Consider the following 72,089-nt stretch of genomic DNA (forward strand, 5'->3'; position numbering starts at 1 on the left):
AAAAACATGAAATTAGCTCGGGAAAACCAAGACTCGGCCTCCGCCCGTCCAACCTATCAAAGAAGTCGACATGGCCACGACCAGATGTACAAAATAAGGCGCATTTAATGCGACATGAATGGCTTCAAAAGAGGCACAGGTGTAAACCGTCAATATTCCTACAATCATCCAAAAGGTCAACGAAGGAATAAAGGGGCAACTGGCAAGTGCTAAATTATAGGCTCGTCCATGCAACGGATGAGTATTACATCTACAGGTTCGTCTAGACAAATGACGAGCATACAATCCATAGGGCCGTCCATGAGAGGATGACCACACAACATCAATGGCGCAATCATTAATTGTTTCGTAACCGACGAGATCCAAGAGAGCCATGAAGAGGCTGCCAGCAGTTACGCTCATAATGAGGCTCCTAACAGCTATGCTAAGGCTATAAATAAGCCATCAAGCACCAAGAGAAAGGTATACAAATTCAAACATTCAAAATTACATTCTGAGTCTCTAAGAGATATTAAGAACTCTACTGACTTAATCATTAGAGAACTATTAGCTAACGCCACTCCGATGTCTTTCTCTCTCATCTTTGAAGGGAATGTTACCTCATCATAAGCTCCAAAGAGGTTATCAATTGACAACTATTTTTGACTTCATCAGATATCATAATTCTAATGCTTAAGAGTCATGAATGTCCGATTCTTTCCGAAACCAGAAATAAAGGGAATCCATATCCTAATCTTACCTTCTTTTACATACCAAAAAATTAAAAATAAGAGTTCCCACATCTTATACATTGTGAATCGAAGCTACATTCACATAGCCTTATCTTTTCATTACATTTCAAATTGTCAATAAAGCATACTTTGCTTTGTCCAAATTTAATTAGTTGGAATAGACAGTGATATAAAGTCTTTTATTCATCAAAAAAACAATAATTCGATTGTAGCAGGATATGAATTGTATCCAACAAGTGGTCATAGTCATACATCATAAACTCGTTGCCATAATCACTGCTCAGACAGTCTCTGGTAACTCTTCGCTGTTATCCTTCGTGAGGTAGATGGCCATCAATGTTTCCATTTATACAATCAAAATTAAAAGCATTTCGAGTAGTCAACAGTGATTAATTTAGATGTAATTGAACGGCATTTCGAGTGAGACAGTATAATTGAAACGGGATATGGCAACTTTTTTTTGTGGGTTTTTAAACCAATTAAGCCCAAATCCAGTGACATTAATGGATGATAAATAATAATAAAATAAATAAATAAAAAGGCATTAGGTTTCCCAGCTAGATCACAAATTGGTTGGGTCAGATAGTTTCCTGTACAGGTTAGAAACTTATGTGATCAAAAACAATTTAAGAATGGTAAGAGATTTCTAGTATCATTGTTTAAGTGTTATGAAAATACGTGTTGGTTAAAATGTATTATAAAAATAATTTAAATAACAAAAACTATTGTTCAAACAAATATACCAAACACTCCCTTACTATTCCTACAATCCTTACTTGATCTTTTATAGCTTCAAGCTTCTAGTCAACTTAGTATTTTTGGTACCTTTTTTTAACTAAAAAAAAAAAAACCTTTAACATACTTCCAAATATTTTTATATTTATTTATAGACACGAGACACTATAGAAGATATTATTACCATTAATTATTACTTAATCCTTATTTATCATTTTTCTTTTGTTAGGATCTTTAGTGAGTTGAAAAACTCCATGACAAGTTTTGGATATATTATTTGAAGTACAATTTTTACATTGTATCCCTATACTGTTGCGAGTTTAAATTTTTAAGGGATTGGTGAGGTCAAGTGCAGAAAATTGAAATTGGAATCTACCGAATGCCAGTCCTACAAAACTCAATGTGTCAGGCGAAAAGAGAGACGAAATCAAAAGTTTGAAATTTTTTAGTTGGATAGCTACTTCGCCACTCACTCGCAGGACCAGCCCTGCCCTTTCCACTAGACATAGGCAATGATCTAAGACCTTCCAGTGGAAAAAGGTCCTCCACCTATAAAATTTTTAATTCAGCTCCAAATATTAGCTGATAAACAAAATAAAAAAAAAATTCATGACTCTTTGTTGGTTTGACTAACAATTGGTTTCCCGTCACTACTTGCATATGAATTCTAGAGTATACAACTCATAATCTTCCACACAAGAAATTGAAAAATCACTCTTTCTCTCGCTCTGAACAGCCAACAAAATATTTAAGATCCAAGGGGCAAAAAAAAAAAAAATCTCAAACCTCAGTTTTCTTGTGCTCATTACTAGAAACTTTGTCTTCCTCTATTTAAAAAATAAAAAAGTAATTTTGTTAAGCTTCTGTCGGTAGCTTCATCTATGTATCCTGTCTTTTTTCTTTATACCAATAGAAAAGGTCAGAAACAGATTACAAAAGAACTGGGTGAACCCAGCTGTGGCGGCCAGGGGTTTTTTGATACCAATAGATGGGTGAACCCATCTATCCTTATACGCAGCACATTAATGTCTGCTGCGCATTTCGTACCTTCTTTTTTTTTAATAAAAATAAAATATAATTTTGATTTTTTGGGGGGAAATTTGTTGCTCTATATATATTTGGCTTTTAAATCAAGCCACATGCGCGAATACGTGATTGGAGATTGTTTAGAGTATAATTCTTTTATTGGCTGTGGGAGCCAGGGTGAACTCAAGGAATACTAAGCCTAGACCTAGGAGTGGCAATTTTTATCCATATCCATGAACCCACCCATTACCCACCTTATTTGGATAAGTCTTAACCCAACCCATTTGAATATTTGGGTTAAATGGGTAAAGACTCGTTTGGTTATTTAATTAGATGGGTCTAAATGGATAATCCCACTAATACCCACTAAACCCATCTAAAATTTAAAATAAACAACTTAAAATCTAAATTTCTAGAAAATGACTAAAATACCCCTAAAACTTAAAAAATGACCAAAATACTACCAAAACCCAAAAATGACCAAAATACCCCTAAAACTCAAAAAATGACCAAAAAATACCCTCGAAACCTAAAAAATGACCAAAATACCCCCCAAAAACCTAAAAATTACCAAAATACCCCCAAAACCAAAAAATGACCAAAATATCCCTGAAACTCCAAAAAATGACCAAAATACCCCCAAAACCCAACAAATGACCAAAATACCCCCAAAACCCAACAAATGACCAAAATACCCCCCGAAACCTAAAAATGACCAAAATACCCCCAAAATCCAAAAAATGACCAAAATACCCCTAAAACCTAAAAATTACTAAAATACCATCAAAACCCAAAAACTAACCAAAATACCCCCAAAATCTAAAAATGACCAAAATACTTCCAAAACCCAAAAAATAACCAAAATACCCCTAAAACCTAAAAATGACCAAAATACCTCCAAAACCCAAAAAATGACAAAAATACCCTCGAAACCCAAAAAGTGACCAAAATTCCCCCAAAACCCAAAAAATGACCAAAATACCCCCAAAACCCACAAAATGACCAAAATACCTCCAAAATCTCTAAAATGAGCAAAATACCCCCCCAAAACCTCTCAAATGTCCAAAATATCCCCAAAACCCAAAAACTGACCAAAATACCCTCAAAACCCAAAAAATGACCAAAATACCCCCAAAACCCAAAAAATGAGAAAAATACCTCCAAAACCTCTAAAATGAGCAAAATACCCCCTCCCCAACCTCTAAAATGTTCAAAATATCCCTAAAACCCAAAAATTACCAAAATACCCTAAAAACCCAAAAAATGACCAAAATGCTTCCTAAACCTAAAAAATGACCAAAATACCCCCTAAACCTTAAAAATGACCGAAATACCTTTGAAACCTTAAAATTACCAAAAATACCCTCGAAACCTAAAAAATGACCAAAATATCTCTGAAACCTGTAAAATGATTAAAATACCCCAAGACCTAAAAAATGACTAAAATAACCCCAAAACCTATTACAATTACCAAAATACCCCAAAAACCTAAAAAAATTATCAAAATACCCCCAAAACCTAACAATTACCAAAATACACCCTAAACCTAAAAAATTACCAAAATACTCCCTAAACCTAAAAAATTACCAAAATACTCCATAAACCTAAAAAATGACCGAAATACCTCTAAAACCAAAAAAATAACTGAAATACCCCAGAAACCTAAAAAAATTACCAAAATACCCTAAAACCTAAAATGATCGAAATACCCCCAAAAAAACCTAAAAAAATGACCAAAATAATCCCAAAACCTAAAAAAATGATTGACAAAAACCCCTGAAACCCAAATTATGACCAAAATGCCCCTAAACATGTAAGATGACCAAAATACACCTGAAACATCTAAAATTACCGAAATAGAGGTTTCAGGGTATTTTGGATGTTTCAAGGATATTTTGACAAATTAAAGGTTCTAAGAGTCTTTCATTCATTTTATAGGTTTCGAGGGAATTTCGGTAATTTTTTAGGTTTCAAGGTTATTTTGATTATCTTTTAGATTCTAAGGGTATTTTAGCCAATTTTTAGGTTACGAGGGCATTTCTGTTATCTTTTAGTTTTAGGGTTATTTTGGTAAATTTCTATGGTTCAGAAGTATTTTGGTAATTTTTAGGTTTTGGGGTATTTCGGTAATTTTTTAGGTTTTCAGTGGTATTTTGGTCATTTTTAGGTTTTGAGGGTATTTTGGTCATTTTTCGGGTTTCAAGGGTATTTGGTATTTTATGAGGTTTTGGGGGTATTTTGGTCAGTTTTAGGTTTTGGGGGTATTTTGGTAATTTTTTAGGTTTCAAGGGTATTTTGGTAATTTTTAGGTTTTGGGGGTATTTTGGTCAGTTTTTGGTTTTCGGGGGTATTTTGGTAATTTTTTAGGTTTCGGGATATTTTGGTCATTTTTTGGGTTTCATGGGTATTTTGGCCATTTTTTGGGTTTTGAGGGTATTTTGGTCATTTTTAGGTTTCGGGGGTATTTTGGTAATTTTTTGGGTTTCAGGGGTATTTTAGTAATTTTTAGGTTTTGAGGGTATTTTGGTCATTTTTTGGGTTTTGGGGGTACTTTGGTCATTTTTTGGGTTTTGAGGGTATTTTGGTCATTTTTAGGTTTTGATGGTATTTTGGTCATTTTTTTTGGGTTTTGAGGGTATTTTGGTCATTTTTTGGGTTTTGGAGGTATTTTGGTCATTTTTTAGGTTTTGAGGTGTATTTTGATAATTTTTATGTTTCAAGGGTATTTTGGTCATTTTTTGAGTTTTGGGGGGTATTTTGGTCATTTTTTGGGTTTCAGTTGGTATTTTGGTCATTTTAGTGGTTTTTAAGCATATTTGGTGATTTTAGAGATATCGGGGGTATTTTGGTCATTTTAGAGATTTCATGGGTATTTTGGGATAATTTTAGAGATTTTTGGGATAATGTTGGATGTCCAAGGGTATATTGGTAATTTTGGAAGTTTAGTGGTATTTGCATCATTTTAGGTATTTATGGGTATTTTGGAGGTCAAGAGGGTATTCAAGTAGTTTTAGAGGTATTTGGATCATATTGGGTTAAATGGGTGGGTTACTAATTAAATGGGTTGGGTTGGTAATGGATAATTAATTTATATATAAACGGGTCATAAATGGATAAATGGATAATTATACACCCAACCCATCTATGACCCAACCCATTTATGACCCAACCCGCCCATTTGCCACCCCTACCTAGACCCAAAGAGGCCCATATCAATGCTAGTAAAAGGGGTCGGGGCCCAAACCAAGTAATCTGAGGAAGGTAAAAATTTGACGTTTGAGCTGAGGAGAAGGGAAAGCCTGGAAGCTTAGGCAGATGACTGAAGATAGTCAGGCCATGCTTAGGATACTATTTGGCAGAAGGAACAGTGATTTTCCCAAATGAAAGTAGGAGGAAGTTTCCTAACAAAGCCACTGTCTCATCTGCATTAAATGCATCACACCAACCAGTCATGCTACATTTATGACTATATTACCTTTCTGAATAGTGTCTCAACAACCTGTTACCCATTAAACTCAACCTCAAAAGAAGGGAAAGGGGAAGGGGAAGATGTGACAAATATCTCACCCAGAGAATCATCCACCCTATAAATGGACGACTAAGATAGGAACAACGAATAAACACCGAAAAGATCCCACATGTTAAGGGGACCTGAAAAATAAAATAATAAACCTAAGAAATAGAGATTATTATAAACACTTGAGCATTAGTATTGCTATCATATCAATTTAATAGTATTCCTCAGCCTGCCCGAGGAGAGTTACTAAACAATAAAACATTGTTGATATCTTTTATCTTAATCTTTAAGTCTTTCCTTTTTTTTGTCTCTTTCCATTACCTAACTGTTAGCTTTAAAGTTCATCTCTACAAATTAATTGTTCATCTATCTTTTATTTAATTTGTTTTAATTATTCTAATCGATTAATATAAATATTAAGAAAAATATATTATTTCAATTAATATTTGAATAAAAAAATGCCTCATTTTATTTGTCACCTTAGGCCTAAAAATTTATGGGGTTAGCCCAACTCAGTTGCTTCTTTCTCGATTGTATGAAACTGACAGAACTTGACAGAATTTTGCTATGAACTTCTTTGTTGTTCTAGCCTTTAGGCTTGTTATATATTTCTCACTTCCCATGAAATTCAGACTTAATTCCCACACTGAAGAGCAAGAGAGATCCCTACCTTCTCCCTCTCCAATTGTCAATTACTATGAAAGGAGATAAAGTCCACCATATACAAAGTAACCATCAGAGTTCTTGAGTGTTTGTTGGTGCTGAGAATAATTAGAAAACAATCTCAAATCTCCAAGAGGCCTTTGAGTGATCAAGAAGACTTGATCATATGATTAGCAGCTCAACTTGTGGATTCGGTGATAATCAAAGAGAAAGGATTTGAGGAATTGGTTGCAAGCAGGAGTTGGAGACTCAAGTACATGGTCATTACTTATCTTGGAGGGTCTTGCAAAATGATATGTACTGCAACTATTTTAAATTAGTGGACCATTTGTTGCTATAAGCCCCAAAGAGGTTTTGAAGTCCGATTCTCGGATTTTTTTCTATATAAACACATCGGTGTTCATGTAGGTGCTTGGTCGTTGATTGAGATTGTGCTTTTGTTTATTTATCCATATGTCAATTGATTGATTAAATTAACAATTGAGCTTAATTCTTGTCTTCCTATATGTAATGTTGACGTTAAATTAAAATAAGGTACTATCCATTAGATAGGCAGTGTGAGATGCCTAACACCTCCCCTACCCGTAACTGAAATTCCAAGTCCAAGAATCTTTGGTTCGAGATTTTGGTTTATCTTATTTTAGGTAAAATGAATTAGGCAAATAGGAGACTAATCACACCTAGAACAAAAGCCAATGGTTGGTGGCAACTCACACACACACACCTCACCCTAGAAACACATATGCACATAAACACGTCGCCAAAGAACCCAATGTGGAAATGCTTATGGGAACAAGCAACTTGAAAAAAAAGAGTCCCAAGTTGATCAATTATGTTAATGATGCAAAAGTCCAATTTAATTTATGATGGGCACAACCATATCACAAAAAATCTACATGTTATGGAACATAAATTTGATATAGCAATATGATTATGATGGGGAAAATCTTAACAAAAAAAACCCCAAGTGGTTTAAACCTTACCACCAACTTGAAGAATCTATTATAGTAGAATGGAATTTTACAATACAAAATATCCCAAATCCTAGTATTGCTACCTATAGTAGAACTTACTTGTGTGAACATACGCAATTCCAACACAGTTGGACTCTTCTACCTTGTGGATCTTTTTTTACATGAGATCATCCTTGTTAAACTAGTTTGATCTTTTTGTTAGGTTACGATTTATAGGATTTACAATTAGTGAGAGGGGCGTTCCATGCCACTACTACAAAAGATGATTCTCGCTAGAGAGGTACATGGTGCAGTTTAGTGCAGTTTTGGGCCATATTTATCACTGCATCGCTAGGCACGGTTTGCCCAAAACCCTCATCACACCTCACCTTAAATTGATTAGTCACTATGCAGTTTTATGTTGCTTAGTCAATGTCAGGTTGGGCGTTTTATTCTTATTTTGGGTTGGTTTGAGCCAAACCGGATATCTTTTTTTTTTTTCTCTTTGTTTTAAGCTGATTAAGAGTAGCCCAACAAGTTTTTAGTTGTGAAAATGTCTACAGTTGTGAAAATTTTAGTAATTTTTAATATAAATTTTAGTTATATATTTAATATAAATTAAATATATATAATATAATAAATATATAGTATGAGGAGCAGTTCGGTTCGGTTTTTAAAAAACAAAATCGCATTTGCCCTAATTCTCGCCTAAGTAGAGTCAACCTTTTGTTTCTAAAACTACATAGTATGACATATGTGGGGATAAAAGAACTGAGTAGAACTATTGGGCCGTGGGTCATGCCTGAGGATGCCAAGGAACCCGAGGATAATCAGACAATAGGATAAGCATGTGGGTTAATGGGCCAAGGACGAGGACAAATAGCGACGAAAAGGTGGTGCCTCCCGAGGATCCGAACCTCCTCAGTATGCGTTGTGGAGGGGTGGAGTCTAGCCGCCTAGAGAATACTATGCAAGAGGTAACCATGTTTTTAAGGATAAGGTTTAGAGAAAGGAGTCAATAGTAAACTAAGAAATATCTGAAAAGAAGGCTGCTACCACCACATTAAATATTCTACACCTAATCCCCTGGCCGCATTTATGTGGAAATGGCGCCAGAACAGGGATATTTAGTCTTACAGCTACATCCAAAGCTTCTAGGAGGGTTCTGATTGGACAAGCATACAAGAGATCATCTACATGATTAACAAGTGAAAGGCTAGGATAAAGGTAGAGGGGAAGACTATATAAGGGGAGGGCCTCCATGAAAGAGGGGGCATCTGGTTTGCAGAAAAGAAAGAAAGAACTCTTTGTACTTAGAAAAAGTTGGAATAAAGATAAGAACTTATCTTCCTCGGATTTGACCGAGGAGTGTTTTTCTTTTCAAATTATACTTCTTAATCATTCTAACACTAAACCAATCTACTGTGGCCCACACTTGATTCATTAAGTCTTCATCTATAAACTCCACTCTCTAACAAATTTATTGTTGTGGGCTTGTTGGGCTATCACTCACTTCTTTTGGGCTGAGAGTCAATTTTAGTCCTTACAACATAAATTTCTCAATTAAATCAACCATTTTTTTTATATAAAAAACTTGTAACTTTTTTAAGAAGAAGATAAATTCATTATATCATGAGAAATAACGGACTCAATCAACAATGAATTTTTCTCTATTTAAGTTACATAATTATCAACCATTTTAAATATATGATAGACTCCTCTAAGAAATATTGGTATGCGTGTAGCTGAGGTGCTCTACCAACTAATTTAGAACCTCCTGTTCTTGTTATACATATATTTAATTATGTTGATACTTTGTTGGAATTAATGATCCCTAATCAACAATAGAATATATATATATATATATATATATATATATATATAATTTTTTTTTTTTTTTTTTTTTTTAAGAAAGGATTTGTATTATCCCTAACGAATCAACCGAATTAAAGAGATGAACTCGCACGAGGCTCTTAGCTATCAGTCAAAGGCATCAAAAATTGGTTTTAGCTAAACTTCAACTAGTGGATTTTTACCACAGCACAAACAAGAAGGCTATGGTGAATATTGTCCTGTTTTTGTGGAAGAGTAGCTGAAAACATAGTACCCTTAGCATCCCGATAATATTTATTATCAGCTTTCTCTCATATGTTTTTATCTAAGGTGCTCAGCCCCACTAAACTTCCGATTATATATAGGTAGACTTGAATACATGCACTTCATTGTACATAGCAGCCGTGCCAACCTTGGCTCTCCCAAACCTGTGTCTCTGTAGAAACCTCGGCCTTTGTAAAACAAAACTAAGGATCAAAACTAGAACTTGGCCTTTGTGTAAAAGAAACCAAAGGACAAACTCATCACTGCCAAGCATGACTGTCACACCTTCTGTTTCCTCAGCCAAGGGCCGTGTCCTTATAGTCGGAGCAACAGGTTTCATCGGTCAGTTTGTCACGGAATCCAGCCTAGACGCCGGCCGATCCACCTATGTTCTTGTACGGCCTAGTGCCTGCGGCCCTTCTAAGGCCAAAATCATCAAGGCTTTTCAGGACAAAGGCGCCATCATCTTACATGTAAGCTCTCTGTTTCTTATGTAATATACATAAAACCGTGCAGCAGCTAAGAGTTTTGTAACGGTTGAATTAATTCCCCCCCAAGTACAAAAACCTTGCCCCATTTGTTGTCACCTGTAAGAACAAAACCCGAAGTATAGTGCCCAGAATTTTGTTAACCCTTAACAGAGTCGTCAATGTTGACCACATGAAACACATATACATATATATATATATATATTAGTTGGTTTTTATTTATTATTTATTATTATTATTATTGTTAGTATTGTATTGGTTGAACGTACTAATTGGTATTTTTGTCATGTTCTCAGGGACAGGTTAATGATAAGGAATTCATGGAGAAAATACTGAGAGAGCATGAGATTGATATAGTAATATCAGCTGTGGGAGGTGAAAACATACTAGACCAGCTCACCTTAATCGAAGCCATTAAAACTATTGGTACCATAAAGGTAAAGCTACCAAAACCTGCAGAAAAAGAATTTAAAACAGTACTGTTTGTATTTGATGATATAATTATAATGCTACATAGAAGAAATATATATATTTGTGTTCCTAATTGGGAATATATTCTAAATATGTGGCAGAGATTCCTACCATCCGAGTTTGGGCATGACGTGGACAGGGCTGACCCGGTTCCACCGGGTCTCAGCATGTATGAAGCAAAGCGCAGGGTTCGGCGTTTGGTTGAGGAGTCCGCTGTACCTTATACTTACATTTGTTGTAATTCCATTGCTTCTTGGCCATACCACGACAACACACACCCTTCCGAGGTTCTCCCGCCCTTGGATCAGTTCCAAATCTACGGTGATGGTAGTGTCCAAGGTACGAGAGAGAAATTCATCTAACCTTGTCTGTCACGTATGTTTTTTTCTTTCACTGGCGACGTAATTCTCCAAAACTCTTAAAAACACCAAACTATTTTTGCGGGTGCCACACAACTGGTAGTTCAAAGAGAATCGCTCTATTGTTAAAAATTTATTGGTCAAGCAGCTTTTAGAGAGCTTCATGTATGTTTGGATTCAACTTAACCTGCGTTTGCTGCGGTTTTTTTTTTTTTTTTTTTTTTTTTTTCACGCGTTTTGAGTATTGCGGTTACTGTTCAATGAACAGTAACCGCAAAAGTGGACTTTCTGCCGTAAACAGTGCACATATGCACTGTTCACAGAGCCACAAATTTCATTTTTTATCAATTTTTTCATTAAAAATGGGTCTCATAGCACTATTCAGTTTTCAGTTTCAGCAAAATAAGTTCTATCCAAACATACCAGTGTAAGTTTGGATCCACGTTTACTTTTGCGTTTTGCGTTTTGCTTTTTTTTTTTTTTTTTTTTTTCTTTTCTACACGCGTTTCAGACTTTCAGGAGACAAGCGCAACAGTAGAGTACTGTTTAGTACTGTTTGGCCCTGATTTTTTGACTTTTCTGTCAATCAGTGAGTCCGTGCACTGTTTATGGACCCACAAATTTCATTTTTTATCAATTTTTTCATTAAAAATGGGTCCCACAGTACTATTCACACATTTAAAAATTATTTTGCTACAGTGTTTTCAGTTTTCAATTTTCAGTTTCAGCAAAATAAGTTCTATCCAAACACACCCTCAATAACGTTTTTTTTTAAGAAAAAGAGAGCTTGAATAACGTGCGTGTGGTCTCTAACCCATATACATTAGATAATTAAAATTAAATTTTAATTTAATAATAAATAAATAAAAACCCAGAAGTCTTCTCATGAATGTTGACAAAGAGATTAATCCAAAATTTCATTGATTGTAGGAGATTTGAAAATCATTAACCCCTAGAAATTAAGAGGTAGGGACAAGGGGTATTTATAATACGCTTTTCATATATAGAAAATTAAAACGCACAAGCATATGAATTTCACGCCAAAGTCCTCATAGTTGAATTGGCACCTCCTCATGTACAAAGTGTTTGGGAGTCTAGTGAGGAAAGGATTCGAGTTGTGAGATTAGCAATATATTGTAATTATCTCTCCATAAAAATAAATAAATAAAAAGCATGTGAATTTCACACTTTTACTAACTTATGAGAGCAATGCTTATGAAACAAATGCAATAGATTTTTTTTTTTTTAATTTCACGTATATATCTTTTTTTTCTTTTTTTGTACACTTGGATGGCTATTCAACTATTTCAAACAATAATATTTTTATTCTTTAAATTAAAAGTTTAACTTTTTTACATTATCTTCATCCTTTTTAAAAAGCAGCTTTTGGAGAGCTTGAATAATGTGTGTGGTCTCTAACCCATACATTAGATACTTAAAATTAAATTAAATTAAGAGATTTTAACCAAAAAATTAAATCCAAACAAACAACCTAAAAAGTCTTCCTATGAGTGTTGACTAAGAGATTTTAACCCAAAAGCTTCATCGATTATAGGAGATTTGAAAAGAACTAATCCCTTGAAATTAAGATGTGAAACTATCTTATAGTATTTTTTTTTTTTTTTATAGAAAATTAAAACAGACGTCTCATAAGCACGTGAATTTCACACTTTCACTAGCTTATGAGAGATATACTCATGAAATGGTTGTAAGTGATGCATTTTTTCACATAATTTTTTCTTTCTGAATCCGCTTGGGTTGCTATTTCAAGCGATAATATTTTTATTCTTTAAATTAAAAGTTTAACTTTGTTATATTATCTTCATCCTTTTTAAAATTTTAATAAAAATATTTTATCATTTTAAAAGAGTCAGTGGAAAAGTGAACAATGAAAGTAGCATAAATTCCAAAGATTCCCCAAATAAAAAATGCATGCCACAGAGCCATTTGCCCATCTTTCACTAACACGATCGAAGGAATTAAAACTTAAATAATGGACCGCTTAAAAATTGAACGGTGTACAATGGCTATTGCCTATTGGATTGACAAGTTTAATTCAATGTAGTCGTTGTTAATCTCAGAAAGTTGATGTACCATCGAGTTCTTTGCACTATTCAGTTTTCAATATTTATCTATACAACCCCGTCGGTTCGGTAAGTGGTCTATGACTCTATGCCACACCTACACTTATGAGATGATATATTATGTATCCGCTGTATGTAATGGGTCTCCTATCACATGTGAACCTTATGAGTGCGTATGACCCACTTCTTAACCCCTTCATATTATTTTGTTTGATTTTTAGTTTTTTATTTTTTTCTAATTAGTTTATCAATTCTTTATGTATTTTTTAGTCTTAATTTTTTATAGATAAAATTATATTTTTATTATCTTTCAGTAAATAAGATTTTTTATTCTCGTTTATGCAAAAACTGATCTAAACGCACATTTTTAAAGTGAACACCACATCTAAACGTGCAAGATTAAGTTAAACGCGCATCAATGTTTAATGGGTGAGAATTTGTGGGTTGAAGAATCTTTTTTATCATTTGGACAAATGGCAGAAAAGTTAAATATTTAAAAGTTTTGTCTTTCTTTAACACAAGCTGAGACGAAGAATCTTTTTTTTTTTTCTTTTTTATCTTCATATTTGAAAGTTTGAAAGTTTTCTTGTTCTTGAACACAAGTTGAGATACCAAATGAGTAATGTTATAGGTACTCATATTTCTATAATATTTGTCCTAACAATTTATTTGGCAAGTTTTTATTAGTTCTTAACGAGATTCATCATTGACATCACTTTTTTATCTACCATTAACAACTTGTTATATAAACAATTATATATAATTTTTTGTGAATTTTTTATATTTATAAAAAATAAATTGTATAGGTAATTTCGAGTTAGAGTAAAATTTAAATCTGAAGGGGGTCCGGGACCATCTGTTGAAAAAGACTTTTGGAGTTGCAATTGAGTTGAAAGAAAGAAGGAAAGAAATAGCATAAGGCCATAGATCTTATAGTTGCGTTTCTTTTCTCTTACACACTTATATTGTTCTGTCACCAATCAATATAATTTTAGGATTTTCATCTCTATTTTTCCAAATTTTGAATACATTTCAATCTTAATGATTTTATAATCTCTCTCACTTTTAGTTTTTGTTATATATAAATAGTTTATCCAATTTTATTGTATAGCAACAAACTTTGCAATTTTTGTGTTAATAAAAATTCAATTATGTTGATGGGACATGACTCTGATCCAGTACTCTAGTACACTGAATATGATAAGATGATATGAGCTATCACATGTCCAATACTTATTATGTCTCAATGCACAATAACATTAGACCCAACCATTTTTTTTCTTTGACCCAATCCTTGCCTTGTGTTGATGGAGGAAACCGGAAACTTTGAGACATCTTTGCCAGACTTCCCTCTTTCATTATATTTAAGTCTATTTGCACGACAATACTGTTCTTGTATTTGTTTCATTTTATTTCTTAAGTGTTTTAATTGTTGAGATATTTTTATTGGTTTTGTGGAAACAAACGAAAATGAAAATACTGCATTATGTTTTCTTCAAATTCATAATTCAACATTTGGTTCATTTGAACCTGTCTAAAATTTTCAGCGGGTGAACTCTATGGTGTAGTAGATTTATTCTTTGAGCTATTTTGATTAAACACAAATTTTAAGAAAATGATATTAAATAATATATATTTACTTTATCATATATTAAATTGATGTGATAATATATATATTAGAAGAGTGATAAAAAAGATATAGTAGAAAATGATTGAAATTTATATTTTGATTTTTATATGTAAACAAATGAACTTTTGGAATTGACAACATGAGTTAATCAATATCAACATATGAAAATCAAAATTATGTTATTTCAGTCTTCCAAATTTACTTCCTTTAACTGACGGGAATTAAATAAAATATGATGAATAAATTTGTGTCCCACTTCCACCATGTTTAGAAATCATGAATTTTTCATTTTTCTAAATAAAATAAATAAGAATCCTAATTAATAAAAAATTTGAATAAAATGAAAGGGATATAAAGGAACGAAAAATTCCTTTTCTAATTTAAAAATTTTATAAAGAAAGAGAAGAAATTAAATTAACATATATTATTTTACCATTATATCAATTATGTTTATAACTTAAGTTTTATTTTTAAAAAAAAACTATAACTAAGTAGAAGAAGAAATAATTTGTAGAATGCATATGAGAAATGAATGGTAATGGAGTAGATAAGTAAATAGTAGGAGAAAAATGAGATTCAAACCATAAATATGAAATATTATAAAATAAAATAAAAAGTGATAAAGTTTAGTTACAAAATCGGTAGTAGTTTTAGGTTACAACCTTACTCAATATCTTTTTATTGGATTTGAAATTTGACAAATCCATGATTTGATTACGCCTTCTTATATCCTCCATACATACAAAATTTCTAAAATTTTTAAGATGAATAGCTATATCATCAATAAATTGTTTAAATTACAAGTTTTTGTAATTCAAAATTATGCATAAAATGTAATCTTATAAATCATATAGTAAATAATATCCGATTGATACAAAATTTGACATGTGTATTAAGAGCATAAAGAACATACAGTTCAATGGTTAGATTTTAAAAATATGTAATAATATTTATTTTATTGAATAAAATTGTAACTTTATACTACAATTAATTTTATAGTTAAACTTTATCCAAAAAAAAAATAAATATATATATATATATATATATATCATCAACGTTACGTTGTTACTTGAACCCCTTTTCTTTTCTTTTTTGAGAGAGTTTCAATCTATGGCATCTGCTCCTAATAATAGCTCTTTATTATCAGACCAAGACACCAATCAATTTTTGGTATAGGCGAAGATTGAACCCCAAATTTCTTATACAACCATAAAAAACTTTACTAGTTGAACTAACTAGATCCCACATTACTTGAACCCTTGACAAAACAAAAAAGAAAGAATTTCCTTGCCTATCTATAACAGTGACCTGGCTTAGTATAGCTGGCATTCGCTCTATCATCAACAAGTCCATTAATGAGGAACCAATTTTGGGTCCCATTTTCAACTTGTCAATATACTCCTCTTTTCACCAACAGGTTTGTAATCCGATTAGCACCTACTTTTCAATCCCCTTGGGGCCCAAAAAACTAAGCAAAATGTTCTCACCTTTTTGTTTTCTCTGTTGATTTTTTTTTCCTATTTAATTTCCTTATTAATTTTTCTTGTATCAGATATCATGATAGCAAGAGTTTTGTAGTTCATCCAATTAGCACTTTTTTGCGTTTTTACAAAGATACATAAAATTTAAAAAAAAAAAAAAAAAAATCAAGACACATTTTTTAAAAAATCATAATAAATCGCTTGAATTCACTTTCTTCACCTACATCATAGGGATTCAGAATTACAAATGAACCATGTTTATGGTCAACCAACTACCTATACACATTAATTTTGAAATATATTTTTTCTCTATAATAATCTTCTGACTGAAATGGAGATGACATGGTGAATATTTTGGCAGGTGTTATGTCATAAGCTGATAAATATTGTAACAAAATTAAATGATAGCAACTTTTGTGGGAGATTTCATATCAGTATAAAAGTCGTTGGCTTATACAACTATATATCTCTCTCTCTCTCTCTCTCCTTCCTTTATAAAGTATAATAGGGTATGTCACTGACTTACAAATTTTTTGACTATTCTTGTAAGAACTTGTGCCGATTCTTAACCTATTACCTAATCATTCTTTATTCTTTAATCAAATAGGAGTAATAGACAACATAGAGAGGATGGCAAGTTGGCCCTCTTGAAAAACTCTTCTACAATGAGTTTTGTAATTCAATTGACATCTTCTGGTATTTTCAATAAAAACATCTAGGGTTTAAGTTCTATTCTCCTATCGTAACTATCTAATTATAAAAAAGAAATGGTGCAAATTTTATTTCTTTATTTGGTAGTGTTATCATTCATTAATTCATGTTGGATGTTGTATTATGCAGCTTACTTTGTTGCTGGCACTGATATTGGAAAATTTACAATGAAAACTGTGGATGACATTCAAACTGTCAACAAAAGTGTGCATTTTCGACCAACTTCCAATCTGTGTAACATCAATGAGCTTGCATCTTTATGGGAGAAAAAGATTGGAAGAACCCTCCCTCGAGTGATCATCACTGAAAATGACCTACTAGCTGCCGCTGCAGGTCCAATGCATCTAATAATTTCATTTTTTATACATGGTCTCAATTATTTGTTTATAACCAATGCAACCTTGCTATTTATAACGTTTTCATTAGGTTCAATTATTTTATAGTTCCATTTTTTTAAATAATTTTTTTTTTTCCTAATCACACAGGGTTATCAATCATTTCAATATTTTATAACCAACACCAACTTTGTCTAATACTTTCATTATTTTATTTATGCAGAGAATTGCATACCTCAAAGTATTGTTGCATCATTTACTCATGATATATTCATAAAGGGTTGTCAAATTAATTTCACAATCGATGGCCCTCAAGATATTGAAGTGAGCACTCTTTACCCAGATGAAACTTTCCAAACCTTGGATGATTGCTTCAATGACTTTCTTGCCAAATTAGGTGACAAACCTGTGAACACTAATAAAATTACTACCACAAATCCCGTAGTTGAATCTATGGCAATCACCGCATGATACGCTTTATCATATCAAAAGGGCACAGTATTATTCCCTTTTTTTTTTTTTTTTTTGGTGAAGAAACTGTTCAATAAATTGGGAGTCCATTTGTTGTTCTATGATTTATCTAGATTTCCTAGTGATTTCTGGAAGGAACATTTGTAATCTTACTTGTTTTGGCGGGAAAAAAAGGTCTTGATATGGGGTGGGGGAGTGGATTAAATTTTAGAGACATGTAACTATGTAAGTCTCATCTATATGATTGTTTATAAGTGTATCTGCCTCAAGTGATGTAAGTGATTATTTCTTTAACATATGCCTCCAAATTTCAATTTAATTATCCTACTCTACGTAAGATGACCTTATAAAAAGAATTATCATGCTCTGTACACATCTTCCCCCTACCCCTTTTCCCCCCATAGAAAGTAGATGAAAGTATTTTTATATAGTTCGAGAATACAAATTAACACGAGTTATTATTCTTAATTAGAAAGTAGATGAAAGTATTTTTATCAAACTAAATGGGCTATTATTCTTATGGTCCTTATGAACCCAAAATGATCTGTAATTTTTTTTTTTAACAAATTAGGAAAAAAAAAAAAAAAAAAAGACTTTAACATACTTCTAATCTCATTTTTCATATTTCTTTCAATACAAAAAAAATAATAATAACGAAAAAACTCAAAGATTAAAATGTCAAATAACAAATATTATTAAGTTTATAGTTTGCGAATTAATTCTAATAGCCTAATAGAAATCAAATGAGCATAGGAATAACTTGACATCTCAATCCAATCCAACTGGCAATTAGCCATTGACCAACCCAAGCATACCCTGGCTAAGAAGCAATGTGGCCCTTAGAGAGTAATAGTCCTAGTGAGACCTACATAGGAGCATTCAAACCTCAAACCACACTGCCAAAAACACAAACACCATTCAAGGAGCCATTAGAATTAAAATTTCAAAACCATAATGAAAATCAAGGAGAAAATCATTCCCACGAATCGACGAGGAAAAGTTATGAGCAACATACTCCTGAATTCACACTAATTTCGTGGAATATTTTTTATACATCCTTTGACTTAGGCATTCGAGAGTTTTCTGTCAGCAAGATTTTTGACGTTCTTCTTCTTTTCATAGGTGTTTGTGTATTCAAGTCACCCTTGCAATCACTTGCAGCATCAACATGTACACAAATTATACAATGAAACATGAACTAAAGTCAAATCATCTATAAAAATAACTATGAATTTGAATTTTGATTTATTGCTATAAGCTTATTTGCTGAAAAATGGAAAAAGATTGTTGTATTTTAAAAATTGAGGCTTTAAAAAGTTGCACATAAGTAAATATATAAGATAAAAAGCTATAAAGACTATATAAATATATATATATATAAATAAAGGCATAACCCTAAACCCACAATAAATATATAGACCTTTAAGAATAAATTTAACAAGTTAGGAGAAAGAAAAAATGTATATAATTAAAAAGAAAATATATAATGACCTCACAAAAATTTACCAAATGTGAGTATAGTAGATACGACACTAAGGTTACGTTTGGTATTAACTAGGAATGACAATGGGTCGGGTTCGGGCCGGGTTTTTCCATACCCGAACCCGACCCGCGGGCCAAGACTAGCGGCCCAGACCCGGCCCGTTAACTAAACGGATTTTTTTCCTGGGACCCGGACCCGCCCCCGCCAGGCCCCACGGGCTCCACGGGCCCCGTTGGGCCGTGGTACTTCAGGGCCCATTATGTGGCCCAATCAAAAAAAAAATGTTTGCCTAATATTGATTTTCTCAGCAACCAAACAGGAGGAGAAAAAGAACACTCAAGAAAACTCATTATTTTCTCAGCAACTAACAGATCAGAACAATTAGAAACCAACAAAACCCATTATTTTCTCAGCAACCAACAGATCGGAAACCCTTTTTTTATTTCATTACAATATTTTCCCACATCAAAAGCAAAAACAAGAATTAACATACAAACCCTAGGTCTAAACAATAAGACCCTACAAAATCAAATCAAACAAGCCGATCTATTCAACCAAAATAGCACTAAAACTAGAAATTACAAATTTGATTCTTGGAACAAAAGGAACGATTTTCACTGCAAAAGCTTGAGTTCACAACAAGGTGAGGGAAATGAGAGAGTTGCGGCCTTGTGAGGTGGAGGAGGGCTTGGCGAGGTGAGGAAGGAGCAGCGGCGTCTGCAGGCTATGGCAAGGTGAAGGAGGCAGGGAGGAAAGACCAGCGAGGTGGAGAATGAAGCAACGTTGGCGAGGTGAGGTATGCAAGGAGCAGCGGGGCCAGCGAAGTGAGCAGTGACGCTGGCGAAGTGAGCAGCGACGCTGGCGAAGTGAGCATGGGAGGCGTAGCAGCGGCGCCGACGGTCTTGCTCAAATGAAAGTGAGAGTGAAGGTGAGGGAGAGAATGGGAGGCGGCTTGGGAGAGAATGGGTCTGAGGGATTTAGGGGAAAAGTGAATATTTATAGTTAGGGTTTTTTTTTTTTTTTTTTTTCCAATATTATATATACGGGTTGGGTTCGGGCCGGGTATGCCTAATACCCGAACCCAACCCGAACTCGCTTCAGGTTTTTTAATAAAAACCCAGACCCGACCCTAATGTTAAACGGATCGGGTAAAACCCGACCCATTAGGGTCGGGTCGGACCGGGTACCTACGGGTTGGGTTCATTTTGCCATCCCTAGTATTAACTGAAAAGTGCATCTTTTTTTACTATTTATCTTATTTTTTGCTAATTTTTAATTTATTTTTGCTATTATTCATGGTCCCATTACATTTTTTGGTACTATTCATGAATCCTACTATACTATTTCAGTTAATTTTTAACTTTATCTACAATACTTTTAGTAAAAGTTTTCAATTTCAACTAAATAAGTTGTTCTCAAACGGACTCTAAAAATAGTTATATTTGAAAATTACATGTCACGTGACTAATAATGTCATCAGTATTTTGATCTCTTAATATATAAAAAATCTAATATAACTATAGTATTCAAACATAAAATAAAAAGTAGTCAATAAAAAAGTCAAATTCTATATTTTATTTTATTTTATTGAAATGGTTAGAAACCTCTACTCTATTACCTGAAACCCTCCCCTTTCCCTCAACCCCTAGGTACTAAATACCTAAGGAGGTGCCATCAAACCAATTGGGTCATTGGCTTCTAAATTTTATAATAGTGGTTGGTGAACATGTCAAATATGGTCCAAGTTCTACCATGACCAACTCATGTCAAGATCAAGTACGAGTCAAAAACTAGTGGCAATAAAACAAGTACCTCCCATCAAAAAATAAATAAAACTAGTAGCTATGCCTATTACAAACACCTTTTTCTTTTGCCTGCAACGGTTGAGGCTGGTAAATTAATGAGTTTAAGTCCCATTTGTCAGGTCCAGTTTCTAGTTTTTTACTAATTTTATAAAATGTGTATTCTGGATTTTTTTTTTTTTTTTTCTTTCTTACACTTAATATCTCCTGGCACACAATACTTAGTCATTGCGGTTGTTTCAGTTAGGTCGTTTACCTTGGAAGAAACAGAACGCCAAAAATAAACTACCGACACTGTTTGACAATCTTGTCAGTTGAAGATATTCTCTGTGGTGGACTAAAGTTGACAAGCTCTAGCCCAAAATTGTGTTATTTATTTATTCCCTTTTAATATGAACAAACCCATGATATAGTATGATTAGTATCCATTTCTGTTTTATGGATCTTGTTTTTCCGTCCAAAAAAAAGAAAGCAAAGAATATTGTCAAGACTTCCACAACAGCAGTGCATTCATATATTGTGCACTACAAACCTGTGTGTGTGTGTGTGTATATATATATATATAGTTCTTGACATTATATATTACACTCGCAAGAAATGACAAAAATAATCACATTTGCCAGCTTCTCAGTGCTTGCTTAATTAAAAATCACAAGCAACAAAATTTAAGGGTTTTGGAGGAAGCCTTACTCCTGGCCTTGTTTTTGTCTGAGTTGAAACTTGAAACTACACATCATATACAGGCAATCGCTTTTGTATTGAGACACGGCAGATAGGGCACTTTTTACACTTCTCACAGCAAGTACTGAAATGCAACAAGGAGGGAAAACAAAAACGAAAACAAAAATCATGCTTATTTACTAAGTTCTGAAAGTTGTACATAATAGATTTCATTAACTACGAGAGATTAAAGTATATTGAAGATTCTCTACTGTCTACCTAACTCTTGGTTTTGTCCCTTCTTCCTTTTGAAAGAATATGCCCGCAAAAGGAGAGGGATTAACATATGCAGCATAAATAATTCAATTAGATTCGTTGTCTGAATAATGTACGTGGATAAAAATGGCCATTGAAACCTAGCTTAACTGGCTCTTCCTCTCACTAGTGTGCATGTGCAGGTTACCGATAAATTATATAAAAATGGATCTTGGCAGTGTAAGGGTGGGCTGAATTTACCTGCAAAGGATGTGATGCCTGCATGGGAGAAGGACTACATCAATCTGTTCTTCAAAGCATACTCTACATAGGATCTTTTCCTGGTAAAATCATCAAATTACTATGTAAGCATGGGTAGTAGATCCAAACATGTTAGAAAGAGAGTAATAGGAAAAGATTTGACAAAAACATGAAAGAGCAAAAGCTTGCGGTTGAATATTTAAATCCATGTTATCACAATATAGAATAACATCGAACTCCATGAATATCAATTTGATTGCATCAGTAACATGAGTACATCTGTTATAGTGACAGAGACTCATTTCCTTTTATTTTCTGGGGTCACTATGCCCGCAGTTGGTGTCCTTGGATATCCACAAAAACCAAGAGGAAACTGTTATAACACTACGTAATCAATGCCTTTAGGAAATAAAATTGAATGAGAGATATGAGCTCCATTTGTAAGAAAATGCAAGTTTAAATATTTTTTTACTAATGGTCGATTCATCAGATCATTGCAATATTGAAAACCATTTCATTTCCCTTTTTGGTATGTTATTATTGTCTAATATAACTAAATGGAAATAACTGATACAGGACATTTCCTATAAGAATAAATGTCAAAAGAGCTACTTATTAGCATTGAACTCTTTCAGGTTCTGGAGATGCTTATTTTATAGCTTGGTTTTACTTCTTCATCCAATCATTATTTCCATTTGCTTATAAGAGATCTCCTCTGACTGCAACTTCAGTGCTGTGTTCTCAACACACAACAATGGTGTTTCCCGCAGTCCTGTCTTTTGAATTTCTTGGGATTTGACTTTTCAAGGCCCTAGAGACTGAGTTGAAACTCCAACAAGAGCAAACCAGTCATTGAGAGGGAGTTAGATAAAGAAAGAATGATTTTTTTTTTTCCAAAAAGGTGATTGGATAGATGTGTGAGGCCCATCTGTGCCAGGCCCCTCCTACTGAGATCTGTCATAATCCCACATAGCTCATGAGACAGCAGACCAGTTGCTTGCATATGGGCCAGCATGTGAGGCAGGTCCATACTGAATCTGGATCCCACCAGCTTGATTTCATTTTCTCACTAAGGCTGTTCAAGGTCATTGCACCACCGACCATGCTGACCCAACCAAACTGTATTGGCCACATTTGACGGTCTTCAGTGGCATCAGCAGTGGGTTTTGTTTATTACAAAACCGACCTCTGCAACATGGTTGACAACGGGGGATTTGCAAAGCCAACAAAACCGCACCACCCATGGCCTGAATATATTATTCCCCTTTGCTCCCCTCCCCCGCCCTTCCAATCTACACAGATCAGCCACCCAAGCCTAACACCGCTGCATGTCACCGCAAGTCTGCCACCCAAACTCCCACCACCACAAATCCAGAAATTCACAAAGAAGCCCAAATTGAGAAACCCACACCTAAAACTCATGTAAATTTTTTTTTTTTTTATTATTATTTATTTCCACCAATGTCAACCACTCAACACATTAGAGGAAAACCACCACCGCCAACTTCAGCTTTCCATTCTCTACAATGCTGCGGCAGTTCTTATTTTGTAGAGACCAGTCTAATTGGTGCAGTGAAAAAATGCCTCCAAAAACCTATAGACTGCACCAATGAAAACCCTTAACTCTCACTCTTACGCCTAGGTTAAAAATAGCCTTGCTAGGTTCTTATTACAATTCTTTGTTTAAACTTAATATTCCAGTACACGATGAGGCACCTACATTTGATGGACATTGATACCCATGGATCTTCACCAATTGGTTATATGAGATGGACCAATTCTTCGAACAAATATGTTCATCAGATGATAGGAAAATAAAGGTTTGCCAAGATGAGACTATAGGTAAAGCCAAAGAAGACTGGTAGAGTATCGAGAACCTCAACGTTAGACGGAGTTAAGTTTAACATAAATGATTTGGTTTAAATGAAATAAAAACTCAAAGAGAAATATCTACCCAAAGAATCAGGGTTACTTTTTATATCGAAGAAACAGTTTGAGACAGGGGAACAGACAATATGACTGTTAGGTGTAGTTTCTTGTTCTGTATCCTAGTCAATCCAAGACCTGTCTGAAGGATTAAGTCAATGGATCATTCCCCTCAAAGGATGACTGATAGAAATGAAATTGCAGCTTCCCACATGGTAGACAATCACATTGGTAACAAGATTTTAGTAATGAAGAAACATCAAGAACCACCAAAAGCTACTGCTGAAAGAAAAGTACAAGTGCCAACAGATGTTGCTACAGCGCTAAACCAAGGAGAACACACTGAAAAGTCTAGTGATGAGCTGGAATACTGTAAACATGTGTAGTAGACTTAATACAGTCTGTTGGAGAGGCAGGTATATTGCTTATCACTGAGAAGGAAGATTTCCCACTTCTTGATCATGAGAGAATTTACAAAAGAGGAAAGAATTAGAGGGAGCACATCATGTGAAAAATGAGTTTGACGCATCTGCTACTAATGAAACCACTTCAGGGTGCATAAAGTGGAACACTTGATACGATGGTGCTTTCTTTGGATCAAAACAAGGCTACAAGGCCATATTGTTCGCAAAACTATACCTCACTGATTTTATCATTAACTAATGATACAGTAGTGCATAAGGATTCTTTATTCTTAGTGTTGCCAAAACTGCTTCAAAAGTAGCTCATATCATCAAAGACTACAAAATTTGAGTCTAAGTTTTCTTCAGCCAAAAGAGAATGGTATCAGGAGTGTGAAGAAAATTTTATTTTAATTTAGTTGCATTTAGTTTTAGAATTCAATTTTTTTACTATTGGTGTTGGTCCACTGAATTATATTTCAGATTTTATTAGCTATCTAGGAATTAGTATTTTATTTAATTTCTTATGTCAAGTACATGTTGATCAAAGCCATGCACAGTTAAAAACATACGCCTCATAGAGCCTAAATGCAAGGCACAAAATGTAAGCATGCTTCTTATTGAAGTAAAATGCACATTGTCCAAATATAATGTATAACAACCTCTAATAAAATTTTCATAACCTGTAAGGACAAGATAATAAACTCAAAATTGTATTATATTTTTCCTATGAGCTCAAATAGATAGCACAACAATCAAACAAAGTTTATGGGTTCAAGTTTTATATAAGTTATTTTAATTTTTAAAATTTTTATATAGTAAATTTCAAAATAATTATCAATGCACAATATGATAATAATCTCGTTATATAAGGTTTAAACATGACATTTTATAAACAACTGTCATAGCCATGTTCAAAATGAAATATATGGTCCAATCTAAATATTTCCAAAGGCAAAGACGAAAAGCACAAGAACCATATATTATCTTGTTAGCGTAATTTGATATGTAAACAAAAATTTGTTGATATATTGCAGCACTTTAAGAATAGAGTTTTTATAATAAATCATGATCCACTTCATTTCCTTCAAGTTGAGTGGTTGATATTAATGATTCATATATTTTTTAGAAAACAAGCTTACTTCAACAAAGCAAAGCACTTAGACCTTGGGGCTTTTTGAGCTTTGGGCACAATTTCATCAACATTGGTCGAGATTATTTTTGTAATGCATTTATTGGGATTTGGCCTAGTAGTCATATACTCCAATGGAGACAATTTTTTTTGGTAGAAGAATAAATTTATGTTAGAATTTTTTCAATGGCTTCATGTTGATTCTAGGCAACCTAGGTGTTGATTTCTAGGTCTTCTGTCGTGTTTTGCTGGTTTGAAGCAACACTAGGTGCCAATTCCTAGGTTTATACATTTTTCTGTTTGTTTTCCCACAAATTACTTCAGAGAATTTTGGAAATGCTTATATTTTGGAAGGGTTTAAAATCTAAACCTTAAATACAATTGACTAGAAAAATGTGAGTATGGTAATTCTTGATAATTAATTCAACAGCTTGAAAAGGAGTGGATGTTATTGTAGTAGTTGTAGATGATTTTCAAAAAGCAGTACTCAGAAAAATTTACACGGAGATATTCAGTCAAGATTCAAAATATTACATTTTGAAGCCTTTCATACTCCTGCTGGCTGAACTTTGTAATCTCTGTTTGCTCACTAAGTGCAGCTTGTAATCTCCAGATCTGAGATGAAAAGAATTGAAAATATAATATGGAAAAGGTCAATTGGAATAAAACATATTTAAAATTCACTGCAATTTTAACCAGACCAAGTAACAGATATGCTGTTATGTGGACAAAATGATGCAAAAAAGAGGTACAATTGAATAATAGGGACAAAAAATAATGCATTTACCTCCTCAACAAGATCTGATTTAGGCATTTTCTTCACAATATCAGGTGCAAAAGTGTTATACCTGAATGATATGGATTAAGCAGAGATCAAGAACAATAATTATTATTTTTATTAATGAACTACTCCATCAGACTACAAAGATACCATGCAATAGATTTAGAAAAAAAAGACAATGAGATGTAACAAGAGTTACTAGAAAGCATTACAAAAATACACAAATCCCACAAAAAAAATACATGCCCTGACAGGGTATCGTTTAGTTTGTTGCAAAAATCAATACTTTAATACAAATATATAATCTTTCACGAATGACCAATGGAGCTATGCACACAAAATACAAGGGGTTGTGCAGATCCATGGGCGTCATGTGGACAGGATAGTTTTTACTAGAAAAGAACACCACCACAATTTTTCACATAAACAGACACTTGACTAGCTAGTGACAAACATTGATATAATAAAGTGATCATCTGCTCTTGTGGTTGTGTCCATTAATCAATGGAAACAATGGGAAATGAAATTTTTTTTACATTCTTCACAAATTCCAAGATGGAAGAACCACAATGTCTGCCATTTTAGAAAACTTTGTAGCAATTCTTTTAGTGACAGAAGGTAGAGATTTTGTTCCTGAAGAATGAAGATCAAAATTTTAATACAATACCGGCATAGTCAATCATATTGTTTATTGGAAAGTGGCTAGTCTAAAAGCCGTATTATGCATGGCATTTATGTTAAGAAATAATATCCACCATGTGCAAGCATTATCTACAATGAAATATTAACACAACCAACTTAAATCCTTAGAACCTCAACATAGAAAAACCGAGGCTCTCTAAGTTGCTCTGACAAGTTAGCAGTCAAGCACAAAAAGAAGATTGCATAAATAAAGATATCCCATAAATAAGGTACTGATCTTTAGAATAAAAAATACTCACCCAGAATCCCCAGCACTATAAAGTCTAGCCTGTTCCTCTCGACTTCCTTCATCAATTGACCACCAACCTAGCAACCTATTAACAGGAATGAACCATAAGTAACAAAATTGCTTGACAGTAGCAGCTTTTACATTTTGTTTGTGCTTCGTATTTGTTAAGCTTAAAAGAATACAATAAAGGCCTTTCAAATATTAAAAATAATAATAACGTTAAACCATTACCTTGATCCACGATGCAAAAACCCAAAAAAATCAAAAGCTTTTGATGCTAGAGCAATATATGTCCCAGAGCCAACTTCACTATGCAGTAGAAGAACAATTTTCTCCACCAATCTATATGCAGCAAATAAGACCCCAGCTCCTTGCAACAAAAAAAGAGGAGCAAAAAGGACTGGAAATGACATATGCCTAGCACCAGATGGTGTTCCCTGGGGAAAAAAATAAAAGAAAAAAAGGTAGTATAAATTAATGAATACAACTCAAAGAACTTCCAAATATATTCACAATTCAAAGTTTTCAAAATTCATACCTCTAAGCGCATAAAAAGTAGGATCTGGAAACCGATAAAAGGAACTTTCATTACATGTCCACCAATGTCCTGCAGGTTGCACATCCCACTTTGGTGCTGGTCTTCATCTGAAGAAACCACTAAGCCTCTATTCCAGTCAACATATCTAAAAGTCATTGAAGATGAACAAGATTCTCTAATCTGAGACTGCCTATGAATAGCTGGATTATACCACTTTGTGCAAACAAGAAAGGCAAAGCACTCTGCTATACTGCAAATGGATGAACAAGAATTATCTCAAGAGGCGGAGACCAAATATACCATCATCAAACATTACTGCCAAAAAAAAAAAAATCATACCCAAAGTTTATAAATAAGTCCCACCAGCCTAGAGCAGCTACGTCACCTGAATGTAGTTGTAAAGAAAGTTAGAAACAATATTTTGTTATGTGAAGACTAAGAATATGAATCTAAATTTTACATGCAAACACAACACAGCCACTGTGCATACCACGCGTTGATTGCATGTTTAGTGCTGTTAGAATTATGGTTAAGTGATTAAATTCACCATTTCCTAACAGCTTAAGCTTTAGAATTGGTAATTATACATGGTATCAAAGTAAGAGATCCTAAGTTCAATCCCTAAGTTTACTCTACCTCCCATTTAAAATGTTAAAAATCTCACATGTCAGGCCACAATTATTAAGAAGAGTCTAGGCCCACACATGAGGGGGGTGTTAGAATTATAGTTAAGTGATTAAATTCACAATTTCCTAACTGCTTAAACTTTTGGGAGGATTGGTAATTATACAAGAGCCACGTGTTTCAAAGTGTCATCATTGAAATTCTAATAATTATTAGATCTCCAAATTGGAAACTACTAACATAGACCATGGGAGCTAGAATTCAACATCCATGCCCTAAGATTTTTTGGAATATGAGCAGAAACAGCATGAGACTAGGTTAGCCTGTTAGGAACATAAAATAAATCTTATTCCCATTGATAAATGATAAAGCTATTTAAAGTTCATATTGGTTTTTTGCCTATTCCTCTTTCAACTTTTCATTAATTGAAAGGATATACTTCACTTTCATAGCGATGCATCAAAATGCTGCAGTTTTGCATAATACAAGTCAAAATTAATATATCTGTTGACATGTTGGAGGCTTCAAGGCCGTCCTACAAGAGAACAAGGGGGCCGTTCTGGTGGATTCTCTTGTCCATGTGCAAACCACACTACTTCCACTGAGGACATACCTCCAGCACCAACTTCAGCTCCTACTCATGAGAGGGCACTTAACACCGAGGAGTTGGCACAGCTGCGTCAGTTTATGGCTCGATTGGAAACACCTACCGATACATCCTCATCCTTTGCCCATTCAGGTAATTTAGCTACAGCCCTTAATGCCTGATGATCCTTGGGTAATTGATTCGGGAACTACAAATCATATGACTGGTAAATCCTCATCTTTTTCCTCCTATAACCTTTGTTCCAACAAGGACAAAATTAGCCAATGGTTATTTATCACCTATCTCTGGTAAAGGTTCAATTTTTGTGACTCCATCTATGGCTTTATCTTCTGTGCTTCATGTTCCTAACTTGGCTGCAAATTTATTATCTATTGCTCGTATAACCCTTAAGTTAAATTGCCGAGCCATTTTTTACTCATCCTACTGTTTTTTCCAGGACCTAACCACGAGGCATTTGATTGGCAATGGTAGCCTTAAGGATGGTCTCTACTATCTGGACACAATCCAAAGCACAAGGATGGCTCAAAAAGGCTTATCATACAGTGCAATCAGATGACTCAGTAGCTCAGATTTGGTTATGGCATCAAAGGCTAGGACATCCCTCTTTTACATTGTTACAAAAAAATTTCCTTCTTTATTTCAGCATAATAATGGTTCCAAATTTCAATGTGAGACATGTGAACTAGCCAAACACCATCGAGTGTCTTTTCCTCTTAGTAGTAATAAAAGTTCTGCACCTTTTTCACTTATTCATACTGGTGTTTAGGGGCCCTCTAGGGTTGTTTCTCTAAATGGGTGTCGTTGGTTTATTTCCTTTATTGATAATTTTTCACAAACTACTTGGGTATATTTGTTAAAAGACAAAAGTGATGTGTTTACAGTCTTTCAAATGTTTCACAAAATGGTTCAAATGCAATTCAACACCTCAATAAAAACGAGTTGTTCAGACAATGGGGTTGAATATATGTTTGGTACTCTTCAAAAATATTTTCATGCACATGGTATTATTCACAAACCACTTGTGCTTATACCCCTCAACAAAATGGGGTTGCTGAACGAAAAAATCGACATCTCTTAGAAGTCACACGGGATCTTCTCCTTACTGCCAATGTTCAAAGTCCTACTGGGGAGCTGCCTTGCTCACTGCAACTTATCCATCAATAGAATGCCATCTCGCAACCTTGACTTCAAGAGGGCACTTGAGGTACTTTTTTCATATGTACCATCCTCTAATTTGATCATCCCTCCTCATGTCTTTGGGTGTATCTGCTTTGTCCATCTTCATGGTCAATCTAGGAGTAAATTAGACCCTCATGCCCTCAAATGTGTCTTTATAGGTCACTCTCCTACTCAAAAGGGATATAAATGTGGTGTGGACACAAGGTACAAGCCTCCAATTATACACATGTATGGGAGGAAGAGCAAAAAGAAGACAGCACAACCTGTGGCCTTATGGATGGAGCCTGCTAGTAATTGAGCTTGAAGATTAAGCAAGCTCAAGCATTTAATAATTAAGGTTTTTTTTTATGCATCTTGTTGTTTGCTATTTAAGCACTTTTTTCTTATTATTGTAAGACAGCTTTGAGAATTATAATAACGTTTGTTTCTTTTACACTGGTGTCGACTCCAATTTTGCTTAGTGCTGACTCCTAAGGTTTATCCTTTGTTTTGTTGTTGTTTAATTGTTCCATTGAAATAGTGTGGTTGTCCTGCGTCAGTTTGGTATCGAAGCAAACTTTCAGTCCATACAACACAACCGTAGGCAAACTCTTGAAGAAGCACAATCATCAGAGAACAAAGCAGCCAAAAATGACATTAACTTTCAAGTTCTTACCTAATGAGATCTTGAACAAGCCCAAGCCAATCCCAATCTGTATATACCCTCTTTATCCACATGAGTTTTTATCCAAGAAGCCAGCGACCCTTCCAAGCCTGTGACCATCATTCGTGCCCGCCTTTGATCACAGAACCTAGAAACCGCATAACAAAAAAAAAAAAAAAAAAAAAAGTGACCCACGCAAGACCCATCAGCCCACCAACCACCGAGACCCATCATCAACCTCGACCCACCAGTACTGAGAATGTCGAACCACTGCCGCTGCCAAGACCCGAGGCAAGCAACCACTGGTCTTCCATGTTTCGTGCCGCCATTGTCTTCCCCACCTTCACGCTACCACCAGCCGTCGACTCCCCAGTGCCAATCAAAGACCTTCATCGCAAAGAGTTTTCATTTTGAGTTTCGTTGGTTATTTTGAGTTCCTGTTGTTTCGTTTAAGTCTCCTTAATATTTGAGTAGTGTATCATATTATTTGGCATTAAAAAAAAAAAAATCATACCAAGCAGTAGAAGAGCCCAAGCCCATGACAGACTAGCCCAAGACCAAGAACAAGTCATTCAAGTGGGCTTCCGTTACAGGGATCAGGTTTTCTTTCTTTGTTTCTTTGGTAGACTCAATTTTTCATTTTTAAATACATCTCTAGTTTCTTAAAGTGCATACCCCAGCTTAGTTACTTCACTTTTGCTTTGATAGCTAGTTGCTGTGTAGGCCATTTGTTTCTTTCAATACCCATAAAAAAATAAAAAATAAAAAGTTATTTGTTTCCTTTGATTAGCCAAAGACAAAAAAATAAAATAAAATAAAAAAATCCTTTGAAGTATTTGATTCTCTTTATTAACTGTTGAGCTTTTTATTTTGTGGAAGTCGCAATTCATTTGGGCTATCTCTCAATATTGTGAACACTATCATTACTTGACGACAATTTATTCCTTCGATTCATTGATCTAGTCTCTACATGCACTCTTGCTTGACCTGGATTTTACATTGAGAATTGATTACTCGAACTTTTTGGGAATCTCAACTGCATTCATAATTATAGGGGTGCATGCATCTACGTAGTGGTCGCATCATGTCAAACCTTGAACATCAATCCACTTCTAAGCCTAAGTCTTCCTTAGAGCAAACCATTGAGAGCCTAGCAAAAACCGCCCATGCTTTACTGGAGAGGGTAGAGCGAGTTGAAGCATCTCAAAAAGAGACTAATAACCATGAAGGAAATAACATGCTTAGACAAAATCAACACGATCACTTCACTAGGGCTCCAAACTTCGAACATGATCACTATAATCACAATGGCCCTAGGGATTATGATGATAGAATGTCCAAGGAAAAGATAGAAGCACCCACCTTTAATGGTTGCCTAGACCCATAGGTTTTCACTAATTGGTTACGTCAGATGGAGAAATTCTTTGAATATTACCATTGGGCTGAGGATAAGAAAGTGAGGTATGCTAGGATGAAGTTAATTGGAAGAGCCAACCTTTTCTGGGAGGACCTTGAGGATACCCTTAGGCGACCATGTGAACCCCCCCATTACTAATTGGATTGAGATGAAGGATGCACTCTTGAGGAATTATCTTCCTCCAACTTATAAGAGCTCCCTCCTTGAGGAATGGGATCGCTTGAAGCAAGGCACTACTCCTGTGGCTGAATATATAGAGAAATTCAAGGAATTCAAAAGACAAATTTGAATAGTCGAGGAAGAGGTTGTCACGCTCAATAGGTTCAAGAAAGGTTTAAATGCTAACCTACTAGGCGAGATTATCACCCGAGGAACCACTACCTTAGACCAGGCATATGACCTGCTAGGAATTGTGAATTAGCATCCAAATCTATCTTTTGGCGACGTTCTGAGCTCCGAAATACCCCTACCAACCCTCAACCTTTTGGTAGCAAACCCCATCCGAAGATCAACCCTAATAGCACCCCACCAAGAAAAGATGATAAGGGAAAGGGCATGGCCAACGAGCCTTCAAGATTAGGTTCTCGCCTCCAATGTTTCAAATGCAATGGGGTTGGACATATTGCAACTAAATGTCCCTCTAGAACCCTTGTCATTCAAGAAGATGATGAAAAGGTCAAAGATGTTGAGGAGCTTGTGTATGACCCAAATGTCGAAGAAATCCAAGATGTTGAAGCAGAATGGGAAGATGATCCTAGCTACCTCACATGCGTTAGAGCCATATCTCCCCCAGTTGATGATTTCAAGGACATCTTTGGTGTCCCCAGAGTGAATGTGGTAAGGTGTGCATTGGCACAACAAAGAGACACTGATGATTGGCGAAGGAGTGCTATCTTCCAAACTTACACCAAGTGTGGAGAAAAAACTTGCAAAGTTATTATAGATAGTGGGAGTTATATTAAGGCGGTGTTCTCTAACGTTGTTTCCCGCCTAGGCTTGAAATTGATCACACATCCTAACCCATATAAAGTGTCTTGGGTAGACACCTCCTCCATAGCCATAAAAAAAAAGATGTGTCGTCGTCACCCTTCATGGGCGATCCAACTCTTGCTCATTTGTGTTTGAAGGTAAGAAAATTGTGCTCAATCCTTTGAAACCCAAGCCAATCGACATGAGCAAGAAGAAAGAAATACGAAAGGCGAAAGGTTTGAACATCATAAGCACAAAGGCATTTGAAATGGTGGCGGCTCAAGAATCAGTTGTGTTTGCCTTAGTTGCCAAGGAACTCAATGGGGAGGCCCGTGAAGAGCAACCTGAAGAAGTGAAGTCAGTGCTCCAAGAATTTAAAAATGTTTTCCCTAAGGAACTCCCCAATCATTTACCACCCATGCATGACATACAACACGCTATAGATTTTGTGCCTGGAGCAACCCTCCCAAACTTGCCTCACTATAGGATGAACCCTACTGCACATGTCGAGTTGCAAAGGCAAGTAGAAGAACTACTTCAAAAGGGATTTGTTCATGAAAGTATGAGTCCATGTGCAGTCCCTACACTCTTGACTCCAAAGAAAGATGGAACTTGGAGGATGTGTTGATAGTCGTGCCATCAACAAGATCACTGTGAAATATCGTTTCCCTATCCCTCGATTGGATGATATGTTGGATATGATGGCTGGAGCAACAATCTTCTCAAAGATAGACTTGAAAAGTGGATATCATCAAATTAGGGTTCGTCCTGGCGAGGAATGGAAAACTACTTTCAAGACGAAAGACGGTTGATATGAGTGGATGGTTATGCCTTTTGGATTGTCCAATGCTCCTAGTACCTTTATGAGCGTGATGACACAAGTGCTCAAGCCTTTTATGGGCAAATTCTTGGTTGTGTACTTTGATGACATCCTCATTTATAGCAAATCTAGGGAGCAACACTTAGACCACCCAACTCAAGTTTGTACTGCCCTTAAAAAGGAGAGTTTATTTTCATAGTATCCTCAAAGGGAGTTTCTACCGACCCCCAAAAGGTTCAAGCGATTATGGATTGGCCTAAGCCAAAAAATATCCATGAAATTCGAAACTTTCATGGGCTCGCTTCCTTTTATCGCCGATTCATCAAAGGGTTTAGTATCATTATGTCCCCATCACTGACTGCATGAAACAAAGGGAGTTTGAATTGGACGAAACTTGCTGCTAAGGCTTTCAATGAAGTAAAACAAAAGATGACTGGGGCACCTGTCATGCGTCTCCTTGATTTTACCAAGCCTTTTAAAGTAGAATGTGATGCCTCAGGTCTTGGCATAGGTGGAGTACTTAGTCAAAAGCGCCACCCAATTGCTTATTTTAGTGAGAAATTGAATGATGCTAAGCAAAAGTACTCCACATATGACAAAGAATTTTATGTCATTATTCGAGCTCTTTGGCATTGGCGCCATTACCTGTTGTCTCCAGAATTTGTTATCTACTCTGATCATGAAGCCTTATGCTATCTCCATTCCCAAAAGAAGCTGAATTTAGGCATGGTAGTTGGGTTGAATTTCCACAACGCTACTCGTTTGTGGTGAAACATAGGGCGAGAGTTGAGAATAAGGCTGCTGATGCGCTAAGTCAAAGGATATCTTTGCTATTAGTCATGAGTGTTTAGGTTACTGGGTTTGAACGACTCAAGGATGACTATGAGTCATGCCCAGACTTTGGAGAGCTCTAAACTAGCCTAAGTAATGCCTCACGGCCAATCCTGAATGATTATACTCTTCAAGATGGCTACTTGTTCAAAGCCAACAAGTTATGTATCCCTCGGTCTTCAGTGAGAGATTTCCTAGTTTGGGAGACACGCGCAAGAGGCCTTGCAGGTCATTTTGGCCGAGACAAAACAATTGGGTAAGTGGAACGTCAATTCTATTGGCCTAGTCTTAAGAGGGGCATTGCCTAAATAATTGGTCAGTGTTGTACATGTCAACTAGCCAAACATCGCAAGCAAAACACTAGCTTGTATACACCTCTACCTGTGCTAGATCGCCCGTAGCAGGATGTGAGTATAGACTTTGTGTTAGGATTATCCCACACCTTTAGGAAGCATGATTCTATTCTAGTAGTTGTTGATCGCTTCTCTAAGATGGCTCATTTTCTACCATGTTCTAAGACCTCTGATGCTTCTAAGATTGCAAAGCTCTACTTTGATGAGATTGTCAAACTTTATGGTCTTCCCAAAACCATAGTGTCTTATAGGGATGTTCACTTCATAAGTTATTTTTGGAAGACTTTGTGGCATTTAGTAGGCGCCAAATTGAAATTTTCCACTGCATTTCATCCTCAAACTGATGGTCAAACTGAGATGATTAATTGCAGTCTAGGCAACCTCCTTCGGTGTCTAGTGGATGAAGCCAATCAGAATTGGGATTCAATTCTTCCTACGGCCCAACTTACATACAATAACTCTGTCAATAGGTCTATAGGCACTAGTCCTTTTGAGGTTGTGCGTGGTTATGCACCTAGGAAGCCCCTAGATCTTTTGCCCATGTCCCCACATGTTAGAGTTTTTGAGTCTGTTGAGGGTATTTGGACATATTCATGATTTGCATAATGAGATTCGCAAAAAAATTCAGGTAAGTAATTCTCAATATAAAATTCATGTTAACACTCGTCGACGTCATGCAGAGTTTTAGGTAGGAGATTATGTCATGATTTAGATTCGACCTAAGCGACTATGTTGCACGGACACGGACACAGGGATACGGCAATTTTTGAAAAATAAGGACAAGACACGGCAGGGACACGGCGGTTAAATAATTAATTATATTTTATATTTAGGCATATTTTTTAATATTTTTAGACATAAAATACGTTTATGTCTAGAATTTAAATTATGTAAGAACTACAAATAAGTAAACTAACACCCAAAGTAGTACAATAATACACAATATTTAACTTTAATAAATAAATAAAACTATAGCAGGACACACAAAAACAAAAATCACTAAATTCATAATAAATATTATAATTTATAAGGCAAAACAAACGGCTGAGTAAAGAAACACATTAACTGTGAGAGTGGGATTAATAAAAAAAAAAAAAAGACAAAACGTTAAAACTTACAATCAGCCCAATCTAGCTCCGGTGAGGGACAGAGGGCAACAGCAAAGGTCAGAGGGAGGGTGGGTTGAGAACTTGAGAGGTGGATTTCTCAAAATCAATGTTATGAATACCGTTTCGGACCCTGTTTCGGTTTGTCTATTGGAACGGAATGTTTCGGTTTGTCTATTGGAACGGAATGTTTCGGTACCGACCTATTTCGGCATATCATTGCATACTATTTCGGGCTTACCACTATTTTATATACATATATATATTATTGATAAAAAAATCCATATAATAAATATTGAAGGTTTTAAAGTTATAAGTATATAATTTTTTTTTTTTCACCAATCACAATCTATCACATCACAATTGTAACAAAAAGTTGTAAAAAATTTTATAGTCCTATGCTTTTTCTAATTTTAGTGACTATGGAATCAAAAGGTTGAAAGTTTCTTTTTTATTATGAGTCACGTGAGGTTCACAAAAACAAAACAAAGCAAAAAAAAAAATGTTAATTAAATTCAAACGGACAAAACAAAAGAACCTGGAAGGAATGAGTATTACGTGGGGCTCACAAACACCACAAAACGAAGAAAATATCTAAAGCCTAAAGTCTCTAAAGTCTAAACTCTAAAGTCGGAGCCGCGTCGGAGCCGTGTCGGTGCCGTGTCGACGTGTGTCAAAAAAAAAAAAAAAAAAGAGGACACTCGCCGGATACCGGAATTCGGCGAGTTGTACCCGTTCCGGTGTCCGACACATGTCCGACACGTGTCCGACAAAAATGGCGTGTCCATGCAACCTAGCTAAGCGATTTCCCTCTAAGACTATTAAGAAATTGCAGGCTCGTAGTGCTGGACCATTCAAGGTATTGAAACGGATTGACCTAAATGCATATGTCATTAACCTTCCCAATGATTATGGTATGAACTCCTCCTTCAATATAGAGGATCTATTTGCTTATAGGCCCCACAGTTATTCCTGATACCCCTTTTGATGAGCCTTTGCTTGATCCTATTGATGCCCCTATCCCTACTCCTTTACCCTTAAATCTGCCCTATGCACATAAAGAATCTATTGATGCTATTTTAGATGAACAGATTGATTCTACCAGGGATGGAGGAGTTCACCATTTCCTAATTCATTGGCGGGGGCAACCAGATTTTGATTGCACATGGATTACTCGAGATGAGCTACATCGACTGGATACTGATTTGCTTGAGTACTATCAGAGCTCTTCAGATTTCCACTCGACGGGGTCGAGTTCTTCTCACCCGAGGGAGAGTTGGTGCAGACACGAGGTACAACCTCCAATTATACGCATGTATGGGAGGAAGAGCAAAAGGCAGATGGCCCAACCTGTGGCCTTATGGATGGAGCCTACTAGTAATTGGGCTTGAAGATTAAGCAAGCCCAAGCATTTAATAATTAGGGTTTTTTTTATGCATCTTGTTATTTGCTATTTAAGCACTTTTTTCTGATTATTGTAAGACAACTTTGAGAATTATAATAAACGTGTGTTTCTTTTACACAGGTGCCGACTCCAATTTTGCTTGGTGCTGACTCCTAGGGTTTATCCTTTGTTTTGTTGTTGTTTAATTGTTCCATTGAAATAGTGTGGTTGTCTTGCATCAAAATGTTATCATCCTCCTCAAAAACACTTGGTGTCAATGGTTATAACCTTCTTTGAGACACAATTTTACTTCTCCTCACCTCAAACTCCTCCTCAAGGGCAGTATAATGGTGATGAGGAATTTTCTATGCCCTTACTTGTTCCTAGTACCTCCGCTGATATTGACTTGAAAACCGATTCCATTGATGTTGAAGTGCAAGAGGCTAATAATGAGTTGTCATCCATTGATGATAAGCCAAATGAGACACCTGTGAAAGAACTAAGGGTCTATTCAAGGTGCTAGAAAAGTAAGAATACTCCTAAAGCTCTCGAGCAATCATCTAAACCTGACTCAAGTAATTCTACTCCTATTCCCTCTATACCCACCATAAATGATATTGATCTTCCTATTGCACAACTCAAAGGAGTTAGATCATGCACTCATCATCCCATATCAAATTTCCTTTCTTATTAACATATCTCACTTGTATTTCATTCTTTCCTATCCAAGTTATCTTCTATGTCTATTCCCCAAACCTTCCAGGAAGCATTAAGAGACCCAAAATGGAAAGAAGTTATGCAAGAAGAGATGAGAGCTCTTAAGAAAAATGATAAATGGGATTTAGTTGACTTGCCGAATGGAAAAAGGGCAGTTGGATGCGAGTGGGTGTTTATAATTAAGCATAAAGTAGATGAGTCAGTGGAAAGATACAAAGCTAGATTGGTTGCAAATGGTTTCATACAAACTATGGGATTGATAATGAGGAGACATTCACACCAATAGCAAAGATGAACTCTATACGAGTTCTTATCTCATTGGCAGCAAATCAAGATTGGCCTCTACACCAATTTGATGTAAAGAATGCTTTCCTCCATGGAGATCTTGAAGAAGAAGTATACAAGGAACTCCCCCCTGGCCTTAAGCTACCAGCTTCTAATGGGAAAGTGTGCAAACTAAAGAAAGTCTTGTATGGACTAAAACAATCTCCTAGAGCATGGTTTGAAAGGTTTTCGTGAGCTATGCAGAAATTTGGCTACGATCAAAGTCAGGCTGATCATACATTATTTATTAAGCATTCCCTACAGGGAAAAGTGACAGCTCTTATTGTCTATGTGGATGATATGGTGCTAACTGGAAATGATGAGGAAGAGATACAAAGACTAAATCAATCCTTGGCACGAGAATTTGATATAACGGACTTGGGAAATCTAAAGTACTTTCTAGGCATTGAAGTGGCAAGATCAAGGCATGGAATATTTCTTTCCCAATGGAAATACATACTTGATCTTCTCAAAGAAACAGGAATGTTAGGGTAATCCAATAGAGCAGAATGTTAGGATAGCTATTGATAATCCAATAGAGCAAAATGCCAAGTTGGGAGAAGACCACAACAGCCCCCTAGGGGAAAAAGGGAGATACCAGCGACTAGTTGGCAAACTAATCTACTTATCACACACTAGACCAGATATCGCTCATGCAGTAAGTGTGGTAAGTCAGTTTATGCATTCGCCACAAGAAATGCACATGAAAGCTGTTCATAGAATTCTCTGGTACTTGAAATCCTCACAGGGTAAAGGAGTACTATTTGCTCGTCATGATCACTTGAAGATAGAAGCCTATACAGATGCTGATTGGGCAGGTTCAATCATAGACCTACGCTCCACCTCTAGATATTGTCTATTTGTTGGAGGTAACTTGGTTGCTTGGCAGAGTAAGAAACAATCAGTGGTTGCAAGATCCAGTGCAGAGGCTGAGTTTAGAGCAATGGCCCATGGAATATGTGAGATATTATGGATGAAGATATTATTGAGGGAGCTTGGATATGACAGTAAGGATCCCATCAAGCTGTTTTGTGACAATAAAGCAGCAATTAATATTGCTCATAACCCATTTCTACACGATCGGACGAAACATATTGAAATTGATAGACACTTTATCAAGGAGAAACTGCATAAAGGCATCATTTGTACTCCATATGTAAGAACTGGAGATCAACTCGCAGACATCTTGACCAAGGGGGTAGCAACTAATCACTTCCACAAAATTCTAGACAAGCTGGGCATGAGAGATATCTACGCCTTAGCTTGAGGGGGAGTGTTGACAAATTCTATGTATGGTATGTGTGGAAAGCTATATATGGTATAATCTTGGGCATGAAGGTGAAGGAAATATTCAGAGAAGGAAACTGAGTAAGTTGTAGGGTTTCTCTATTTCTGCTATTGTATTCCTATTATAAGTTGTAGGGTTTCTCTATTTAATCAAAGTTGTACATAGTGGAATAAGCAAGCAATAATACAATTATTTTATTCCTCTCTTCTCTTATTACTAGTTTCTTTTGTTTCTTCAATAAAACACCTCATATTTATGTCCAAGACTGACACCCATGTTAATTTTTTAAATCCTTTTCATGATTGCTATTATCTTCTAGTCCTCAAGATAACCTTTTTTCTTGATTATCCAAGTAGCCCATGCCACAACTTTTTTGGCACATTACTTATTGAATGTATTTTTTTTTTTTTTTTTGATAAGTAATAAGATATATTGATAAAAAATGAACACCCTAGTGCACAAGGAGTGAACAAGGGAAAAGAAATCAAATACAAAAATTGCAAGAGTCTAGGAAATCAATAAAAGAAAGGAATGATTTATTTTGCAAAGCAAACAACCAATCCCTTAAAGTTCTAAAAAAGAGAAGCTTGAGTTCTGGAATAGATCTCTCAGAATCTTCAAAACATCTACTATTCCTCTCCCTCCAAAGACACCACAATAAGCAATGAGGAATGATGGACCGAATATAACCATTTCGATGACAACCAAAAATAACCATTTAACTCAATCAGATTTCCATTAAAATGGGAGTGGAAAGTCTCTTGGAATAACCAAATAATGTGGGCAATAACTTTCTTTAGAGCTGATTTCTTGAATCTGTTTACTTAATCTCAAAATGGCATTTGGAAATAATTGAGTAAATCACACCAACCTCCATCAAGGTTTGGTGTGACTACACATGCTATATGCCTATACCCAATTTTCAATAAACAACAATACCTTTCTTAGTTTCAGAAATAATTAACAATCTAGCCCCTTGACCCCCTATGTCAATCAACTAGTATTAACAATGGTCACACAATACTCCCTTTCAAAGGAATATGCCCAAAAAAAGAATATTTTTTTAGCCAAACCGGCACTTCCACCTCTCTTACCACCACCTGCCCATCCCCCTTTCTTTTCTATTTCAACCCTCATCTTCTCCACCTCCCACAGTTGTTGGTTTTGCAAGGTGCCAGCAAGTCAAACAAAAATCACAAACCCACCAAACATCCTATACCCAAAAAAACCAAAGCCCAAGCCACAACCACACAACCCCAACACTGAAAAATCTGGTAACCCTACATCAATAACTTCATGCCAACACTCCACAGTGGTGCTCGAGTTGAGTTGTGAAACCCTTAATTTGAGACCTCTCTTTTGGTCTTGGGATTGTATTGATACAGAATCAAAGATGATTTATTGATTAGGTGAGTTCTAAGTCTGATATTTCACAGTTTTGCTATGCTTAAATGTTAAAGTATTGTTTTGTGAATGATTTGACTTTTTTTTTAGGGTTCTTTTGGTTTGAATTAAATTATTTTCTAGGTGAGTTATTATTTTTATACTTCACAGTTTCACCTTTGGGATGTGTTCCTCTCTCACAGCAACGGATTGAGCACCCATTTAAGATTTCACTCTCTCTCTCTCTAGGACTATTACTTTGAGTCGACTTCTAGCTTTGTTCAACCAGGAAGGGGTCGGAAGGGCGGAGTATTAATTATTTTCAAAATTAGGAAGGATGTGTCATTTGCCGAAAATCGTGTATACAACAAATGTAATTACACCAAACCTTGGGGTGGTTTATGTAATTTACTCTGATTATTAACCATTGAAAAGAAGAAAGAAGACAAACATGGAAAAAAACACCACAATAAAATTTGCAAAGAAGATGGTTTCTTTAGAACTTTAAAACAGGGTCAGTTTGTCATAACACCAAACCGAATGCCTATATAGGTAAACTACAATACAAAAGAACAAAAAGATTCAAGTAGAGAGATTAGTAGCATAATCAAGATTCAGAAAATATACAATTTATAATCATTGTAATTAAGAAATTGACAAACTTACCACATATCTTTAGAAGAGTGAATGTTGTTGCGGCAATAAAGAAGACCATAGAAATTGCAACCCAGAAGTGCTAGAAACCAAAGATTGATAATATAGTATCAAAACTACTAGGAATAAGAACACAAAATTTCCAAAATTATAACTTTCACATTATCAAAATAAGCAAAACAATTCTCATCATTATTGTCACTTGCAGTTGCATGATAATACCTTGTCCAAATATCACACAATATTGAAAGTTATTAGGAAAAGATGGCTTTAAAATTTAAATAATTGTGTTTTCCCTCTTTTGTAATATAAATTTTTTTCTTATCACAAAACATCTCTTTTTCCCATTTGTCCAGATCATAACAATTAAGAAATTGTTGCAGTTGACAGATACTTCAAGTAGTCCCAACAAGAAATCCAGAAAACATATACTTGTATGTTTTACATGTGTATCAAGGGCATTGTTTGGCGCATGGGGAAAAACAATGGAAAAGTGACATAGGACATATTGGGGAAATCTGTCTACAAGAAATTATTTAGTCATACAAGAAAGGTTTAGGGCTCTAATTTAACTACAGTTTGATAAGATAGGGAAGGATTTTTTTTCAAAATAACATTAAAACTCAAACAATTTCATTAGTTAGCACATTTTCAAAACTGTTTAGCAAACTAACATCTCGAGTACGAGAGACTCGATTTTGTTGTGCTAAATCGAGTGTAATAAACTCGTTTTCCATGGAACTCGAGTCTTTAAGACTCAATTTCCAACAAACCCAAAGAGGAAAACATCATCAAACCAAAGACTTAACAAGAAAAACAACGAAACATCATCAAACCCAAAGACCCAGATAAGAAAATGAAGGAATTCGGCAAACCTTCGCTTTGAGCTTCGCTGCCACTGCCTCTGGAACCTTCGGCCGTCGCTGCCTACGGTTTGGGTTAGCGAGATCTGGGTTTGTGGACACCTTCTTCGTGGTTTCTGTTTGGGTTTGATCTCTCCAGTTTGTTCCTTCTTTATGGCTTGTTGTTTCTTCGTGTTTCTGTTTGGGTTTCTTCTTCGTCTTCTGGTTTGTTCTTCTTCTTTGTGTTTTTGTTTGGGTTTCTTGGAAGTCGAGTCTTTGAAGCTCGAGTTCCATGGTACTCGAGTTCTTTATACTCGATTTAGCACAACAAAATCGAGTCCCATACACTCGAGATGTTATTTTGCTAAATAGTTTTTAAAACATGCTAACTAATGAAATTGTTTGAGTTTTAGTGTTATTTTGAAGAAAAAAAATCCAGATAGGGAAAGAGGGCAAGAATTTGAAGCAAACATTTCTAGAAAATTTTGGATAGTGATTTAGGAATCAAAGGGTGTTCATAGGCTGTATGAATAGTATTTGTGAACAATACCCAAGAAAGAGATAAAGAAACAAGAGTATAAAGGAGATAAGGATGAGAAAGATCACACTATGGCACTCATGCCTTTCACAACCAAATACTCAACTCTATCTATTATTTGACATTGAGCACAAATATTTAAGGACTTTTTCTTGTACCAGTATTAATAGGATTCCTAATTTAACTAGTAAACAAACCTCTAATTGAATTGGACCAAAAGAGACACATAAAAGCTTATAAAATAAATAAAACTTATCTATTAATAAAATAAAACTCAAAGTAAGACCTAGGACCAACAGTTACAAAAGTACATAAATACCCTTGAATCTAGAAAAACAAAAAAACAAAAAACAAAAAAAAATATTAATAACTTTATTAACCACCCCCTTCTTGAGCTTTGCCTTAATCTTATGCTTCCAAAGAGGGTATTTTTTTTCTCTAGCCATGCAATGGTTGCACCATCAATAGTATAAAGACAATCCAATTTGGATTCCAATACTATGCATCAGACAGGACAGAATGTATGACGTGGATTATAATCCTGCTATAACAGGATTATCTAATCCCCGAGTGGAGGGGTTGATGGTGGAATAAGTATCCCATAATGTGGAATAAAACTACCAACCTTCAGAGAGAGAGAAGGAGATGCAAGTTAGACTTATGAGGCACCAGCAGGGAAGGTATGCACACCTCTAACTAGATCTATGTCATCTTATCACTCCATCCCTTGCAATTTTATTTTGAAACTTGCAAAAATTGAAGCACAAGCACATCCATTGCAAATGCCTACAAGGATCTATTAATTAATAAAGTACATAAGAGAGACGTGTGCAAGATTGTTCCAATTTATGAGGGCTATCATGGTCCTCTAGCAAACATGTTCTATCATTTTAACCGTGCAATTACAAGATTGAAAGGCAAAGGGCTAAGTCAATAGTTTGCAAGCTTGGTTAGACAGCTACTATATATGTTATCTATGGCTTAACCAAAATGCAGAATTTTTAATGGGATAATCAGAAATGATGGAATTCTGCAGGCCTAAGCATTGTCACCTACATAAGTGATCATCCAGGCAAATTACAGTAAAAAATATCATCAAAAAAATTCTTTAATTGAGAAAATAATTACAGAACGTACAGGAAGGGTCTCCCATATGGCTTCGTCACTCATGCTTTCTTCATCTCCAGGCATTAAAGCCCTACACATCCTATATTAAAAGACAAACCAATTACTCAGGGTTATTTTGCTTATCAACAATTTACGAAATGAATTAAAAATTGAATAAACATATTAACATAACCTTTTAAATTTAAATTAAGCAATAAAATTCTTACACTAGAGTTTAAGACCAATGGACTCTAGCTCAAATGGGACTTCCTCCCCTTGTAAGAGCAAAGGGAAGGGTAAGGTCATGGTTTGAAGACGTACTGTGTGAAAGTGTAATCACCAAAAAAAAAAAAAAAAGGACCAGGATTAAGGCTTGATAACAGAAAGGGAAGACATGGAAAATGTACTTTGGTGAGTAGTTGGACCATAAGGAAGGGCAAGAGTTGACGAAATGCATGAATTCCTCAATGGAAGTGTTGGGTAATCACTCCTTCCCGTAAATATATCATTTACCCTGTGGCAGTAGCTATGGTTGTGTCTGCGGAGTTAATCAGGATTCTGTTCCAGAATTTCTTGTAGAGTGAATTGCACCATTATTACATAAAATGAATGTTGAGGCATCAGCTTAACATCTTTAAAAAAATGCTCCTTACCTGATATTATCAATCAGAATTGCTATTTCAAATGTCAACAGGGGCAGAAAGACAATCTTCAAGTTTACAACTGCAACATATTCAAGTTTGCCAAGAACATTAATTGATAAGGTCTGAACAATTGAGAAATGATGATAACAAGAACCCTAAACTGTTTAGGTTCATGTAGACATTTAGGGAAGTGCATCAACATGTTAATTAATTAACATTTAAAAGCCGAACAGATGAGTGTCATAATCAATTCAAGCATTTAATTTGTTTTTTCTATCTATCAAAGTTAACTCACATATTTAATTACCATTAGAACATAAAATTGCTAGCCCCAACAGCATTTATAGATGATTATGTCATGACGGATCTTGCTTACCATAACTGCTGCTCTCAAGATGTATACAAAGCAGAAGTTCAAAAGCAACAAGCAATGGTGTTGCCATGATGGCATGACAAGGTGCCCACTGTCCATGAGAAAGAAGGGTTTAATTTTCTGTCACTATAATTAATTATACTACCAAATTTCAGATTTGCACAAGATTATTATAGTAAATTGATCTCAATAAAGATGATATATCCACCAAAAAAAAAAAAAAAACAGTTGTAGATAGTATCTCATACACGGCGATCATGAGGCAGTGAAGGAGCAGGCAAGGAAAACCTGCCTCGTGCTACAACAGCATGAAAGAGCCACAGAGGGGCAAATACAGTCCTGCAGAATAAGAACAAAAGCAAAAACCACTTAATAACATATAAACAATTAATAATAATACTATTTCTTATTGCCAGCCCACATGCAGGATATTGCAAGAACATCCACCAAACCTAACCAATAATTTTTTTTTTTTTTTTTTTTTTTTTTTTAAAGGCTGTTAATGCTTAAACATAGACCCTCAATATGATTATAAGCAATGATACATTTAGTAATTTGCAGCTGTCATGCATGGAATGAGACCAAATTTTCCCCTCTAGACAGCAGGAAATGGACAGATAGTACACTTATTTGAATTGTTTGACATGAACATACACGTGCTCAACACAAATTTATATTTAATAGCACATTGCTCAGTTTGTAATTACCTATTGAAATTGCTAGATAATTTAGCCAAAGAATAGCAAGGGAATACTATCAGAAAAATCCCTTACTATGAATATGAATAATCTCTCCTTGGCTAGTATTCAAAGCAACTTGCAGGGATTCACACCTGCATTTGAAACTCAAAATTCCAGTTTTAAATTATGTCTATCATGGTTTTGCACTACTCCTGTCAAAACTTGGTTAAGCAGCACTTCCAGATCAACGTGCACTAATTGGTGAGATCTTTGAACTTGGAAGAATCAGAGCTCTATATGAGTCCACATCATGGTTCTCAGATGTGAAGTAAATCATTCTTCCATATGTGTGTGAATTGTACAGAAAAAGTTTTTTTTTTTTTTTTTTTTTTTTTTTTACAAAAACAAATAATAATAAAATAAGTAGCAAGAAAATGATAACATTCTCATCATACCCTTTTTAAGTCTTATTTTTCTTTCTTTACTTTTCCACCCTTCTGTAAGTTTTATCATAATAATTTCCTTAACTGCAAGTACATTAAACTTCACTGACTGCCAATTTTGATCGCATTTCCCACAATATTTAAGCAAATAATGATTCCAGTTATATCGAAATACTGCCTAGATAGAAGAATTTGAATTAAAACCACAAGGATAAGAAAATCCAACCATACAAAACTAAATAAAACAAATTTCAGAGAAATCAGAAATCAGAAATCAGAATCTATAAAGTCAGTGCATGCAACTAATACAAAAACAAACAAACAGACTTACATTTTTACACACAACCACAAGTGTTTCAATCAATTTCACAACATTTATAAGCAATTCCCTCCTCATATATACAGAGATTGAACCAACCCATGAAGGCCAAAAAAAAAACAATCTTTGAGAACCCAAATGGATTCTAATAAAAATTTTCTTATCCCACTTTGTCAGCACCCAGATTGAAAGCAATACCAATAGTAACATGTTTTTGCTAACATAGAAAAAGCAAAGAAGAAGGGAAAAAAATACGAACCACCAAGAATAAGGCAGGGCACGCTGAAGCTTAAGAGAGAGCAAGAGAGTGAAAGAGAAGAGCAAAGCATGTGCCACTAACGCTTGAACAGACTTCCCTACTCTCCTCCAGCTCATCACCCTTCTTCTTCTCGAGATCAACATTAATTTTAATTTTAATCTTAATCTAATAATTTAATTATTTCCCAGAAACTCAAAGCTCAAGTAGTTTTACAAATTTCTTAACCAAAAATTAAAAAGGTTTTACTGGTTTGAACTTTGAAGAGAAAGAAAAGAAAGACCCACTACCACTACTACCAACTTTTGAAGTACAACACTCTATTAACAACGTCTTCCTGGTTGACTTCGTTCTCACGCTAAAGAAACCTCTTTGCTTGCCTTTGTGTAAATTCCAATTCTTTTGTACTTGGGCGAAAATGACCATGGTGTTTGGATGTGATGACTATAACTTTTGGGTCATTTTTTGGGAATTTCCCTAAACTTTTTTTATAGAGCTGTTGAATGTTGATACAGTGCCCTTAACTTTATGCTCATGGCAGTATTGCTAAACTGTTGCGTATTTGATTTGATGAGATGAGATGAGATGAGATATTTATAATTTTATTTTATATTATCCGTTTTGGGGTTTGGTGGATAAATCATTAGTTGTAAGGATTACTCTCAACTCGTACTTCCGGGAGTAATTATACCAGAGCAAGACTTAGGTACAATATTTATTAGGTACTATTTTTTAAATTTTTTTTTTTTAAATTCTATTATGTGATTTTTTTTTCATGAAAATGAAGTATAATTTTTAGTTAAGTAACTACATGACTAAATTTTTAAAAAGGAAATCTAAAAAAAGCACTTAAAGTATTGTACCTAAGTTTTGTCCATTATACAATACTCTCATAGTATCATAAATGCATATTTCTTCCCCTCACATAATTGTGGATTCCACTAATTAAATTCATAGTAAGATCCACAATTTATATGAAAGAAGAAATTACGCATTTACAGTACCCCTGAGTATACAATAATTTTCCTACTTCTGGAGGTACATACAGCTAAAACAAAACTTCACATTATTATTTGAAAGTAACGTTGCATAAGAGTTACACAAAATAATAAATCCCATCCACCACTTATCGTTGTCTTATTTGGATGATTGTGTTTGATAGAATAGTAATTTGAAAACATATAAGAATTTAGTTTAGTATAATTTTTTTTTTTTTTTTTAAGAATGTAACTATCTAGACCTCTTTAAAAATAAATGTTATATTTAAGTCAACTAACTAAAAATTAAATGATGTCTTAATTTAATGATAAAGAACAATTATCAAAAGCAAATGTCATAGATTAAAATTCTCTAAAATTTTGATATATATATATATATATATATATTAAAAAAAAAAAACTAATTAGCTTTCTAATTGATTCTCTCTCTTAGCTACCATTTTGAAAAAAGAAAATAATAATTTAGCTGTGATATAATATAGTAGTCTCATATATGTAAACTTTTTTTTTTCTATTGACAAACTTCTCATATATGTAAACTAATACTATAACATTTACGACAAAATTTAAATTAAGTTGTTTGGGTCAAGTTATACTAATGTTAAAGTGGAATATATTAAAGTTGTTTTGGGTTATATTAATGATAAAGTAGAATATTATGATCCAAGTAAAACTTTAATCAAGGATTAAGGATTGCAAATAATTGTAAGTATTGTAAGTGTTGTAAGTAGAATATTCTCTACTTCTTGTAAGTGTTGGTTTGTAATTACTTATATTTGGATTATTGGGCTTAAAAAATAATATGGGGTTAAATTATAGTTTTTTTTTAATTATTTTTATATATGAGAAGGGTAACAGTCCAATTATTAGGGACGGAAGGCCCGGGCACGCCTAGTCCCAAGATATTTTTTTTAATATAAATATATATATATATATATATATATATATATATATATATATATATATACAGAGAGAGAGAGAGAGAGAGAGAGAGAGGTATTTTCTTTACAATTTTATATTTGGTCCCTTCCTCTACAATTTTACCGCGTAAGGCTCCAAATTTATCCAATCAACCCTAAACTCCAAATTTATCCAATCAACCCTAAAATACACATTCATAAATTTATGTATCATTGTGCAAAAATACATTTGTATTATATTAACTATGTAAATTTACATAATTCTGTAACTCAAATATATTTTTGCAAATTTACACAATTACTATAGCACATGTATTTTTGTACAATAATACAAAGACTAACGTGGGTGTATTTTGGGGTTGATTGGAAAATTTTACAAAATTATTGTAGCTATGCAAATGAATGTTTTAGAAATTATTTAAATTGAGGACATTGGTTTTTGGTTGAGGAAGAGAGAGATGATTTGAGATAATAATAATAAATGATAAGGAACTAATATTCTGATGAAGTGTAGTTTAAAATAAATAATTTAATGTAAGGTATTTTAAAAGGAAAGTATATAAAATAAAAATGTTATTATGCTAAAATAAACAGAAATATATGCATGGGCTCAAACAGATGCTCTAATGTAGTAAGAAACAATGATATTTTGTGTCTTTATCTTTATTAATAGATAATTGTATTATAATGTATTAGTGTGTAACCCCATGCATATGCACGGATACAATTAAAAACAATCACAATTACACGATTCAAACTATACATTTTCTTGAGAAGATGTCTAAATTATACATGGTATTAGCTTACACCTTTTTTAAACCATACATTTCTAAAATATGTAATGGTTTCTCAATAATTCACTTGCCAAAAATATTAAAAAATTAGTGGGACGCAAAATTGGACTCCAATTGAAATCCAATTTAGAATCTAATTGGATTTGAGCTCTTCGATTTTTACAGTCAATAATTGACTTGGCATAAAAATTAAAAATTAGATGAGACATATCACGCAAAATTGAGAATCCAATTGAAATTTAATTGGTTTTCTCTAAGCTTTGGCTTTTAATATATACTAGCTTGTAACTCCTTGTATATACATGGATATACTTAAAAAATATATATATATATATATATATATATATTAAGATGTATAGTATAATTCCTACATATGTAATTTAAATACTATTGATAGTCATTCTTATATTTTGTTAACTCTTTAAAAATTATTGTAAGAATATTATTAGGTACAAAATGTAAATTGTCCATATATATATATATATATATATATATATATTAATTTTTGATATTGTGAAGCACTTTTTTTTTACGGTTCATTAATTCTAGACTCTTTGGTTTTTGTACTCAATAACTCACTTGGATAAATATTTATGATGTAGTCCCACATTTAACTCCAAAATTAATAAATAAAACTCTCTAAAAATAAATAATTTAGAACACATGACGCAAAATTAGAATTCAATTGTAGAATCTAATTAGATTTTCTCTAAGTTTTTTCTATTAATATAAATATAGATATAGATTATGAAACAATGATTTTGTGTATTTGTTTTTGTTGATAGTTTGTTAATACTAAATAGATGCTTATTTGAAATTTCATAATTTCTTTTTTCTTATACTCCGGCCCCTTCTAACTCGAAATCCTGGTCCATTCCTAATGGTTATAGTAAAAAAAAAAAAATGTCTAAACCACTTGTACAATAAATAAGAACTCTCACCGATTAAGAAGTTATCATCATAATGGATAAAATAATCATGTATTGAATTTAAGATCTACTTTATTGCTTTTTTTTTTTAATAAGAATATCTACTTTATTTCTAATAATACGTTTGGTTTCTTACTATGACTTTTTAGTGGAATTATGGTGTGTTTTTATGTAAAAACCCTTTTTCCCCTCTCTTGTGTGTGTGTGTGTTTACTTCTCAAAAAAAAAAAAAAAAGGGTAATTGTTTCACATTACTTAAGAGAGTGTGTTGTGTGTAGTATAACTTGTCACATCCTCCCTTAAAAGTTACCATGGCTTTTGAGTAGAGTTATAGTGTGCCTTTGTGTTAGAACCACTTTTCCTCTCTCTTGTGTGTATGTGTGTGTTTGTTTCATAAAAAAAAAAAAAAAAAAAGTGTAATTGTCCTACATTGTTTAAGAGAGTATGTTATGTGTAGTATAACTTGCCCTACCCTCCCTTAAAAGTTACCATGGTTTTTGAGTAGAATTGTGGCGTGCCTTTTTGTTAGAATCCCTTTCTCTCTCCCTTTTATGCGTGTGTGTGTTTATTTCTTAAAAAAAAAGGGGCAATTGTCTCACATTACTTAAGAGAGTGTGTTGTGTGTAGTATAACTTGTCCCATCCTCCCTTAAAAGTTACCATGACTTTTGAGTGGAGTTGTGGTATGCATTTGTATTAGAACCCATTTCCCTCTTCCTTGTGTGTATATATGTTTGTTTCTCAAAAAAGAATGAGTAATTGTCCCACATTGTTTAAGAGAATGTGTTGTGTGTAGTATAACTTACTCCACCTTCTTTTAAAAGTTACTATGGCTTTTGAGTGGAGTTGTGGTGTACTTTTGTGTTAGAACATCTTTCACTCTCCCTTGTGTGTGTGTTTGTTTCTCAAAAAATAATAATAATAATAATTATACGTTAAATGACTAAAAACAACCTTGTGGGGTTAACTATTATTCAATTCGTCACCAGTTAGGTTCATCTTTGTTTGTTCGAAAGGATTGTTAAATTAATGATTGTGGAGTACCATCTAATTATTCCAACCGCCAATTAGTTCCCCAAAATTTTAAATCCACTTGCTTCCTAGCTAGAGTCCAAGAAAAAAAATATTAATTAATAGATTAAAGAAGGAATAAGCTGCTAAAGGACATTGATTAATTGGCTAGAATTTCCGACCTTAAAAATTGCATGGTGATTGGTAACCAGTTGGACAATGAGAGATTTTGACATGCCACCCGAAATCATTGTTATGTTCATGAATACATCTAGTTTATGAATGATTTCTCTGTAATTACAGCCATTGATTTTTCAGTCGGGGGAAAGCTTTACAGCAATATTTTCTTGTAAAGTGTTCTTCCTACTTTTTTTTTCCCCTTCTTTTTATGAGTGAGTTTAGGTCCAATGTCCATTTGAGGATTTAGTAAGCCTTTACTTTAAAAACCTACCTCTTGGCTCTTAACATTATCAATCCTCCATGTCTTTATTGTTAACAAACATTGTTGACCTTTCAGCCAAAAAATTAGAAAAAATAGATTTTTTTTTTTTTTTTTTTTTTATGCTAGAATCTTGAGGAACAAAATACTCTATCTAATTCTTTGTCTAATATTTATTGTGCCAATAAATAATAAACAAAGAAGGAGCATTTATCGATATCGTATTTTGTCTGGCCCTGATTCACGCATCAAAACAAAGACCAAAAAATAAAAATAAAATATTAAAGGTGCAAAATCATGAACTTCAAAACCAAAAAGGGAAAAATAAATAAATACAACATGCTTGAATGGTGAATCAAGAAGTCACAACATTTGAAAAATCCAGTTTACAGAAAAACTGACCAAAACCCTAACCGGGTACAATAAAAAAAGTGACTTTTATATATGACCGTTGGATCATGTTGAGTTTTGGACCGTCTCGTAGGGCATATTTTTTTTCGAATGATAGTTTACGGGCCAAAATCGGAGTTAAAACGGATGAGATATCACAATAATATCGAAACCCTAATAAAATCTTCACTATATTTTTCAGGAAAACTAGCAGTTTTTTACCCAATTTTACGCAAATAAACTGTACTGATTGGGCAAAAACTGGAATGAACGGGATGGACTGTCTGGAAGAAAAAGGTCTTAGCTATTTTTCACCAAAAGGGTTCAATGATATCTGCTTCGAGTTGGAAGATATGAATTTTTCAAGAAACAATGTCCAGAATTTTTTAGCTTTGCGTCACCTTCCTTCCGAGCATAATATCTCAACAACCGTAGCTCCAAATTGAACAAGGCCAGCACCATTGAAAACTAGACATCCCAAGCTTTCCATACATATAAAATTCGAAGAAAACAAAGTTTGGAAAGGCCTCCAAACAACCGCACAAATATCGGGCTAGAAATTAGAAAAAGACTGATGATGTGGCTGATAAGAGAGGAGGCTGATATACCAATGCTAGCTGTCTCTTTGAAGGAGCGTGTAACACCCGCCTCACTTAAATTTAATTTAATTGCTTCTAGAGTGAAATTGATGAATTATTTAATTTATTTTGAAGGTGATATTATTTTATATTATGATATCTACAAAGAAAATAAATAAAAGAAGATGTAACGTGGAGAGTTATTTTGTGGATTATTCATATTTAACTTTTAGTCTCCTTATTGGTTAAGGGAAATGATAAGAGATTAAAACCTATTTGAATTAGGAGTTCAAGTGTTATTGGAATCCTTTAGAGTTCTAGGCTATCTAAACAATCTTAATTTGAGTTTAATTGGGAATTAAAGTCTTGGAAGCTTATTTAAGTTTTAGTGGGTCTTAAACTCTAGCCCAAGTAGGAAAGGTAGTTATTGTGTAAAGCTGAATTTATTTAAGAGTACTATTTGGAGTGGGATTGGTCTTTCTAGACTAAATTGGAGTGTTATTTTATAGGTATATATACTGGGTCTTTTTAAGTCAACCACGTAAAAGGTAGAGAGAGACTAGAAGATTCCAAAAAAAAAAAAAAAAAAAAGAGAGAGAGAGAGAAGAAGAAGAAGAAGTCAATGCTTAGCGTGTAAAGGTTTAGGAGCAAGGAATTAGGGTTTCTCTACATTGAAAAGAATAGAACAACATGGTACTACTAGAGCAACCAGCAAGTTCATATTGTACTAAGGTAAACATCTAACTATAAGTGCTTTATTGGAATCATTAAACGCATCTTTGACTTAGGATTCGTCATCTCATAGTCACATGGAAGTCTTAGAAATTATATTGATATATTCAAGGGAAAATAGATTATAATGGAAGTATCTATATGAACATACAATAGTTTATTGATTTTGAAATAGATCCTAATATATATATATATATATATATATATATATATGTATGTATGTATGTATGTATGCGGAGTAGTATCACCATTCTTTATAAGTTACGCCTATATAGACATCCATAGGTGGTGTTCAATAGTATATATGTATAGCAGATTGTAGTAGGGATTACACTATAATTATATAAAATATAGTATAGACATGATATTTATTAGAAAGCTATGTTAGATTTAATATAGTGAAATCTTCACAGTGGCTAAGGAAAAGTTTTATAAAAGGATTTTTTGGGTTATTCGAAACTTGCCCTTTTGGGTTATTTGATCCTTAATTAGGTCTAGTTGACATTGTTCCGAACAATTGAAGTGAAGCTTGGTTTAGCAACTAGAGGTAAGTGGATTTCAGAACATGACGTCTCTCAAGACGTGTATATTTATATATATTCTTTGGTAAAAATATAATTATATATATACATATTTGCAAAAGTGAAGTTTCAAAAACTTATACCATTGTCAATGCTTTATACATGCTTGAATTTTATATGTTACTTTGAAACTGTATATGTTAAAAATGACTCAAAACTATATTTTGTGAAAGTATTCATTATATGATATATGATTGGTATTGACAATATTGTAATAAAGTAAGAATATTTTCAAATGATCAGCTAGACAATTTGCAACCTTTGCCAACACAGGGTTAAGTGTTGGCCTTCGACCGAAGTAATGTTATCGTTTGCTCTTTGGAGCCAGCATTATGCAACATTATCGTTTGCTCTTTGGAGCCAATGTTGCCTCTTTGAGGTTAGTGTTATTATTCCCTATGGGAATCACACACCAAGTGTTTAGCAGTTTATGTTTTTTTTCTGACTAGTGTTTTCCATATCGAACTACTCTTTTATTGCTAGGCGTAAATGCACTTTTAGTCCTTACATTTTGACCTTTTTCCATTTTAGTCCCTATATTTTATTTTTTCCATTTTTAGTCCCTAAAACCAATTTACGCTTTCCGTTTTAGTCCTTGAAGCACTATTCCGTCACCAAACTAACGGGGAAACTGGACGTGGTTGACGTGAGTATTAAAATATTATTAAAAAAATTATTTGACATTTTTTAAATACCAAAATTAAAAAAAATAATTAATTACTCAATTTCATGTTACTGTAGAAAGAATAGAAACCCACCGAATCAAAGAACATGAAACCCAACAAAAGAATAGAAACCCAGCAACCAAAACCTCATACTCTATCTCTACCCTCTCTCACTTACTGCTCGCCCTTTCGTCTTCATTCTCTCTCAAAACGATCTCAAAGACGCCACTTCATCCTCCTCCGACGACTCGCCCCCCGATCCCACCACTCCCCATGACTCGTCCGAGTGGGACGAGTTCGGCTCTGAGTCCCACTCACCTCACAAGTCCAAGGACGAGCTTGACCCTGGCTCCTGGCGCCCGATCTTTGAACCTGACTCCTCCTCCTCCACCTCGGCCCCACCCGATCTAGTCCCTGCCTCGGAGTCCGATTCACTCTTGATAGGGTGGCCATGGAGATCGACATCTTGTAAGGTATCCTTGGCGGCCTTAGCGACTTCGATTCGCTTGAAGAAGACGAAAGCGTAGCTGCGAGAAGAGTAAGAGGTGACGCTATCGAGCGCACCGTACTGGACAAAGAGATCCATGAGATCTGAGTCCGCAACGTCGCTGGCTAGGTTACCGACCCAAAGATTGTTCGATGGCGTCTCTGATTCGTCGGAGTCGCCGCCGATTCTTCCTGGCCTGCTGTTCATCATCATCGATTTGTTGTTCAGAGGTGGCATTTGCGGATCAATTGGGAATTTGGGTCTCACCACAGAGAGAGAGAGTGATTGGGTTTGGAGAGAGAGAGAGAGATAGAGAGATTTGATTTAGGGGAATGGTCTAGAGAGAAAAAAGAGAAGTGGATGAGAGTGAAAAGAGGGGCAGATGAGATTTGATTGGGTTTGGTGGTTTCAGGTTGCTGCTGTGTTTACTTTAAATTTCTGGGTTTGTTTTTTTCATGTGGAATTTATTATTTTTCTGGGTTTATGGGTTTGATTTGTTGGAGGATTCAGTGGAGGAAAGGGATTTTGAATGAATTTTTGCATGTGAATTTTTGCATGTTTAATTTTCTGGGCAACCTTCATGTTCTTTCCCGAAGAACATGAAGAACATGTAACTTTGTTCTTCCGAAAATAATGAAAAGAAAAAGAAGAAAAATTTTTAATTACTCTTTTTAATTGGTTTATGTTTGTTATTGTGTTCTTTGTGTTTGTGTTTATGTTTGTGATCTTGTGGTAATGTTTAAATTTGAGTTTGTGTTTTTTGTGTTTGGTAAGAATATGAATCATATACGGGAAACAACATAAAGAACATGAATATGTTCTTCTGAGTTCATCAAAAAAAGAATATGTTCTTTTGAAAAAAAAAAATTTGGAAAAAAAAATTCTTTTTAATTAAAAGAAAGTAAATTTTTTTGTTGGAAAGAAAATAATTTTGGTTGTTTGTTTTTTTATTTTAATTAAAATTGAGTAATTAATTAATTATTTATAATTTTGGCATTTAAAAAATGTTAAATAATTTTTTTAATAATATTTTAATGCTCAGGTCAGTTTCTCCGTTAGTTAGCTGACGGAATAGTGTTTCAAGGACTTAAATATCTCGCGTTAATTGGTTTTAGGGACTAAAAGTGGAAAAAATAAAATGTAGGGACTAAAATGGAAAAACGTCAAAATATAAGGACTAAAAGTGCATTTACGCCTTTATTGTTATTGACCTTTATAAGTGGAGAAATTGTTCATTTCTATATTATATTGTTTCTACTTATTTAGTGTATTTTGGCCAACTAAAGTGGTTAATATTTTATTTACTGATATTACAATGTTATAGTTAAATGTTTTCTTTCTTACAGTTTTATAGAATATATTATATTACTGTTAAAACTATTTGTAAATGTATTGTAAAGATTATATTTTGTCAATGATACTATTATTTTGTTTTAAAAGACATCATCATATTATGTAGTCTCTTATTGAGCTTCAAGCTCACCCTTCTTTCTCCACTCTTTCAGATTAGAGCAGTGGAATATCTTTTGGTGGTAAAATCATTGGAGCTATAGGTTGAAATTTCTTTTGAAGTTATGTTAGTTGATGGACTGTTTTATTATATTTTCTTAGGATAGTGAGTTTAGTATTCTTGAAACTATTTGGGATTGTATTTGGAGACTTTATTGTTAAAGTTTTAATTTGATAGAGTTTATAAGAAAGACTAAATGGTTTGATTCTTATTTGTGGATATTTAATTATGCTATGTTCTATTATAGCAAATGTTGATTATTTATAAGATAGCTTGTGCATCTAAAATCCATAGTATGAGTTTGGGGTGTTATAGTTATGGTATCAAAGCATAGGTTTATGACTCTATAGACTTATAGGTTTAATCTTGAGATTATTTTGGAACAAGAGTGTGATCATGAGGAATTTTAGCGTTAGAATTATTTGACCTTTCATAGTGTTTTTCGGGAACGTGTAGGAATGATAGTTGTACTATCTGTTTGATTGGTTTTGACCTTCAGGGATATTTAAAATCTGTACTTATGATACCTTGTTGTATTGCTTAGAGAGATTGCTCCACCAAGGAGGAACATAGGGAATGGTCAACCAAATGCCAGGGGAACCACTAATCTTCAGGCTATTATTGAAGCCATTGATGGCTTAACCAATATAGTGCAACATCAAGTAGGAGCCACCAATCCGACTAGTGCTCCAGAGAAGTTTAGAAAGCTTGACCCTTCTACTTTCAAAGGTACAAAGGATCCAATAGAGGCTGACAATTGGCTAAAGGAGCTGGAAAGGCTCTTTAGGGCAATGAAGGTTAGTGATGAGCAATGAGTTATCCTTGCTGTTTTTGTATTGAAAGGTGATGCATTGAAATGGTGGGAGTCCACAGAAAGGACACATGAGAGAGAAGTTATAACTTGTCAGCATTATTTTGAACTCTTTCGTAAGAGGTATTTTTCCAATAGTCTGATGGTCCAAAAGGTAGCTGAGTTCATTAGCATAGTATAAGGTACTCAATCAGTGTATGAGTATGAGTGGAAATTTGCTAAATTATCCCGTTTTGCTTAACACATGGTTGACACAGAAACAAGGAAGGCTAGGCATTTTGAAAGGGATTTAAGGGAGGAAATTCAAGGGCCAATTTCCATGTTCAAATTGGAAACATATGTAGAGGTGGTAGATTAAGCTCTCATAGCAGAGAGAAATTGCAATCGTCTCTCAAAGGCCAATGATCAGGAGAAGGAGCCAAATCAGAGTAATTTTCTTAAGGGAAAGTTTAGTGAAAGTTCATTCAAGAAGTAAAGGGTGCCTAATTCAAACAAGAAGGCACATAAGACTTGTCCAAGATGTGGAAAGGCTCATAGTGGAACATGTTATTTGGAGTCAAGAGTGTGTTTTAAATGTGGCAAGACTGGACATTTTATCAAAGATTGCCCAGTTTTGAAGAGTAAGCTAATGGCTGAGCCTAATGATGTGAATCAAAGGCCAAAAATCCAAGGATGAGTGTTTGCCATTACTGAGCAAGATGCTGAGGAATCTAAGTTAGGTACCATCTCCTTATTTTCTCTTATTAAGTGAAACAATGGTTGTTGAGTCTATGTAACTATTGTGTGATTATGATAGTAGACAAGGAATTAATGGCCGACTTGATTCTCTTAAAGATTTATGATTTTGGGATAATATAATATGGATTGGTCAGGAGCATATCATGTTCCTTTAAGTTCTACGACCTAGTGTATTTCCTTGGGGCACTTTTGTTAAATGAAAATTATATGCTAAGTTTAAGAAGTGTGACATTTGGTCGGATTAAGTGATATTTTTTTTTAGGCATTGTAAGGTCGAAGGTGAAGGTCACCTATTTGTTGGGATGAAGTAGGTGATAAAAAAAATAAACAAATAAAAAAAGGTGTGCAGGGACAGTTGGAGGCATTGTCTATAGTCTGTAGTTAGTGTTCAAGTTTGATCTCTCAGGTAATCACTCCCTAGTTTTGACATGGTAGAGCTATAGTTTTACTAGAACCATTGTCATATATTGACCTGTGATTGCATCAAAGATTTATAAAAATTCCGTATAAGTATTTCGTTATTAGACTTTGGAGCTTGTAGGATTCTGATTTGAAGGACTATACAAGGCTTTGTATACTTTGAAGTATTAAATTACTAGTTCAAGATTGAACCTAAAGAGAACTTGTCCTATGAAAAAGTTCCAAGTCAAATTTTGGATCATAAAGAGCAAGTGCTACGTAATAAGACTATACCTTTGGTCAAGGTATTATGGAGGACTTATTCCATAGAAGAAGCTTCATGGGAGCATAAAGATGAAATGCAATCCAAGTATCCCCAGCTATTTCTAAATAGAGGATAGTTTTGCAAATTTTAAGAGACAAGAAGTTGCATGCTAAATTGAGGAAGTGTGAGTGCTAGTTGAATCAAGTGATGTTCTTAGGACATGTGATCTCTATAGATGAAATTATAGTGGGCCCTAGTAAGATCAAAGCAGTAGTAAATTGAGGTATATTTTCAATTTTCAAGGACGAAAATTTTATAAGAGGGGGAGATTGTAACACCTGCCTCACTTAAATTTAATTTAATTGCTTCTAGAGTGAAATTGATGAATTATTTAATTTATTTTGAAGGTGATATTATTTTATATTATGATATCTACAAAGAAAATAAATAAAAGAAGGTATAACGTGGAGAGTTATTTTGTGGATTATTCATATTTAACTTTTAGTCTCCTTATCAGTTAAGGAAAATTATAAGAGATTAAAACCTATTTGGATTAGGAGTTTAAGTGTTATTGGAATCCTTTAAAGTTCTAGCCTATCTAAACAACCTTAATTTGAGTTTAATTGGGAATTAAAGTCTTGGAAGCTTATTTAAGTTTTAGTGGGTCTTAAACTCTAGCCCAAGTAGGAAAGGTATTTAACGTGTAAAGCTGAATTTATTTAAGAGTACTATTTGGAGTGGGATTGGTTTTCCTAGACTGAATTAGAGTGTTATTTTAGAGGTATATATACTGGGTAATTTTAAGTCAACCATGTGAAAGGTAGAGAGAGATTGCAAGATTCCGAAAAAAAAAAAGAAAAAAAAGAGAAGTCAGTGCTTAGTTCGTAAAGGTTTAGGAACAGAGAATTAGGGTTTCTCTACATTGAAAAGAATAGAATAACGTGGTACTACTAGAGCAGCCAGCAAGTTCATATTATACTGAGGTAAACATCTAACTATACGTGCTTTATTGGAATCATTAAACGCATCTTTGACTTAGGATTCATCATCTCATAGTCACATGGAAGTCTTAGAAATTATATTGATATATTCAAGGGAAAATAGGCTATCATGGAAGTATCTATATGAACGTACATTAGTTTATTAATTTTGAAAAAGATCCTAATATATATATATATATATATATATGTGGAGTAATATCATCATTCTTTATAAGTTAAGCCTATATAGACATCCATAGGTGGTGTTCAATGGTATATATATAGGTACAGCAGATTGTAGTATTAGGGATTATATTACAATTATATAAAATATAGTATAGATATGATATATATTAGAAAGCTATGTTAGATTTAATATTGCGAAATCTTCACAGTGGCTAAGGAAAATTTTTATAAGAGGACTTTTTGGGTTATTCGAAACCTGCCCTTATTGAGTTATTTGATCCTTAATTAGGTTCTAGTTGACATTGTTCCGTACAATTGAAGTGAAGCTTGGTTTAGCAACTAGAGGTAAGTGGACTTCAAAACATGACGTCTCTCAAGACGTGTATATTTATATATATTCTTTGGTAAAAGTATAATCTATATATCTAATACTATATATAAAAGTAGAAGTTTTTTCTTGCAATTAAGGCTGTGTTGCCACATTAAAAAAAATAAAAAAAAAAAAAAAAAAAAAAACCATCTAACTTTTGGCCACGTTTACAATTAAAACGTGAAAGGATATACTTACAAAATAAAAACGCATAAAAACTCAAAGCCAGATCTCACACAAACGTCAAACATATTCATTCATCACTAAGTGCCATCTCCTCTATTCATGCTCTGCCCCTGTCTGTTCTCTGTAACAATATCTCCTCAGTTCACTCGTTTTTGCTTTTCCCTGTTGAATTGTCTAGGATTGTTCTTTGACCCCTTTCAAAAAATAGATGGGTCAGTTCTACCATCGTTTTTCCTACGGTTTGGCATGGAATGCAAAAAACGTATGCACAAGGGGAGATAGGGAGACATCTCAAGCCAACACCACCATCGAACTCTAACCACCAAAAAACTGGCTTCCCTCAACCGACGATACTATTATAAGGTGAGTTTTTATTTATTTATTTTTCCTTTCTTTGTTTTCTGATTTTTTATAAATTTTTAAAAGAAAAAACTAAAATCTTGTGATAACTATGATTTATGTTTGGTATTTGCTTTGTTTTGATCTAGACTGTCACGCCCCGAACCCAAATAAGAGCTAGGCACGTGACAACAGCACACACACTTATAAAGTTTACACTCTACAAGTGTGTAAGGCCCTCTTAAACAATTAAATAATTATACTCAAGAAAATTTCATCAATAAATTTAAAAAATATCCTCAATAAAGAAATTCTCAAAAGATCTCTAAATAATAATCTTCCAGCATCAAATAAAAATAAACTAAATCCTTTAAGTTTGAAGGATTACACAAATGGTAATCTTACAACATAAAAGTTCAAATCTTATTCCATTGATTTCCTAAACTTCACTCATGCGCACATCCTAGCGGAAGCCCAAACATATGCTACTCTTCTTAATCAAAATCTGAAAGGAGAAAGAGGGGGGGGGGGGTGAGTTGACAACTCAATAAATAACCAAAATCCAAATAAGTTCTATCCAACAATAGATCTGTGAAGTAATAAGATGTAATATGAATCTTCAAAAGTTATACTATGCTATGGGTTTTCGAAAATAGCTAAAGAAGTTTCATGATCTTTAAATAATACTTTGCAAATAGATTACATACTTTAATCTTACAATTATATCATAGATGGTTTAGGAAGTAGTCAATTTTCCATATATCAAAAGTTATAACTTGCAATAGGTTCCAAAAATACATAAACAGTTTTAATGATTCAAAATAGTTAAATATTCAAACGTAATTCATATTATTAACAATCTTATGACTATGGTCACGCTATATCCCCGTGACTGGGTATCAAAGTACCAATGAACAACCCCCATTGGTTTGGGTATCAGAGTACCAATGAACAACCCCCATTGGTTTGGGTATCAGAATCAATTCATAGTCAATTTGTCCATAATCATATATATATGAAATCATAGTTTCTAACAAAAATATATCTTATTCAAGTACATATATATACATATATAATCATAATTTCAGTATTCAAATATATTTGTGATATTTCTATATTCTGTACTTTAAATCAATATAGTTAAAAGAAGAATTAAATAATTAAATCATATATTCAATGTTCATATTTATTTGTGGAATTTCTCTATTCTTTACTTGAAATCATTAATACAATAGAAATAAATAGTAACAATTGTAAACAATTTTCAGTAGTTAAATTACCCAGAGATAAAACTAATTAAGATAAGGTTACTTACCTCAGCTAGCTCACCACAAAGAACTTCTCTCTAACACTTTCTCTAAAATCCTTAGATTTCACCTAACAATTTACAAGTACCATCTACTCAAAAATCATAAAATTCAAGAAAGACTTATAACAGTATCAGAAAATTTCTCATAATTGTCTGCTTATCTCACACCAAAAATTCCACCAAATCATAATATTTTATATATATATATATATATATATATATATATATTCTGCCACCACTTATACCTTACAAGATAAAGCTGGTACCTAGGAGTAGTGTAGTACTATGTCACTCAAAGAAAAGACATGGACGTGTACTACTCTTACTTTACACTTTCCTTCTTCTTCATTTTTTTTTTTTTTTCAATTCTATCAATTTGGGCACGGTTCCTTAAACAACCACTGTGCAGAAAGTTGACCTCAGACTCACGCTTAAAATCCACAACTTCCAGCTACTTAACGCATTGGAGCATATATACATAAAAATTTTAGATGCTAAGTACAAAAAAATCTGTAGGTTATAGCGTCCAATTTACCGAAATATAAATCTAAACTTTTCTTTGTTTGCATCATTAAAATCCTTGAATAAATAAATAGTTTCACTATTGATTAAAATACTCACATAAATAAAATACTCTAATTCTAATTAAAGTTTAGATTTGACAAGCAGGGATTTTAGGCTCTTACCTCTATTGTGTAGTCAAATCTTCTCTACTTCAGTATTTTGGGTAGTCTCCTCTCTCAAAACATCTGTCAGTATACGCTGACTTAAAATTAGACTATATAAACTAGGGTTTCAACCTTATTTTCTAAAAACCCCTTAGTAATATTAATTATAAAAGTTGACCCCATAAACAAATTTACTTAAATACCTTTCCTTTTATTTTTTTTTTTTTCCGGGTATTACATAGGCATTTTGGTTATTTATGGTTTCGATAAAGGTTTTTCGGTTATAATTTGGTTTTTGCTTAGCCTTTTGTTTGTTTTGGATTTTTGAAAGAATTTGTTTTTGCTAATTCTGCAATTAGTGTAGAGAGGAGATGGAATATTTTTGGGTTTCGCTCTCTGTTCTCTTTCTTTTTTGCAACACCATATACCCAAGTTTCAGCATAACATTGTTAATTATCCCCTTCGAATACTTTTTCTTCTCCAAATACAATTTCTGTTGTCTATAATTTACCACAATTGTTTTTCCTTAGCACTTGAATTTTTCAGTATCTACACTCCTAATCATTAAAACCCACCGATCCACTCTTTATTAAAAATAAAAAAATTAAAAAAAAAATGTAGAAAGAGAGCCCATAATCGTTAATAAAAACTTTAAACATAGAACAAAATGAGATAAATGCAGAGAGAGAAGGAGATAGAAAGGGTTTTTAGGGGGACATTTTGCCCATTTCTATGGTTGTGGTGTAGTATTTCTGCAACTTAATGCATTTTGACGGGGCAGTTTGGTCATTTCAATGAATTTTTCACACTGCTTTTTAATTTATTGTGTTTTTAGGGGGAAGTTTGGTCATTTTAAGGGTTTTGGGGTTGTAATTTTAGCGATTTAATGTGTTTTAAGGGGGCATTTTGGCCATTTTAATGAAATTGAGAGGGTTTTGTTTTGCAATTTAGAGTGTTTCTATGGGACATTTTGGCCCTTTTTACGGTGTTAGGGGGATATTTTTGCAATTTAATGAAGTTTGGGTTGGATTTGAGCAATTTTAATGAATTTGGATATGGTATTTTACCAATTTAAGGGATTTTTAGGGGGAATTTAGCCAATTTTAATGGTTTTGGTGTAGTATTTTCGCAATTTAGCAGGTTTTTAGGGGGCAGTTTGCCCATTTTAATGACTTTGAAAGGGTATTTCTGCAAATTAATGGGTTTTCATGTGGCATTTTGGCCCTTTCAGTGGTTTTTGGACAGGGTGTTTTTGATATTTAATTGGTTTTAGGGGGGCTAGTTGTCCATTTTATCAGTTTTGGCATACATAGCTTTACAATTTAATGGGTTTTTGGTCGTATTTTGGCAATATTAATGAATTTGGTGGCGAGTGTTTTGGAATTTAATGGGTTTTAGAGGCCCTTTGGCCCTTACATTGGTTTTGGAGGTGTATTTTAGCAATTTAATAAGTTTCTAGTGGGCATTTTTGGGTTTTAATTGTTTTTACTTGCGATTTAGCTTTTTTGTTGGATTTTGAGAGGGGAGGATTCTGGAAATTATAATGAATTCAGGAGGGTATTTTTCAAATTTAACGGTTTTAGAGGTATTTTGGCAATTTTAATGGTTTTGGCTTGGAAATTTTGCAATTTAATGGTTATTCTAGGTGCATATTGGACATGTTAAAGGTTTTGGTGGGGTATTTTCGCAATAGAAAGCATTTTAATCGGGGCTTTGGAATTTGTTTTTGCAATTGAATGGAATTTTGTGTGGCGATTAGGGGATTCTAATTAATTTGGAGTGGTATTTTCGCAATTGACTTGATTTTTAAATCACATTTTCGCCATTTTAATAGTTTAGGAGGGGGTATTTACTGTATTTTTACTATTTAATGTGCTTCAAGGGGCCATACTGGCTAATTTATTAGTTTTGGGTAAATATTCCAACAATTTAATAGGTTTCTACTAGGGCATTTTGCCAATTTTTGCAATTTAATTAATTTTGGGTTGGATTCAGGCAATTTTAATGAATTTGGATAGGGTATTTTACCAATTTATGGGATTTTTTGGGGGCATTTTGGCGATTTTAATGGCTTTGGTGTATTGTTTTCATAATTAAGCGGGTTTTTAGGGGGCAGTTTGCCCATTTTAATGACTTTGGAAGGGGTATTTTTGCAAATTAATGGGATTTTAGGTGGCCATTTTAATAGTCTTGGTGTGGATATCTTTACAATTTAATGAGTTTTAGGTCATGTTTTGGCCATATTAATGAATTTGGAGTTGAGTGATTTGGAATTTAATGGGTTTTAGAGGCCGTTTGGGCTTTATATTTGTTTTGGATTGGTATTTTAGCAATTTAATAGATTTTTGGTGGGCATTTTATTTTTGATAAGTAAGAATGATATATATACGAAACGCTACTCTATGCAAGAAAAGCACAGAGCAAACCAGAAAATTACAATAAGAGAAAAAAGAAAACAGAGAAAATACATAATAGAAAACCAAACAAGTTAATTACAAAGAGAAAGAGAGCTAAGAAAAGAAGGGAGAGAATCACTAGTCGTGAGTCCCCAAGCCCAAGACCAATAAAAAAGAGTTCCACTAAAAGAGGCAAGCATCTGATCATCAGAACTATCCAAATTCTCAAAAGTCCGTCGATTCCGTTCCTTCCAAAGACACCATAATATGCACAACGGAACTAAATTCCAAATCTTAGATGAATGCTTCCCCAACCAATTCCACTAGCCAAAAAACAAATCTGGAATCAATCTATGTATGACCCATGACACTCCAAAAGTTATAAAAACAAAACTCCATAGCTGATAAGCCATCTCACAATGAAGGAGTAAGTGGTCCGTCGTCTCTCCACAATGTCAACACATAATGCACCAGTCCACAAAATCCAAGCCCCTCAATCTCAAGTTATCACTCGTTAGAATCTTATTCCAAGCTACACACCAAACGAAGAAAGAAACACGTCTAGGGACCTTAACTCTCCATATACCTTTTTGGTGTGCTGTCGCAAGCAACCAAAAATAAAAACCTATACTCTTAAAAATACATGTAGTGGTGTGAATAAGGATCGTTCCCACAGAGAGTATCTAGCCTAGTTTTATGCTATGTGAACAAGGATTGGGGGGGGGGGGGGGTTAGTATAAGGCAAAGAATTTTAAGAAAAACAACTAAGGAACAATTTAAATCAAAGTATCAAAATCAATCAAGAGAACAAATCTTGGTCTAAGTCAACATCCACCATTGGAATATTATAACTGATCATCGATGCAAGCATATATCAATTCACACTTTGAATATTCACTGTTGGAACTATTTTCCTATTTCTCCTTAGTCGCAGTTAATTAGAAAATAAGCGATCTAATAAACCCTAACTACTAAACAACCCAAAACAAGCGCTAAAGGTTTAATCTAGCAGCAACCTTAAGAATTAGAGAGATCGATGAAACTAAACAACACAAGCATAAGTGGTTGTATTTAATTTAGTCAAGCGTTCTTCCTAAGATCTAATAATTTATGATACAGCAAATCATTAAATCTTGGTTGCTTCACAAATTAGAGAAATCAAACAATTACGGGTTTGATATCTAACCTAGCAGTAGATTGCAACGAATAATAAACTAGTAAGCCTCCTAGTAATTAAACGAGACAATTATGAAAATAGGCACCGAAGAACATCCGATATTCAAAGCATAAATTGAACAATAAAAACAAATTAGATTTCACAGTTTTATTGATTCCGAAACTTCAGTTTCTTTCAACCAAGTATAAAAGTTTAGCCACGCAAGGCCATGATGAAAACTCGAAGGAGAAGTTAGAGAAGAGGGGAGAGAGATGTCTGTGTCAAGTCTGATTTTTCCTCTCCCTTTTACACGTTGATTCCCCCTTTTCCAAGCCTACAAGATCTCCTAAAAATATTCTAAATATTATCCTAAAATAACAACATCCAAATCTGACTAATTAAAGAAAATAAAAAAATAAAATAAAATAGAGTCCTAATATAACTAGGAAAGTGGTGTTTTCAGCTGGAAATTCCGTGCACCAGATCTGGAAGCTTCTGAAAATAAACCCCATCAGGTATTAGAATTTCAGGCAAAGGAACATTCTAGAACGTCAGCAGTGTAGGCGCAATAACTTCAAGCCCTATTTCGACCTTAATGCATCCAGTATCTCTCAAAACTTAAAACATGAAAGTTGTAAAGCTTTTTCTTAGCGTTCCATAGCATCTTTAATCATCTAATCGGAGCTCTGATGAGAGAGTTATACCCAGATTATGAAGCAATGTTGAAATTGTCCAAAATCACCTAGTTAGCTATGTTTTGCACTTAATGCCCTTATTTGCATCCTAAATCAAAATATAAGAATAATGAATACATTTAGGCATCAAATAAGTATAAAAGACTAAACATTAAGGGAGAAAAATATGACATTTTGCATTCTCATCACTTTCCAAGGAAAGACAACTGAAGGAGAATCCCGCAACTTGTTATAATACGATCAAATGTCAAAATCCCCATTAGGCTTCAACTTCCATCTCAACCAGTCTCCAATATCCATTGAAGGAGTATTGGCTCCCAAGATATGAAGAAAATGCAGCCCTTCATCCATCTCCCAATCATTAAATTCCCGAATAATACGAACATCCCAAATTCTTCTATCCTCCGCTCCTTGCCTTAATAAAGAGGCTTCTATAGAGGCCTCCCTGTTAATCACAATATCATACAGCCTCGAGAAAGCCACTTGGAAAGGTTGATCCCCATACCACCCATGCTTGCCAAAATCTCACTCTATTCCCTAACCCAACAACAAACTAAACACTTTTGCTAAAATCCCCCCGGCCCCCTACCTAACTTAGAAGTCCATCCCCCCCACCCCCCCCCCCCCCCCAAAACTCTTCCCCAAACTTTGAAGCTACCACCCTCCTCCACAATCAATTCTCCTCTTTCCCAAACCGCCACAATCATTTCCCCAATAATCCTTATTGAATGTAGTAAGTTTCCTTATACCTAAACCACCGTTAGTTATGAGCGCACAAACTTTATCCCATCCTACCAAATGAGTCTTACTATCACTCCATACAAAATCCCTTTGCAATTTTTCAATTCTATTAACCACATAAGTAGGAATGGTGAATAGTGATAGAAAATAGGTAGGAAGACTAGATAACGTGTGTAGACATCAAAATTTTATGATGTATTCACAACCGTCAAAATATTTGTGATCAAATTAATCTCCAATTGATGACGTGGATGATCAGCGAATGAAATCAAGCCACGTGGCAACATCAAATGAAGAAAGCCATATGGCAGCGTCAGAAGAAAAGACCTATATGGAAAGTTTTTATTAAATGAAATACCAAATTAAATTCATAATTCAACTCTCAATAAATGCTGAGAGAAAATTCCAAATTAAATATTATTGAGTTGCCTATAAATAGAGGCTTCTCATATGAGAAAAAAAGGAAAAAGAGCAAAACCCTACTGACACTCTACCAAAATAGAAAGTCATCTCTAAGTCCAAAAGAGCACCCGTGCTCCCTCAAAATCAAGGCTCATTTCTACTTCTTCAAATCAAAGTAGAGATTTTCCTTCAATTAAGTTCAAGATCAAGCCAACGACCTTCAACTTTAAATCAAAACTCAAGTACATCCAATCACACATCCAACTTGGAGACATCAAAGTACGATTCAAGATCAAGGTTCATAGCCCTTCGAATCGTAAAGTTACTTACAGATCGAATCAGAGGAGTTTTATTGTATTCTTTCATTGTAAAGAGTCATACAGAGGATTGTACTCACATATATACAATTCAAATACAAGTTGATTATTTGTTACACTATTTTGTGATCGTGTGATTCTTCCTTTACGAAAATTGTGTGTACAAATTTTTGGCACGCCCGGTGAGACCTCTCTACCTTTCATCTCTTTCTCCATCCTAGAGTCTTCAAGTCTCCAATCTACCAAGATCAATGGCCTCGAAAAAGTCTCAGATGCCCAAGAATGCTACCAAGAGCGTTGAAGGGTCAATATGAAGCAGTACTTCTATAGGTCTCATGACTCGAAACAAAGCTAAGGCAATGGAACTCTTTACATCACAAGAAGCCGATGGGAAAACTCCTATGACCAAGCTCGTCAATGCCTCGACTCAACCAAAGACATTCATCTCCTTAAGCACTTTAGGGGCAGGAAAGCACACCATTGCCGAGAAGGAAAATTCAACATTCCCTCTAAAGGACTTAGTGACAGGGGGCAAATCATCCTACTCTGCATTAAAAACTAAGTCAAGCACTACTTCGTGTCTGGGTTCTTCCCCAGGATCCTTTCAAGAGGTTACCTCTTCAATCTTCTCGGGAAGCTCATCTCGTACGATATTCATGTTGGCCATGATGACGGAGACTACTACCATTGATGAAAAGATTGCTGAAATGGGACGTGCCATCGCTAAACTGACCAAGACTGTGGAGGAGAAGGACCTTCAAATCACCACCCTTATGACCAAGCTTGAGGTTCAGAATCGAGGGGAGTCTAGCAATGGCCAATCTCAAACTCAACAACATATGTTGCAAGGGGCTCGTACATCCTCTCCAAAGAAGGTTGACAATCACCACGAAAGCTCTACCTTCATTGCTTCTGTATCAGTCCAGCAATTGCAAGACATGATAGCAAATACTATTCGAGCTCAATATGGTGGCGCACCTCAGAGTTCTCTTATGTACTTAAAGCCATACACAAAAAGGTTTGACAACTTACGAATGCCTGCAGGTTATCAACCTCCTAAGTTTCAACAGTTTGATGGGAAGGGAAATTCCAAACAACACATTTCCCACTTCTTCGAAACTTGTAACAATGCTGGAACAGAAGGAGATCACTTGTGAAACAGTTTGTCCGCTCCCTTCAAGGGAAAGCCTTCGATTGGTACACTGATCTTGAGCCTGAGTCCATTGACAGTTGGGAGCAAATGGAAAGAGAGTTTTTGAATCGCTATCACAGTACTCGTCGCACAGTGAGTATGATGGAACTAACAAACTTGAGGCAATGGAAGGATGAACTTGTCGTCGACTACATTAACCGTTGGCGTTCCTTAAGCCTTGAGCTTGATCCAAAGTATTGCAAATACCATCGAGTTGTAAGTCACCCGATAAAGAAATGTTTTGTTTTGAAAGATATCATCATAAGGCATGCATTGGGGACTACTTTATATCCTCTAGGGAATCAAGCCTCGCACCTTTGAAGAACTTGCTCCTCGAGCACATGACATGGAGCTTAGCTTGTCTAGCCGTGGAGAAAAAGGCCTACCCATTGATAAAAACACGAAGAGAGGTGACAAGTACTCCAAGTCTACTGTTGAGGAATCTCTTGCCATCACTACAAAGCCTATTCATTGCAAGAAGAACACAAGTCTATCAAAAGAAAAGGAAAGGCGTCGACCCACCTTAAGAGAGATGGAAGAAAGGACATATCCTTTTCCAGACTCTGATGTTTCAGAAATGCTTGATGACCTCCTAGAAAAAAAGATAATTAAGCTACCGTAATGCAAAAGACTGGAAGAAATGGGTCACACCAACGATCCAAAGTATTGCAAATACCATCGAATTGTAAGTCACCCGATAGAGAAATGTTTTGTTTTGAAAGATATCATCATAAGGCTTGCAAAGGAGGGTAAAATCCTCTTGGACCTGGATGAAACAGTTGAGTCGAACTATACCGCGTTCACCGCTACATCCCCAGCTTTAATAAAGTCACAAACTCCACCAAAGACATGGTCACCTTTAGCTTCAACACTGGGGGCATCTGAAAAGCATATTCAATTTGGAACAATTGAGCCGTTTCACATGCCATGCTCAGACCCACTGAATGAAGCCAAAATAAAAGGCAAGCTGATGAATGAAGATGAGAGTTGGGCTTTTGTAACTCGAAAGAAATCTAGGAAGAAATGCAACCCAAAGTCACAAATAATCCACACAGAAAGCAATATCAAAAGAGCAATCCTAGAGGGCCTCGCGAAAAGGTGATAAGGAATCCAAGCAAAGAAGTTCATGACGACAAATTGTTGCAACAAAGAAGCAACTCTCCAATCACCCTTCATGATTTCTTCCCCAAAAGTTATTTCAAGACGAGGACTGATGGCTTGAGAGTTGAAAAGTTGGAAGCATGTGATGAAAAGTCTCAAGATCAAACTTCCAAAGCATTCAGCAAAAGAGCTCATCCATATCCTTCTCAAGTAGGAGATTTAGCACTCGCAACACGACAACCATTCAATATGTTGTCCAAGAGGTCTGCATTGAAATGGGGTGGTTCATATGTTGTCCAAGAAGTTCACGGCAATGGTACCTACCAAATAGATGACAAAGATGGGCAAATGGTTAGTCCCATAAAGGCAAAACGTCACCAAA

At 34.4% G+C, this 72,089-nt stretch overlaps 2 protein-coding genes across 6 annotated transcripts; one reads left to right on the forward strand and one right to left on the reverse strand.

Moving 5' to 3' along the window:
- The first annotated feature begins 9,637 nt into the window (after positions 1–9,637).
- On the forward strand, positions 9,638–18,074 carry LOC126690854 (leucoanthocyanidin reductase-like). Its single transcript, XM_050385978.1, has 5 exons — positions 9,638–10,195; positions 10,507–10,647; positions 10,783–11,020; positions 17,076–17,279; positions 17,505–18,074. Exons 1-5 carry the CDS (start codon positions 9,995–9,997, stop codon positions 17,750–17,752), a joined length of 1,032 nt encoding a protein of 343 aa, XP_050241935.1. The 5' UTR covers positions 9,638–9,994; the 3' UTR covers positions 17,753–18,074.
- Positions 18,075–18,422: 348 nt separating this feature from the next.
- LOC126690866 (uncharacterized) lies at positions 18,423–47,971 on the reverse strand. Of its 5 annotated transcripts, XR_007644764.1 has the most exons (16): positions 47,427–47,971; positions 45,974–46,064; positions 45,729–45,816; positions 45,362–45,431; positions 44,739–44,808; positions 42,234–42,303; positions 28,262–28,307; positions 27,923–28,172; positions 27,616–27,821; positions 27,395–27,469; positions 26,460–26,520; positions 26,207–26,287; positions 22,214–22,293; positions 21,728–21,842; positions 18,768–18,906; positions 18,423–18,648 (listed from the first exon to the last, which is right to left on the reverse strand). XR_007644764.1 is itself a non-coding variant. In XM_050385994.1 (15 exons), the coding sequence occupies exons 1-14, from the start codon at positions 47,567–47,569 to the stop codon at positions 21,764–21,766; spliced, it is 1,410 nt and encodes a 469-aa protein (XP_050241951.1). In that variant the 5' UTR covers positions 47,570–47,971; the 3' UTR covers positions 18,423–18,906; positions 21,728–21,763. The 5 variants fall into 5 exon arrangements, 4 of the variants coding, with proteins under 4 accessions (XP_050241951.1, XP_050241946.1, XP_050241967.1 ...); XM_050385994.1 differs by having other exon boundaries at positions 18,423–18,906; XM_050385989.1 differs by lacking the exons at positions 18,423–18,648; positions 18,768–18,906 and having other exon boundaries at positions 21,368–21,842.
- Between the last annotated feature and the right edge of the window lie 24,118 nt (positions 47,972–72,089).

The sequence above is a fragment of the Quercus robur genome, chromosome 1, assembly GCF_932294415.1.
Source record: "Quercus robur chromosome 1, dhQueRobu3.1, whole genome shotgun sequence".
Classification (NCBI taxonomy): Eukaryota; Viridiplantae; Streptophyta; class Magnoliopsida; order Fagales; family Fagaceae; genus Quercus; species Quercus robur.

Excerpts from the sequence above, each read along its gene's own strand:
- LOC126690854 (XM_050385978.1), top strand. The coding sequence starts at position 9,995 with ATGACTGTCACACCTTCTGTTTCCTCAGCCAAGGGCCGTGTCCTTATA. Across the intron at positions 10,648-10,782 it reads AAACTATTGGTACCATAAAG|AGATTCCTACCATCCGAGTT; the intron begins GTAAAGCTACCA and ends AATATGTGGCAG. Across the intron at positions 11,021-17,075 it reads CGGTGATGGTAGTGTCCAAG|CTTACTTTGTTGCTGGCACT; the intron begins GTACGAGAGAGA and ends TGTATTATGCAG.
- LOC126690866 (XM_050385994.1), bottom strand. The coding sequence starts at position 47,569 with ATGTTGATCTCGAGAAGAAGAAGGGTGATGAGCTGGAGGAGAGTAGGG. Across the intron at positions 45,432-45,728 it reads TCTTGAGAGCAGCAGTTATG|TTGTAAACTTGAAGATTGTC; the intron begins GTAAGCAAGATC and ends AATATGTTGCAG. Across the intron at positions 28,173-28,261 it reads GACTTATTTATAAACTTTGG|TATAGCAGAGTGCTTTGCCT; the intron begins GTATGATTTTTT and ends ATCCATTTGCAG.